Raw genomic sequence first — 64,141 nt, forward strand, 5'->3', positions numbered from 1 at the left:
GTCCCATACGTAAGTCCCGTACGTAAGTCCCGTACGTAAGTCCCTTTCGTTAAGTCCCTTTCGTTAAGTCCCGTTCGTTAAGTCCCGTTCGGTTGGTCCCGTTCGGTATGTTACTGCCAGTAGCTGTTTCAAGAAAGGTGGGTCAGTTCGGTAGGTCAAGTACAGTGGCTAAATACACCTTATCAAGTTCTGTTTGTCGGTCTAGTTCGTCTGGTGCGTCCCGTACGGTAGGTCCAATTCGGTAAGTCGCGTTCGGTAAGTCCCGTTCGGTAAGTCACGTTCGGTTAGTCACTACCAGTAGCTGTTTCAAGTTAGGTGGGTCATTTCGGTAAGTCAAGTTCGGTGGTTAAATACGCCTAATCAAGTTCTGTTTGTTGGTCTAGTTCGTCCGGTGGGTCACGTCCGGTTTGCCACGTACGGTTTGCCACGTCCGGTAGGTCCCGTTCCGTAGGTCCCGTTCCGTAGGTCCCGTTCGGTAAGTCCCGTTCGGTAAGTCCTGTTCGGTAAGTCCTGTTCGGTAAGTCCTGTTCGGTAAGTCACTGCCGGTAAGTTACTGCCAGTAGCTGTTTCAAGTTAGGTGGGTCAGTTCGGTAAGTTGTACGTTCGTTGAAAACGTCTAATCACGTTCTGTTTGTCGGTCTAGTTCGGTGGGTCACGTCCGGTGGGTCCCGTTCGGTAAGTCACTGCCGGTAAGTTACTCCCAGTAGGTCACTTGCAGGATCTGTAGCCTGATTTGGTCTTCTAAATCCCATCTGTACGCCTGATTGTGCCTTCAATCTCCTATCGGGTGGGTCGGGTCCTCTCCAAAGGACAAATCCGTCTGAAAATAAAACGTAAAAGGTCAGTATTCGGAAATCATTTTGTATAAAACGTTAATCTTAATTTCTAAATAAACCTGTTTCAGTTGTTTCGATGGTATTTTAACATTTCACACTGCTTATGTATTAGATTTAATAACATATATATAAAAACAATTACGGAAAACACATGTAATTAATTTATTATGTACGTCCCCGACACATTTAATAAAATATATATGGTTTGAAAAAATTTATTTGTAATTGATTGTATTTATTGGAACAAATTTAAGTTAACAACATTACCAATTCTCTCAGGCGATCCTAGTCTGTTAAAAAATCGGGATTACCTTTATATATATATATATATATATATATATTTTTTTTTTTTTTTCTTTTCATTGATACCGTTTTAAATAATCTGTATTATCAATGAAATTGATAATTCTATTATTAAATGAAGAAGTATCTTTATAAGATGTCTTTTGTTTAATTGATCATCAGTTATCATCTTTCATCTGCAAAAAAAAATTAAGAAAAACATTAAATTAATACAGATTACTTTATAACTGTTATTAAAATTACGATTATATAAATGAATTAAATATTACCTGGATTCATTTTTTACAATATAGACAAAATCAAAATATTTAAAAATGTTAGGTATGTAATTTATTATTCAGTTGCCTTTTTTTTCAAATAGGACTAAATAGTATATATTTCATAAAAGCAAGAGCCCTTACTACTATGAGGAGGCGGTTGACTGTTGGTAAGGCAAGATCAATGATCCTGAGCATATCCAACTACCTCTTCGCCGCACCTTGCGACTTATTAAACGGCGTCACTTTTACTCATGGAAACTAACTTTCACGATTTCTGTGGCAGATAATCCACATAAAAATGTCCATCTAGGAGAGCCTTTGGCTTTGCAAGCGAAGCAAAGGAGCGTTGAGTTTGGTGATAAAGATAAAAGAAGAAGATTTTAAAATCTGAATTACAGAAGCTGCAGGAGGACCTGTTAAGGAGACAATGAATTTTGCTATGCGACTGTTCGTTGAAACCGATAACGACCTACAGTCATCACCACTTCTCAAGGCCAAGAAGGTGGGACGTATAAACGTTGAGGTTGTACCGCATGGTATGCTAAATACCTTCAAGGGAGTAGTGTGAAGGGATTTGTTGAACACCACTGAAGACGAAATGTAGAGGAACTCTATAGATAAGGAATTGTTGCATGTTGTCGACTGAACACGACGCAACGGAGAAGTATGAGAAAAATAAAGGCAGGTTTTCATTAACAGATGTTAGCCCTTTCAACACTATTGCAGTGTTTTGGATATCAGAAATTCGAACATACAGCGGCATGATGCATTAGGAAACAGATCTGTTCTTGTGGTTACCCATTATATCCGGATGACCCGTGCAGGGATCCGCCGGGTTGTGTCAACTTCCATGGGCATCACTCTGCGAGATCGTGCAACTGTACAATTTGTAAGGAGGAATTAGCAATCCAAGAGATAAAGGCTATTTAAAACGTCAACTAATTCGAAGCTAGAAATTTCACCGAATGTTGAGTCTTATGCTCAAGTTGCTGCAGCTCTTGCACATTCCTTTAAACTAAAAGTCGCAATATCTGAAGCGGCACCAGATCTAGTGAACGTGTTGAAACGTATCGTCAATGTAAAGTTGAAAAATTGTCCTTTACAGAAATTATTCCAAAACCAACACAGAAAAAAGCGGATGTTTCCAAACAAAAGTTGTTCCAGACCTGAGAATGAGCTCTCGACCGATCAAAGTGGAAGGATACTAAACTAAACAGCACAAGTCGTTTAAACATAATGCACCGACGGTAAAAGTTGAAATAGAAAAAAATCCCCATTCAGGGAATCAGGAAAGAAGACGACGTGATGAAGATTATTGGAAGAGAGAGTGATGGACAAATATCAGTGGAGTCCCGGAATGCTTGTCTGACTAAAAGAAAGAGCGAGCTTTTTAGCCGTCCCATGCAATGCTCATCGCACCATCTGGCTCACTGGCTCAGTACCATCTAATGCCGAAAGTAAAGTAAAGTATCTATTACAAAGATGGATTGGATGATTTCATTTCAGAAGGCTCAGACAGTCTGGAACACTCTGGAATCAGAGGTGGAGGCCATCAGGAGGATGGAGAAAAGAATCAAGGATGGCCTAAAGGTAAAGGTAAATCTAGGCAATAGATGATGTGCATGTAATCAGTTTTATAAGTTCTTCTGATTAATTTCATGAAAAATTGAAGGAATTTAAAGCAGTTTTGATAAATTTGACATTTCTTTATAAATGAAATATATGTTTCTTACTGGCAAGAAATACATCTACACTTTCATACCTTCTACATATCGTGTTCTAAGGAATTAATGTCCTATGACAAGTCTAGTTTTGTATAATCTGTTTGACAAGAGTAGTTTCTTCTAACTAGGTCGCTAGTTATTTTAACAGGAAGGGAAAGAAGTTTTTATGTTCTTTGTTTTTCGGGAGAAAGCTAATGACCGCGGCAGTCGATGTCCCGTATCCCCGGAAAAAAGTTATTTAGTTATTCTTTTGTATAATTTTGTAGTTTTATTAATTTTTTTCAAATTTTGCAAATTTATTCTCTGTTGAAAATATGTATATATAAAATAGAATTTTACCATTATTTAAAATTATAATGATATATTATAATTTAAATCTAAGATATATTTTAATAATGATAATAACTAATATTTATATATATATAGTTACAAAACCACTTAGATCCAAAATTTTCAGCTTTTACATTTTTGCATTTTCTAACATTTTACAATCTCGTACATGCACCGTAAATATCATACGACTTAAAACCAGACAGATCCTTAAAAAAATCATCTAAAGTCGCCGGTTTGTTGCAAAACCGGTTAACCTTGAATCACAAATGATATCTCATTCTGGGCCTTTTCAAGGTCATGGTTAAATTTTTCTGTAAAATAAAAGAAACGAAAAAATTAATCAAATATAATAACTGGAAGCAGGATAGTAATCTAATTCTACATTTTTATCACATTCAAGAATATGGTACACTGTTTTTAAGCACAATGTGCTTAAATAGTCAGTTTAGCCGAATGAATAATAAAATGTTAAACAGATAACTTAAAATGTTAATAACACTATAACGCTTAAAATCATTACATTCCAGTGGTGCTTAATTTAAATTTCTATGTACACAGAAACAAATACATAATTAGTTTATGCTAATTACCTTCTCTTTCGCCCTTCCAGTGTGTTTTTGTACATATTTGGCATTCAAAGAGCCCTTGCTTTCCGCCATCTTCTGATCAGTACTGAAACACCTAAACAACTTATATGTTTCTTCCAACGACTAAACTAGAAAAGGAAACGAATAAGAAACGTTCCATACACACGCGGAGTAAAAAAATTACCTTCCACCAGCACGCCTGGGGTTGGCATTGCGGGAGCGACAGTGCTCTCTCTCCCTTGTAGCCTCGCACAACAGCCAAACACCACTCCGCTGGAACTGTGAAGCGCACAGTTCCATACAAAGATCTTTGTATCTTTTTCATAAACTGTGGGATGACTACTGACCATTAAGCTTCCACAGTGCCTATACGAGAGCCGCCACTGGTGCCCACGTTTGTGGTTATTTTAATAATAGTAGTTAATAATTGGACTGGAGTATTAATCTGAAGTAGTTATTTAAAGGAAAAGCTTAAAAACAAAAGGCTATGGATGCGAAATATGGAAAAAAGACAAAGCTGTTTGTGATATTAGGATTTTTTCTTTTTAAATAGGTGTAGACTTACATTTAAAGCAGTTTTACGACATTAATTTTTATAGCTGAAACAATCTTAACGCAGGCTTTTTACTGTTAGATGCATAGTCTAATTTTACCAATTTGCTCGTGTAGGCCTTTGCTATTACTTTTTATGTTTGGTTATTCTCTATAAGGCTTCTAGTGATGTAAAATTCAATATTCCTTTGTTGTTTGTATTGAGAAACGTGTGATTTAACAATAAATTTTCAGTTTATAAAATATGCCTACATGTTTTATATTTTTCTAAAGGTTTTGCAAATATCTTAAAGTCAAAGTTTTCACAAATAGGGAGCTCCCGGAATGCCCAGAAGAAAAACTTACCACATAAAAAACAGACTGAGTGCATCAAAATTACATGAAACTGAAAGAAGATAATTTTGTTGTAAAATATGCAGAATTCCAAACCAAAAAAACCGTACTGTTATTAACAGAAAAGGAGCTTGCCCTTGTCCACAAAATATTTTATTTTTAAAGTCCCTAAGAGAGAAAAGGTTTAAATATGCCAGAAGGCCTTTCTTGATACACTATAGTTATCAATAAATATTGTTACTAATGTTATTTACATTATAATAAAGCTTCATAATAATGAAACATATAATAATGTTTCAAAATAATTCAAGAATGTCGGTCAAAGAAAGTTATTTTGTAGAAAGTATTTACCATATATGTAGAACGCGGTTCAACATTGGTTTTAGTAGGCCACGGGTTGACAAATTTTCAACCTGTATTTCTTTGAAGGAAAAAATAAAACGTGTGAAAAATATATCATATTAAAGCGACTCCTTATAGGAAAAGATATTCATCGGCTGAAATACAAAGCCTTTTACTATCTATTTAAAGAATAAAGGGAGAATCTTTTGGTTGCCAAAAAAATCAGGTTCTGCCACTCATCCCTGATCAGATTGCTTATTATTTGAGACTATTACACAAATGCAATTTCACAAAAGTTGGTAGCTCTAAAAGCATACAAACAAAAGAAAATGTCTTCATCTATGAATAGAATAAAGCCGATTATAATAAAGGATCTAACGAATTATCAGCGTTGTACCACTGGTTAACAAAACTTCAAATTCCAGAATGTATTAGAGAAATTGCTTTGCCTGTGATGGTTGTGGTGGGAGGGGGGGCATGGCACGAACACAACCGTGGTTGGAATGTTGTTTGTGTGGTTTCTGAATTTTGCTCCCAAAATTACGACTAGTTTTCCCTGTAGTTGGCCACTCGTTTCTGCCTAAAGACAGTTTTCGGTCGCATTGAAAAATGAATTAAAGCTAAGAGTGTTATAGTGTTAACCCTGCGTAGTACGATGTTATATTCTGGAACTGTAGTCTCATTAAAAAATAACATTGATTGAAAGAGTATTCTCCAAACAGTAATTAAACATCCCGGGAAGTGGCATTTTAGATTTCACCCTCCAAAAAGATTAAAATTCTGAAGGAACAAGAAAGGTAATAATATACCAATACGTGGTGAGGTCAATTGCCGTAATGACATTAGAAAATTTAGAAGTATTAGCGAACCTGGGAAAGTCATTAAAGATGTTCCTCAGCCGAATATGATCGAAAAGGGAAGATGGTAATTTCTAAAAACAAAAATAATGATGTTAAAAAATTACCATCAAACCACTTCGGGTAAACATGGAGAAATCTAACATTTTATAAGGAATTATTTGATGGTGCGTTAGAAACGGCAATAGAAAATGAGGCAACAATCTGTGAACCACGTGAAGAACAGAGGAAGTTCCAAATATGCTTGTATAAAATTTTATTACATTGGATATTTTTACCAAAATCTCAATTTTATTTGAGGTTTTAAATAAAATCTAGTACATAATTATCAAAATTTGTCTTCACTTTTAATTAAACTACAAGAAATAATCATGTGTTTTATGTAATTATTACGGCTTTAAGTTTATTTCAAAACCAGATAGATCCAGATTGGGTTTCAAAAACATATATCCACATAAAGTTTGAACATGTCTCTTAAAATAAAATCATTAACAAGTTAAATTTCAGTATGAAAAATACTCTACCCTAATTATATTTCACAATTTTTTTTTTTTGTCTTTAGTCATTTGATTGGTATGATGCAGCTCTCCAAGATTCCCGCTAGTCGTTTCATTTCAGTATACCCTCTACATCCTACATCCCCAACAATTTGTTTTACATACTCCAAACGTGGCCTGCCTACACAATTTTTCCCTTCTACCTGTCGTTCCAATATTAAAGCGACTATTCCAGGATGCCTTAGTATGTGGCCTATAAGTCTGTCTCTTCTTTTAACTATATTTTTCCAAATGCTTCTTTCTTCATCTATTTGCCGCAACACCTCTTTATTTGTCAGTTTACCCACCCATCTGATTTTTAACATTATCCTACAGCACCGCATTTCAAAAGCTTCTAATCTTTTCTTCTCAGATACTCCGATCGTCCAAGTTTCACTTCCATATAAAGCGACACTCCAAACATACACTTTCAAAAATCTTTTCCTGACATTTAAATTAATTTTTGTTGAAAACAAATTATATATATTACTGAAGGCTCGTTTAGCTTGTGCTATTCGGCATTTTATATCGCTCCTGCTTCGTCCATCTTTAGTAATTCTACTTCCCAAATAACAAAATTCTACTACCTCCATAATCTTTTCTCCTCCTATTTTCACATTCAGTGGTCCATCTTTGTTATTTCTACTACATTTCATTACTTTTGTTTTGTTCTTGTTTATTTTCGCGCGATAGTTCTTGAGTAGGGCTTCATCTATGCCGTTCATTGTTTCTTCTAAATCCTTTTTACTCTCGGCTAGAATTACTATATCATCAGCAAATCGTAGCATCTTTATCTTTTCAACTTGTACTGTTACTCCGAATCTAAATTGTTCTTTAACATCATATGAACTGCTAGTTCCAAGTAACGGAGACAGGGAACATCCTTGTCGGACTCCCTTTCTTATTACGGCTTCTTTCTTATGTTCTTCAATTGTTACTGTTGCTGTTTGGTTCCTGTACATGTTAGCAATTGTTCTTCTATCTCTGTATTTGAACCCTAATTTTTTTAAAATGCTGAACATTTTATTCCAGTCTACGTTATTTATCGAATGCCTTTTCTAGGTCTATAAACGCCAAGTATGTTGGTTTGTTTTTCTTTAATCTTCCTTCTACTATTAATCTGAGGCCTAATTTCACAAATAAGTCTTTCAAAATCATAAAATGATTTTGAAAGAAAAGTTTTTCAGCTCACCTGAAAAATTTACATTTCTCGATGTACCTGCTTTTGAAATTATATAATTCCTATATCATAATTAAAATTTTTGTATTTAACACAAAATATATATATATATTCCTAGAAACATACATATTTTTAATTATCGTCTTACCATATATTTGTCATAGAAATTTCCTAAATGTTTCGCCGCATCAATGCATCAGCATCATCAGGGAATGAAAATATCCACAATTAACGTTTTGCGTCAGTCTTAAACACAAAAAACACATAACATCACACCACAATATTGCATAGTACATATTTACAAGAAGCACGCAAACAAATTGCCATGTTACTAAGTCTAGGCCTGAACTTATTAAATTCTATTAATCTTCAAAGTTTATTTGTTCATTAATGAGTTTTGAACTGAGCGATTTTTTTATTTCTGTATATTTGTAAAACTTCCTACGCATCCATATTATATAGCCTTTTTTGTTTGACAATTGTATGGTAAGGTGGTCATTAAAATCGTTTGTGTTTTTAGTAAAAAAATATATATACACCAAACGATAAAAAATGATAAAAAGAAGTAATATTAAATTACTAAATAAATATAAAATAAATTGCAGAAATATTAAATAATAAATTACATTTTCAACTTATTACTTATTTTAATCCAGTCTGCAGAGAATAAAATGTTGAAAAAATATAGTAAAATATAGTATATTTTAACTATTTAAAATAGTTACACGTCTCTATTCATTGTAACTCATTGTGTTTATAATGTCTTTTAAGTTTATTTTCAAAATTTCTTTAAATTATGTAATTATGTCAAAATTATATGATGAATGTGAATATTTACTTTTTTAATAATTTTTAAATGATTGCTATGAAACAGAAATTATAATAATTTTATTGTTACTTTAATTTTTAACCTTAAGTACTTTAAGTTCACCTTAAGTACTTAAGAACTTGCCCTTCATGATTGCAGCTTTGGTTAATGATGTAGTCCAAATACTGAAAACTTTGAACTAGATCAATTACCAAATAAATATTAAAATGGTTATTTTTTAAAAATATAAAAAATGTTTAAAATACTGATTTGGATTATTTTTTTGGTTACCGTAGGCATTTTTTTGATAAAAAACTTGTATATCTTTGGATATAAAATTAATGAATATACTAATTACTTTTTTTTTTTGCGACAGTAGATTAAACTCATTTATATTAATTTCTAATAAAACTAAAAATGTTAAAATTAAGTATTTAATTTACTGAACTATATTTAGAGCGATGCAGATTGGATTTATTTTTCCAAAAGTAGACAAGAAATAAATGAAGCACAAGAAAAGTGGTTAATTTATTTTAAAATCTTTACCATTTTAGGAAAAGCCTGATTTCATAAAAGTATATAAAATGAGTTGAATGAATCTGTGTAATGGTTAGCATGCTGGCTTCAAAATCAGCCGGTATTAGGTTTAATTTCTGGTGATATTTTTTGACCTATCATTTTATTCACCTTATCTTTCTTCCAAAAATATATGCATTGCTTGTCATAAATCGTAATATTAAAATATATGTAAAAAATCTAATGTAGACACCAAGTGACTTCCTTGTAAGCCTATTAAAATACATATACACATTTTTTGCTGCGCTTCATTTAAACTTATTTCATTTGAAAGTGAGATGCGACCCTCCAATTCTATAATAAAGTGGACAGTTACACAATTGCATTTTGGTGGACACCACATTATTTTTGTGGTGTCCGTATTGGCATTTTACCCTAATTTATATATATTAATTTTATTTCACTCAAGTAGTTATGAGGTATAAGTGAGAACTTACTATGCACACATCGGTTTGAATTCGACTTCAAATTCATATATTTTTTTAACTTTTTTTTAAAATTTAAATATACTGAATTATTAATAATTACACTTATAACAAAAAAAATTAATGTTTCTCCAAGTGTGTTATACCATTTCTTGAATTGCTTTTTTGCGTACGTTTTCACCCTTAGTTTTAAATAAATTACGCTTAAAAAAAAATGAAGGGAAATGTAGATAAAATCTGTAAATTTATAATTTTGCATGGCCATACCTGTGTTAGATTGATTTCACTGATTCTTTTCTTTTATAAATAGCTTCAGACATCCCGAATTAATGTGAAACAGTAATCGGCTAGCATGTTAGTATTTCATTTCCCTTTATAGCGGCTTTACATCACCGAAATATCTTGGTGGAAACGTTCACCGTGTTTGCCACTTACGTCTACGAGGTTGTCCGGGGAAAAACCCCCATATTAGTGGAGGAAATTTAATTTCAAAGACATATTACATACCATAGCAGTGTTTGAAGTAAGAAGTTGATTAACAATATCATGGTAATTTTCGGATTTTTGTTTACCGACAAAATATTTACAAATGTCTTTAAATGAAGCCCAAACTGCACCTTCTACATTATTTAACATAGAGTTAAATACAACATCTTTGACCAACTCTCTTATTTGAGTCCAACAAATATTCCTTCTTTAATTTTTTATTAATTTACGTTCGGAAATTTCTGCGTGATGTACAAAAATCCGGGACTATCCTTCTTCATTGCTTTTACAACATTTTTCATTAATCCAAGGTTGACATGGAGAGGGGTTAAAAATATTTTTTTGGGTTCAACTAAGGGCTCATGAATATTTTTTTGAAAAAAAGCCCAAAGGGTGAGAAAAAAGAAAAAGCTGTTGCTAGGAAAATTACCAGACTTCTTTCTCTACTCTATTAAAATACATACCCCGTGAAAAGCCTGCAATGGGACTTTGACAAGTATGTGGTGGTGAGACGGACTATAAAAAAACTTCACGACATTCATAAACAATTGCCAGCGGTGAAAAAGATAATGTTAGCGCTTAGAGATTCCATCGGTTATTCGGGAAAATAAACGAGTTTGAGAACAAAAATAAAAGAATCGGGCTTTAGATGGTAAAAAACCGAAAATAACGGGAAGGCTCTCACCGAGTGACATGACATAAGTTTAAGCTTATTCAGTATTTGACTGCTGTAAAACAATTTAAAATCGAAAATAGGCTGATAGTGATAATATAACCAGACGAGTTATATTATGTTCTCGCATTACAAATAAATCGTATTGTAGTAATTCAGGTGACGAGCTGGCAGTTTCTGTTTCAAAAGGCAGCAAACTTATTACAGTGCACGCCAGAGGAGAATGGATTTTATACAAATTGCCTTACTAACTTGACAAACAAATCTAAAAAGAGGCGATTACAGAAGTCAGATGAAAGTGAAAAATTACTTAAAATTAATGGAAAAAAATATTAATTCCAAACCTTCCCGATAATTCTGTTGTAATTTCTAACAACGCACCCTATCACAGTGCCATATTACAAAAATCACCTGTTTTCAGTTCAAGAAAAGAAGATATAATAAAGTGGTTGCAGAAGCATTCTGTTTCTCATTCTTCCTAAATTCCGAAACCACACTTGTTCGAACTAGTAAAAGCAAACAAGGTAAAGTTTACTTTCTGGACCCTCCACCCGTGTTCATTAAACTCATTTTATGTCGACTAATATTTTATCGTTATAGATCCGTTGTTATTTTTAAATTATAAACTTTTTATTTTATATACAAATAATAATATTATTATTTACATTTTTGTAACTTGCGAAAACAACGAAACGGATAATATTAACAATAAATTGTACAATATTAATTTACTATTAATTTTATTTTTTCCTTCTTATTACCTCTGGAAAATATTTACTACAGTTCAAACCTTACCAATCTTACTGCTATATCAATCATATAAAAAGACATAATAACGTAACAACTTCTTTTACTAAATTTATATCTTGTTAAATATTTATTTTAAAGCGATGAAGTAGAATAGATCTTCAAAATTCTTTATAATAAAGGAACTAACATTCTATCTTCCAGTAACAGTTGGATGGCTCTAATATTACAAATTTCCAAAGAAGGATTAATATTATGCTTAATAGGGCTTCGCAAGGCAGGATGTGAACTTGTCCTCGGTGTACTTTGATGCACAATAATCGATTAATGTATTTGATAATTACAAATTGTTGAATATTTCAATTATTATTGATTAAAACTTTACGAAACTATAATTAAACTAGTAACTAGTTTACTAGTAACTTATAATCAATATAAACTTTAATTAAAATTTTTATCATAATTTTATTTAAAAAAATTATTAATCGCGAATTTATGATTGTAATCCATAATGTAATCTAATTTGTCTCTGAAATTAATTTAATCACTTTGATAGCATTTTATAAAATTCGGTTAAGTTTTCAAAACTTATCTGCAATAATTAAACAAATTTTACGTATTTATATTAGATTAATTATTCTTTAAAGATTAAAATTTATAGTTAACCATAACTGATATTTTTTTAAAACAAAATTTTAAAATTTTAATCAAAATTTATTATAAATTTATATAATAAATTGCAGTTTATTTGCTAGAATTTTGATAAAAAACGATTAGACGCATAAGATCGTCAAAAATATTTTGCTAAGAGTAACGAAGGAAAAATATCACGAAAAGAATAAATAATTTTAAATAAAATTATCATAACCACGATAAATATTTTCGCTTATTGGCTTCCTTTTTTCCCAGTACTTTTTTATTTTGCGTGAATGTTCTCGTCTGTAATGGGTTGATTCTGTCTTGTTTTTTTTTTATTCTGGAATCCTTCTCATGTTTTTGACTTTTTGTCTAAACGTATCTCTGTGTGACACTATTTTATAATTGTATTATACAGATATACGTATACGTATACACCTGTGTGTTTGTGTGTGCGTGCGCGTGTGTGAGTATCTGTTACTTGTCCTGACATCTGACTCGTCGTGAGTGATTCATAATCAACGCCTAGCAAAAACTACTGAAGATAAATTGATGAAAATTTGTATAAAAGTTTTTCTTACATTGTAATTGGTCATTAAGAAACGATTTTTTGAAATTTCTAATTTAAAGGGTTAAGTGGAGTAACAATAAAGTTTACTATTTCTTTAATTCATCTGTAAATAATACAGTAAAACCAAGATATCAACTTGGTATTTGGCGTATGTTATTTACATGTGAATATCTAAAAACTAATTTCTATATTTTTTGAAATTCTTTGTTTAAATAAACCCGGCTATTTTTTTAATTTCTCGGTAACAAGTGAAGATCAACTTGGTTTTGGTGACTGTAAACTTCATGTAAATATCGGAAAACCATGTTCTAGATTTTTCGAAATTTGACCTTGAAAGGGGTGACGAAAGGTAAAAAGATTTTGAACAATAACTGCAAGAAATACGAGAAATACGAGATATTCAGTAGATTTGAACTTGCAAATACTCTTCAGATAAATACCTAAAAACCATTTTCGGTTTTTTTTTAATTTCGATTTTTTAAGTGATGTAACGGTGTGCAGCGTGGCAATTAAACCAACACGGCCACTTCCACTGTTACTTTATGTGTGACGCGACTGGTTACATGACTAAAAAAAAACATAAAATAGAAAAAATTAAGAAAAAAAAATTGTTTAAATTACTATTTTTTGAAGCTGTTCAAAACAAATTACATAGCATTTAATTTGGCGTTCACTTTAAAAATCGAAATTTAAAGAACTCAAAAGTATTATTTTGTAATTTTTATTTCCTTTTTTGAATCCATTTTATTTATTTATTTTAATTAAAATATAAATATACATATAGTTCAATAAAAAAAAAACCTTGCCCGATGGAAAACAATTTATATGAAGTACGCTGGCAAAAAATTTGCAACGTATAAAAATAAGATATTAAAAAAGCCATGCGTAAGCTAAGAACTCTGAAATACCGGTAATATGAATTATTATTTTATCCTAATTTTTCCTATCGTGAAAATATTTTGAATAGCAGAAGGATGTTAGTATAATATATATACATCTTTAAAAGATGTATAATAATTGATAATCCACAAAAATTATCAGTTATTGTGCATTGTTACGCAATACTTATTATCGTAATCCAATAATAAGTATCATGATGACAATTTTTTCGTGTTGTAGAACGGAAATTTACAATTGGTTTCTCCTGACGAAACCATAAGTAAATAATATGTTGAAATATATCACGAGAGAGGCCCATGCAATGATGACACCCCCACAAAAAAAAATTATAATAACATAAACGTAATACATTCGTTACGTCATAAGCACTATCGTCACTGGGTTCTAAAAATCCAGAACATGAATCCCTTTTTCAATCGTCTAATGATATCACCGTTATCTAGCAGGTTCACAGCAAGGGGATTTACATGTCTATTTAGCCTAACCGTATATTTAGAACTGAAACGATCAATCTCATCCCGAACATTCGGAATCTCCAGGTATTCATCTATTTCAGAATTTCTGACCAACCAAGCCGGTTGGTTTACTTTCCTCGACATCTTTTTTTTGTGATCTTTATATGACTTTAATACTGCTGTTACTAGTCGTCCCCCTGGGCTGAATCCCGTACGTCCATATCGGTTTCAAGACAGTGTTATGCAGTAAGATCTTGTTAGAGCGAGACAATCGAGAATCTCTACCCATTAGTCAATATATACGCTTGAATTTCTGGTCAAGCTGTTTCTTCTTCTCCAGTACACCATCTCTCTACGTCATACGTCGATCAAAGAGTAAACCAACTGATCTCATACTAGTTGTATTAGGAATTTCAAAGTTATCCAAGTAGACTGGAGGGCAGTCCCCTCTCATATTTGTAAACATAACGCGGGTAAAATTCGCCGGATTGATTTTAATGATGACTGTAAAATTATTTAATGATCTGAAGAGAAACGACTTAAAGAAATTACGACTAAACTTTAACTAAGATTCTCGGGAATGTGGGAATGTTATTTTCTTATATTAAAAAAACTATAATAATATTATATTTCCGATTAATTTTCTTGTATTTTGCACGAAAAAGATACTTTAAATACGTGTGTGAAGTTAGGGATTATTATAATGTGCGATCATCTTGTCGCGCACATCATTTAATAGGATAGGCATACTGAATAATGTGTTTTAAGGGATGTATTAAGGGCGTATTATCATTTTAGCGGTTACAGCAGTAGTTAGAACAACAGATATTTGACAACAAGAAATCACACACGTCTTACATGAATCGCCGCTGCACTCACAGAAGGTAGGGGGATATGGTGTGCGATTTCTCGGAGACGAATAGTGGGCCCAATTTTTTTTACGAAACCCTTGACAGTCCGGCATACCAGGATATAATTATGCAATTTTTAGCTCTTCTTCAGCCTGATGAACGCTACTGTTACCTGCAACAAGACGGGGCAATGTACAATACTTCCAAAAATACCATGGAATTTTGAAAAGAAATGTTTAATGATCGCACGATCTCAGAAGGAAACTTCTTTCTCTGGGATTTTTTTGAAAGGACGTGTATATCGAACAAAGCCACGCAATCTACAAGACCTGAAGCGAGCCATTACTGCAGAGATGATTTCTTAGCCCTGATGTCATACGAAGGGTGTAAAAAAAATATGGTACAAAGAGTTTTGACCTGCCTTCAGGAAAACGGTCGGCATTTCCAACAGTTGCTGTAGAATATTACCAGTTGTGTATAATTACATTTCATGAATCAAATGAGATGTGAGTATTTCTGTATTATAGTTCATATTGGAATTATAGTGTAAAGTACTATGATGTGCAAAAAAATGATCGCACTGGACTATAACAATTCAAATATATTCGCATTGAAAACGAATTGAGAACCTCCTCGTTTATATAATAGAATATTTTTTTTTATTTCATTCGTATGAATTTAAATTGTAAAATCCTTAAAAATACAATTTTTTGAAAACTTCACTGCGATCTCCAGAGGAGTTTTAAAAAAATAATAATTTCTTTAAATTATTTAAGATGTTAATTTAAATAAATTTATTTAAAACTTGCTTGTTTATTAATAATAAAAGTTATTTTTAGAATAAATGTATGAATAATGATTTTTTTTTAACAAATTGGGTTTTCTTTTATTGACACTTGAACATTTAAAGTTGGAATTTACTTTATCGCAGTCGACTACTCAGTTGTATGTATGTATGTTTGTATGTATATACTAAGCAGTATTGTGTTCAGTTCTTTCTTTTCACAAAAGCGTCTTTCGATAAAAAGAATTTTGTCAGTAAAAGATACTTTACACTTAAAAAAAAGATATATACCTATTCGCTCGCATGAAATTCAGAAGTAAGATGATATTTTTTCTTTGCAAAAATGATACTTTATCAACTGAATCTAATTTTCTACTAAGGTAAATTAATGAACAATGTTTTGTCGTAATTCACCATAACATAATTGTATGTTTTCCATAATATTGTATCAAAGGTTTTTCCATAATAACTCCAGTCCTTTTTTTAGTTTATAGAAAACTGGCTGAAGTTGGAGTATAAAACGGTTAACAATATTATTCCGCTAATGTATTGTAGTATTATTAAAATTATAATAGTATAACATTTTAATATGAAAGGAACAGTATGTCAGTTCTACTAATTAAATTCTAAGTATTTTTTCGTTAATTACAAACTTTTCCTTCTTTTTTTTTAGAAAAACTCGTGTGTTTTAATTATAACAAAAGAGATATTCTTGAACTCTCTTATTTTATTTTGAAATTATTATCCTATAATTTCTAAATATAATGGGTTAAAATTTACTAGTTTCAAATCAGTAAAACATAAAAATCGCTCACCAGTTTAAAAATGCTTTTTTAGATATAATATTTATTAACCGTATAACGTATGAAAATATTCAACTGTATCCAATTATAAAATACATATTTTTGTACCGCATGTAGAATATTAATAATTTTTAATTCGTATAATGAGATGAATAGGTTGTTGAATAACGTAATAAAACTGATATTACAGAATAAAACGAACATAAAAAATGCGAATTAATATGAAATAATTTTGATTATACGATCGTTAACCGGTCTCTAGCGGTAGCATTGTAAAAGTCTTAAGTGTGCTCGTACACAAAGAATAAATAAAGAGGGTGAGTTAGTTATTGTGTGATTGGGTGGCGATAGGCCAATAGGGGTGGAAGGCGGAGCGCCGGGGTAATACTTAGAGCGTCGCGATGCGCTCGTCACTGACAGCCTGGACGTCAGAACGCCGGGACGCCATGGCAGGACCTTTTCTATCCCCGCTTCCGGGAGATCTTCTTTCCGAATATATGTTCGGTCGTCGCAGACAGGTAACTTTATAAAAAAAGTGCATCAATTTTTATGAATTAAAAAAAGTATTAATTTTTAATTTGTTTTATTTAATTATATTTCATATTTCTTTACTTATTTCTAATTCAGATTATAATTTTTTTATAAGCACATTTACTACATTGTTTAAACTTTTCTATAATTCGCTCATTTATATAATAAAATGTTAATATTTTATTACATTGACAATAGTCGTAGCGTTTTCGGTTTTTATCAGAGGATTACGGGTTCAATATCGCTTAAAATTTTTATTTTTTATTCGCTACAAAATTTATTTTATGTACACTCTCGACCGTAAAACTCAAGCTTATATGATCAATTGATCACAAAGAAATTTTTATCAATAAAAAATGTATATTTGAATGATCTATATTACGATTAAAGTCAGTTTTCATGAACGTAAATATTATTTTTTTAAATAGTAAAGGATACGATTAATAGTTAAATTAAATTCATGAATACAATTCATGAATTCAATGAATACGGTATAATAAAATAATTGCGTATTTTTTTAGAATCTGTTTTGATAAATTAAAAAAAAAATTAAATACCGCTTAGCATGTAGAATGTGTATCTTTTAATAATTGCACGTATTTCTATTATTGGGTATACCGTACATTGATAAATTTGTTTAAAGTTTTGTTTGTAAGCTCTACGTATAGAAAATTACTCATGCCATTAAGTAGTAGTTGTTTTTTGTTTTTTTTTTACATTCTATATAGAATACATTCTTATTGAGACCTTGAAATTCTTATTGTCATTCTATATAATGGATAAGAAGTAAAGTATAATAAAACTTAAGCTTTTAATTTTAAAAATACTTGACATCTCCATTTTAGTACTTTTTACCTTATTTAGAATAATACTATATATTAAAAAGAAATAGATCTCTTCACATAGTAAGTATACGTACTTTTTTACCGCTTTTAAAAGTACGTAACTTCTACATACAGATAATTACTCATGTCATTAAGTAGAACGTTGTTTTCCTTGTTTACACTCTGTGTAGAATATATTCTTATTGAGACATTGACATTCCTTTTTCTGTAAATTTTATTTTATTGTATTTATTAACAATTTAATTTCCTCAATTATCATTGTGTTAAAAATTATAATGTGTAAATTAAGGAGAAAAACTAAGATCTTTCTTTAAAAGTTTTACCTCAACATTTTCCATTTGTTACAAATTAATCAAATCGCATATACGACTAATAATCTGCCATAACATTTTTCCTGTTTTTATTCTTATCTACCGTTAAATTTAATTAAAACTTTTATCAACCTATTTAATTCAAACATCTCTTGGTACTTTACACTATAAAAACATCTTCGGGTTGCTTTTTTTGGTTTTTCTATATCTTATTTATCAATACTATAAAAAGGTATTCATTAAAGTATGTGCGAGAGAGCGTGCATGTTTGTTTGATTTTGTTCTTTTGATGTATATATTAAAAGTATACTAGTATTTAATTAGTCATTACTATTTTTAATTTTTTTTAAGAAATTAAAATTTTTCAGTTTTATGAGAGTTTCCCTTAATTTAAATATCTTATTAAAAATATCTATGTATTAAAAGATCAGTTTCAAATAATTCTAAAGTACTTTAATTGTCTTGTTATATGACATTAATTAGTCTTAAAAAAGCACGTAAAAGTTAAACTAGATGTGTAGATGTGCATTTCTACCGGTAATCAGTCATTATATTAGTAAATATTAACAATAAATATGATAAAAAGTATAACAAAAAAAGTCCATATATACGTATTTATTTATTTATATCCTTTTTAAAGTATAAGCGTACTTAATGAATCATCATTAATGAGGCATGAATTTTGTATAATACAAAAATCCCGAGCCTGGACGGGATTCGAACTCAGAACTTTCTGAATGAAAAGGCAAAGAATGGACAGTGCCCTTCTCCATTTGGTACATGTTATTTATTAATAGTCGTTATGTAGAAGAGAAGTAACAGCTAATCTGTTAATAATAAATATTTATTTATTTTTCTAATGTGTACGTCGCAATCTATTCAATTAGTGAAACAATAACTAACCTCCCCCCCTCCCAACAACGGACCAATGAGATGAGAATGTTATGTATGATATGTAAATGAGGAGTAGTCTTGTACAGGTTCACGCCGAAAATTCCTAAGACGTATGGTTAATTATTGAACCCCAACCAGTAAAGTACATCGGTATCCACTATATAATATTCAAATCTGTATAAAAACAACTAACGTTTACTAGGATTTGAAACTCAGACTTACCTAGCCCACTAGGCTGCTGTAGTGATAAAAATATAATTTGTTTACAGCTGATTTTCGAAGTCGAAGGTTCTGAGGTTCAAATCTTAAAAAATAAATGTTAGTTACTTTTACAAAGATTTGAATGGTAGATAGTTCATCCGGTATACTTTAGTGGTTGGGGTTCTACAGACTGTAAGTCTCAGGGATGGTCGGCCTGAGTTTTTATAAGACCTAATTTATATGTCATACATATCATCCTAATCTCATTTGATTGGAGGGTCGCTTATTTTTCACTAGATGAAAAAATTGCAACGAACACATTAGAAAAAAATTATATACATACTTTTTCCTTCCTCTTTTTCTTGTTTTGTATCATAAATGCAGGTGACAATTTTTTTAGTGTTGAATAAGAGTTGATTTTTTATATATTAATTTATTATTTAGCTTCTTTTGTTTAATTTTCTGTGTTGAACTTTTTTATTCAGTTATACGTAATTCTATACACAGAATCTATTCTATTTATATAAAGAACGATTACAAATTGCACAGGAATCTCTCGGGAGATGATTTTACAGCAAAAAATAAGAAAAAAGTTCATATAAACATAGGTAAAAAAATGGTTTGTTACATATAAATATAGGTCAAAAAACGGTTTGTTAGCTAGTTTCGGCTCGCGAAAAAATTAGCTCTGTTTTCTGCTCCTTCTGTGAAATTAAATCGACTAAGATTCTTGGTATACAAATCGAGGGGGAATTATGGTTTTGATCTAAGATATTGAATAAAGTCTAGACCTCTATCTTAGGTTTTAAAAAAAGGGAGTAAAACACGAAAACGTTTTGTCGGAAAGTACCTTTACTAGGTTTGGAATAAAACAACTTGGTTAATTTACCGATAAACAAATATAAATTTCTAGTTAACTTTGTAAAATATTTAATTACGAGAAAATTTACGTAAATAACATCTAAGATTAAACACAAATTTGAGAAGTTCAAATTTAATTAAAAACAAAATACACAAACTGGATCGGAAAATTGTTACGATTTTAAACAGAACAGTTTACATAAAATGCAAAAAAATTATAAAAATAAATTGGAAGATTTTTTTTCTGCGCGTAAAACAAAGCGCTTGCATACATAATCTATTAATATTATATTAATAAACTACATGAACACAATGTAATTACCATCTGAAAGACGCCAAGTGGTCTAATTAACTGAAACATATTGCATTAATATTCAAATATTTGAATAGAACCGGAGGCCCCTAAGAAATTGTAAAACATAAGATAATACCATTTCATTATCCCTAGCATATTTCGCTCGCATGTTAGTCCCTAGTTAAACTTTAAACTTGCGATGCAATGCCTTATAACAGATATAGCCCACAAGGATGTGGTGTACAGTTAGTTGGCTGTCGCAGCGAGCATAAACGGGCGCATCTGTTTGTGTCACCAGATATCCATCAGTGAGCCTAGTGTGCCCTATTCGCAAACGTCAAATAACAACCTCCTTTTGATGGTTATTCCTGCATGAGAAGCTTCACGGTGACACAGTGATCTTAACTGGACGAAGTCTATTATTGATGATAGCATTTCATTCCCTTTACCGTTCATCATGAACCACGCTCTTGAGAAAACAGACAAGATCAGTCGAAACAAAGTGAGCGATTAGCAAAAGGAGGCTAGAAACAAGCCTCCTTTTCCGTACTATCAGCGCGCTTATTACCTGAAATTCCAATATGACTGGGGATCCAGTAGAAGCTTACAGTTGTATTGCGTTGAGTCATTTGAGAAACACACTGAATTTCACTGACAGTAGGGTGTCTGGAGTACATGTGACCGATCGCTTGTGAGGCACTCATGGAATTTGAGCAGACAAGTACGTGTAAATAAATTTAAGCTAAATATATTTAAGTCCTTATTAATATTATACAGCTTCGCAACGAAAGTACTGACGATGATGTGTAGACCAAACATTCTGTTGTCAACCACAAAAGTACAACAGCACAACCAACAGCATTAACGTATTAGAGCCATATTACATGTGTATTTAGAGCCGTATTACATGGGTATTTAGAGCCATCCGTATAAACTACAGCATCAGAATTCACGCTATTTATAAGATTATAGAATTTTCTACGTAATTTAACCGGATTTATGTTCTTATCAAAGCGAGAAAGACCAAAACAGAAGTTTACTAGAGCAGGCCGCCAAGTAAGGTAATAATATGGAGCAACAGAAAAAACTGGAGGTAAGTGTATATTTAGACCTAAGAAAAGACGCTTTGATATCTACTGTCATAGACAAGTAGATGATGGCCGTTCTTCATATCGATCAACATGCTGGTTGGAGAATACCGCATCAAAGGTTCGAATTTTTCGGTTGCGCTTTAATATGAGCCATATAGAAGCATATCATTTGGTTTCGTATACTCCAAAGAGATGGCTCATCACTGTCCGTCAGCAGACTTACCACGGGACTTGAGCGAAACGCTCCTGCAGCAAGACGGATAAATGAATAATGGACTGCATCGATCATCTTTATAGCGGTGGCTCGTGCCGACGAATAAGCCAGTCATAGTCACAGTCATAGTCTAAGGGGGAACGAACCAGAGCTCGGTGGAAGCACAACATGCATATAAGACCGGCTCGACAAAGAGTAAAGTGAAAAGAGTAAAGTCCTCAAAAATTTATTCTGTAACAAGTTTCTCTTTAAAAAAAAAAACTTTCTCTTTAAAAAAAAAAAAAAAAAAACACCTCAAATACTTATATAATAATTTAATCAAAAAATGTTAAATGTTAAATCCTTCTCATTTTAATAATTGTTCATGGTTAACTCGGTATTTTACAAATCCTGTACTTAAGGGTAATTACTAGGGGTAGTCACCAAAGGAGCTATTTTATAAAATGAATTCAAAGTTATTTGAATTAAACTTTTACTTACTGTTGCATAGCCAACGAAACAAAACAAAAATTAATGGATAATAAATGACGAACGTAATAAAAAATATGGCCAATTTTGTTTTCAAAAATTCAAAATTAAAAAAAATATATATTTTAACATATTATCAAATATAATTTAATTACGAAATTCATAAAATATATAGCGTTTTGAGTTTTCACATACATTGCAATTCAACGCCACGTTGATGGTTGTCAAATTCTATTTTCAAAAAAAAAAAAAAAAAAAACATTTATCGGATACTAAGCCGTATTCATTTTTTTATTAGAAGATGAAACCAGGCGAGACCAGATGAGGCTAGATCAAATCAGGAAAATATAAATTAGGCGAGGGTAAATCAGGCTAGATCTAATAAAACTGATATAAAAATATAAATAAAAGAATTCTTGGATGCTAAAATTTTGCACTGATCATTGACGAAAATTTTAGTTTCCTTAAAAAAAAAAAATAATCCGATACTACGCAGTATTTCTAAGAAATTGAATAAAAGTGGTCCCAGATCATAAGAAAAACACGATAAGAAAACACGATAAGAACGATAAAACACGAAAACAACGATAAGAAACACAATAAGAAAAACACGAAAAGGTTTTGTCGAAAAATACACTTTTTTAGGTTTGCAATAAAATAACTTTGTTAATTTAATGATAAATAAATAAAAATCACTAGTTGACCTTGTAGAGAATCTAATTTTGAGAAAACTGATGTAAATAACGTCTATTAAAATTAAACACAAATTTAAGAATTCAACTTTAATAAATAAATTTTTAAAAAAACTGGATCGGAAAAATGGTATAATTTTAAATAGAAGAATTATCATACAAATGCTAAAAATTATATTGGTTTATGATAGAACTCTTGGAAGATATTTTACTTGCAGATAAAGTGCAGATGTGGTTGTTCAATGATGGGATTCCTGCTCACTATAATTGTCATGAAGCGATGAATCATTTAAATAAAATGTTTAGTAAGCAATGGATTGGTCGAAACGGACCAGTAAAATGGCCACCTCGATCTCCCGGTCTCACGCCTGTAGACATTTTCCTTTGCGATTGGATGAAGTCGTTAGACTATTCCGCTCTGTTAGCACACAAGAATTGAGACATCGTATAATAGAAGCTGAAACTACTATTAGGAATAATAATGATGCTATTAGACGTGCCCGGCTATTATGGATTCGCCGAGCTGAATTATGCATTGGACAGATTGGCGGCCACATTGAGCAATTGATTTGAAGAAATGTTTGCAGCTTTATAATCATTTTGATTTATAATAACCTTTACAAAAAAAAGGATGTGATTTTTATTTTTTTAAATCTTTTTTTTTATTAATTTTTTCAGATATTGATAAGTTTTCTATTTTTTAAACATTGATTGTAATTTTTCTGTTTAAAATCGTATCGCTTTTCCCATCCAGTTTGTGTGTTTTGTTTCTAATTAAATTTAAATTTGTGTTTAATTTTAATAGATTGTATTTACATCAATTTTCACAGATTTAAATTCTCTAAAAAGTTAACTAGAAATTTTGATTTGTTTACTGGTTAAAATTTATTTTATTCCAAAACCCAAAAGTATATTTTCCGACAAAAGTTTCGTATTTTACCCCGTTTTTCTTAAAACTAAAATCAGATACAGGTCTGGCACCACTTTTATTCATTTTCTTAGATCAAAAACCATAACAAAGTACAAAATTTACCCCACGATTTGTACCCAGAAAATTTTACTACGGTTTAATTTCACAGAGTGAGCAAAAAGCAGGGCTAAACGTTTCGCGAGCCGCAACTCGCTAACGAACTGTTTTCTGACTTATTTTTATATGATTTTTACTTCCTTCCACAAAATAAAGTATTGTGATCGTGAAAAATTTAGGTTTTCTGATTTCAACGGAAATATCCATTTTGACCATCCCTGAATCCATTTTGACTAGTTTCAACGTGACGTCTATATACGTTTCTCGCAACATCTCAAAAAACGATTATCCGTAGGATGTTGAAATTTTAGATTTAGAACTGTTGTAACATCTAATGTGCACACCCCCCTTTTGATTGCAATCGACTGGACCAAAAGTATTCAAAATTAAAAAAAAAATTGATTTTGTACTTTTTCTTAAGTGCAGTATAAGCACTCATTGAGAGCTTTCAAGATATATAAGTGGTACTTATTTTCATAAGTACTTTTAACATAGATAAGTACTTATTTTCATAAGTGGTACTTATTTTCATCGGTTCCAGAGTTATAGCCAAATAAAATTTTAATTAATGAAATAAATGGATCTTACAAGTTGAAGGCACATCGCTTCCAAATCAGACTTCATCTCCTTTATTTTAACTTTTTTTTAATTTAAGTATTTTGATTTATTAATAATTATTAATCTCTGATTGTAAAAACAGTTTTACGATAAATAATAATCCAGTAATAACAATAAAAAATAAAATATGAAAAAATATCAAAAGTTATTAATGAAATAAAATTCTATGTACTTTGTATTTAAAAAAAAATGTGTATATGTGATTTAATAGGCGTACAAGGAAGTCATTTGGTGTCCACATCAGATTTTTGTTTTCTTATTTTTGGCTATAAAATCATCTTCCGAGAGATTACCGTGCAACATGGAATGACTCTGTATTGACGGTAACATTTACACAGAAAAAAATTCGAATCGTATGGTTTTTATTTTTCCGTGTATAAATTTATTACGTTTATAGAGAAGCTACAGATAAAGGGAAAGTATACAGATCGATTCAAAATTTCGATGTCGGATTTTTTAAGACTGTCAACGCGTAACAGCTTTGAAAATGATTAAAAAAAATATCAAATTATGGATCAGTGACAACATTAAATTTCGGACAAAATTAAAAAAGGAGGGTAGTTTCACCAGTTTGAATTTTTAATAGGTGTCATAGAAAATTGTGGTTTAATACGACGAAAATATCTATTAAATTATTTAAAATTGTAGTTTTAATTCAATCAGATATAAGGGTGGGGGGTATTCAAGATTATTTCTAAATAGCTTTTGTTCCATACATAGAAGTTTCGTTGAGTAATAAAGTTGAAATATGATCCGAATATTCGACCCAGATTTTCAACCACATTGGACGACGAGGTTTCATGATACTCGTATTTGTTTTTATATTCCCCTCCACGCAGTAGCTACTCAGAGTATCGGGGAAAGTCTGGCTATAGTTAATGGGCTGATCCCGAACATCAAAATAAATAAAAATGCAGACAAATAATGATCTTACTTCTTTTTCCGTCTATCTGCCATTTTCTGTGGTATTTGAAATAAAATTTTGTTAAGATCAAAATCAGGAAAGTTTTGAACCTTTTGGCAGCCTTTTCTTTAAACGGTTCTATACAGTTTCCCTTTTTTATTTTAATAACCATTTGGCATAGCTTGTTTTTGTAAGAAATATTATCTAATTTAAAAAATGGTAACGATAATAATAACAAATATGAATAAGGGAGTTTTATATTATTACTTTTAAATGAAAACGACAAATTAAATAATAAATTAACATACTTATGGAACAGTTATAGATAATATATTAAGAATTAAATTTTATGTAATTATGTTTATTATTTTTTTCTTCCTTGTACGAAGTAAAGGATTTCAACGGAAATATCTATTTTGATCATCCCTGAATTCATTATGACTAGTTTCAGCGTGACGTCTGTACGTACGTATGTACATATCTCGCATAACTCAAAAAGATTAGCCTTACGATGTTGAAATTTTAGATTTAGGACTGTTGTAACATCTAGTTGTGCACCGTTCCATTTAATTCCAATCTACTTGACCAAAAATGTCCAAAAAGTCTAAAATAAAAAAAAAATTGGATTTTGGACTTTTCTTAACTGCAGAAATAAACCCTCATCGAGAGCTTTTCAACGATATATCATCGTCATATGTGGTACTTATTTTCACTGGTTTCAGAGTTATAGCCAAATAAAATTGTAATTAATGTAATATTTGGATCTTACAAGGGGAATACACATCGGTTCGAATCAAACTTCATTTCCTTTTTTTTTAACTTTTTTTTTAATTTAAATATATTGATTTATTAATAATTATTAATAATATTAAATATTTATTAAAAATTATTAAACAAAAAATATACAATAAATAATAATTCAATAATCAAAATAAAAATAAAAAATATGAAAAAAAATCTGAAGTTATTAGTGGAATAAATTTTATGTATTTTTCATTTAAAAAAAAATGTGTACCTGTAATTTAATAGGCGTAGAAGGAAGTCATGTGGTGTCCACATCAGTTTTTTTTATTATTCGTTTTTACTGTATTTTCTGGCTTATTTATAGAATAGCAAAAATAAACTTTAAGCAAGGAACTAATTATTGAAATTACACAATGAAATTTTGAGAGAGTGTTTGTTTTCCAGCAAATATATGAAGCAATAATCCCAAATGCCAGAAAGGGATGATTTTTTTTTATTAAGGTTTGAAGAATAAAAAAATGGGCTTTTCGTAACTCAAATAACCATAAAATTTAGGTAAGTCTAAGTCTCTTTCTGAAAGCTAAATCAAGTTTCCGACAAAACCTTTTTAAAGTGATTTTGTATGACCAAAATTTATTGAGCTAAAGCTTTTTGAAGAATTAATCCTTTCTAATCCTTTGCAAAAGTTACATATTTGCAAATAACCTTTTTTTTTTTTTCAATAAAGCCTCAGATAAAAAAATGTTTCAGATAAAAGTTGTAGGAATTTCAAGTTCTTATAATTTCTTTTTTTATCACTGTTAATGACGGAAAAATTACGGAAATCTGAAAAAGTCACCAAAAAATTTTTGTTTGAATTTAAGTAATTTTTAATATGTTTTATTTAAAAGTGTTTTTGTAGAATTTTTAATGAATAACACCAAGGTTTAAACAACGTTTTTATTTCATGAAAACATAACCTCAAAAATCACTATATGTTATACAAAGCGAAACAAAAAAGCAAATTTCAATAATTAAAAGATTTTATTTAAGTAATTAATCTTTTATTTGAAACGTTTAATTTTATTAAAAAAGTTAATTTAAAAAGATGAGCGCGGAAATGTGATATATTTAAAGGATTAAAAAAAGAGTAATATTTCAAACATTTATAACTCGGTCAATTATGGTTGTGGAAAGTTGCTCTTTAAGCAGGTAAAAATTACCTAGGTTTACTTACAATTTATATTTTTTTGAGTTATTCACGAAAAATCGGTTTTTTATCCTTAAATCCTTAATAAAAACACCATCCCTTTATGTCAATTAAGACTGTTCAGTTTTTTATACTGCATGCTAAAACAGACATTTCCTCAAAGTTCACGCCTTTTTCACAGACTTTTTTCATTGTGCCCCTAATTAGTTCTTTATTATATCATTATTTTATGCTGATTTTATTTTACTCCTTAGTTACAGTTTGATTTATCTTGCCCATTCTTAGATTGATTGTTCCTAAAAAAAAGTGCATCCAAATGAAACCATGAGCATTCAAAAAAAAAAAAAAAAAAATAGGTTCCTAATTTAGAAAAGTTTTGAACTAGGAAATATCACAAGAACTACTCTCTGTAAACCATTCTCTGTGACTTTATTAAATAATGAGCGTGGGAATGCGACGTTTTCAAAGGATTAAAAAGAGAGTAATACTTCAAACATTTATAACTCGGTCAAATCGACAAGTTTACCTTACACAGAATTACACTGCATTTATTCCTTAGGCTGATTCAGTGAAAGATCAATTTTATATTAATGTTATTAACACTATTTAATTAATTATAATACCTTAATTCAAAATATATACTCGATTGCAGATTGCTTAGATAAATAAATATGAAAAGAAATCGTTATTTTTCTACAAACTATAACAAAAAAATATTAAAAGTAAACAAAAATAGTCTATAGCCTAATTATTTTCGTCGTCATAGAATTCAGTATTCTAAAAATGGGGAAGCAGTCACGGATAATAAAAACGAAAATCACAAATAATCTGTAAAACGTTAAAAAAATCTTTGTAACTAAAGTAAACAAAACAATATTTAATGTAATAGGAACAGCATACATTTTTCTGTTGGTATTGCATGCATACAAAAAACAACGTGACATTTAAAAATTGAATAGGTAATAAGTAAAAAGGAAAAATAATTTTAATGAAATTTTAGTTTACGGAAGATTTTTTTAGAAAACAAAAAAAATTTATTTATTTATACTACTTTCTTTCTTTTTATTAAATAACAATAATAAAATCTACGTAACATTATGTCTTTAACCGATTAACTACCATTCTAGATCTTCAAAAATGACATATTGTCCAATGTAATTTCATGTGTGATATTGACTGACCTTGTGCTTCTTTAAAATCACTTCCGACTTCCACTTCCAGTTACGGTAGTTTTTTCCACACCTCAGACCTTGAAAACGATATATCTCTTTAATAACATCTCTGTTTACTCAAAAACGGGTTCACCTTCGTCACGTTTAAATTACTGAAATTATTTCATCAATTTGTTTACTGACTAGATGTTATTTATATTAAATAAGATACTTATAATATTTTCGTTTACGACTGAATAATTTAGGTCTACATTTCTATGGAACTTACGGTCCTCGTTGATAACTGGTAAAAATATTTTCCACGATTTAATCATTCAATCATTTTTCCTGTTTAACCTCTGGGACCACCGTTAGGTGGTCCCAGAGGTTAAACAGGAAATCTCAATCTCATCTCAATCTCAATCTCAATCTCAATCTCATCTCATCCTCTGGGACCACCTAACGGTGGTCCCAGAGGATGAGATGAACGATGTGTAGCGTGTGTGAAAATTCCATGCCTGACCGGGATTCGAACTCGGGACCTCCGAATGAAAGGTGCGAGACGCTACCACTCGCGCCTTGGAGGCCCGAATTGAACAGATTTAACCTTATAATATCTTATGGTGATCTTGTGAATTTTATAAAAAATAATTTCAAATCGTTTACCTTTTTAATAAAATTTGAATAATTCAATTTGTATTTGCTACGAAAATAATAAACTACAAACATTTAGTATTTTACTTTCAAATATAATTATAGTAGACAATCTTCCTTGAACTTACTGATTGTTCCTAAGAAAGTACATCCAAAGGATCATGAGCATTCATAATAAAACAAACAGGAACCTAATTTAGAAAAAAATGTGAACGAGGAATTTAAGGTAACAGAGAACTCCTTTTTTTTGTCTTCAGTCATTTGACAGGTTTGATGCAGCTTTCCAAGATTCCCTATCTACTGCTAGTCGTTTCATTTCGGTATACCCTCTAAATCCTACATCCCTAACAATTTGTTTTACATATTCCAAACGTGGCCTGCCTACACAATTTTTCCCTTCTACCTGTCGTTCCAATATTAAAGCGACTATTCCAGGATGCCTTAGTATGTGGCCTATAAGTCTGTCTCTTCTTTTAACTATATTTTTCCAAATGCTTCTTTCTTCATCTATTTGCCGCAATACCTCTTCATTTGTCACTTTATCCACCCGTCTGATTTTTAACATTCTCCTATAGCACTGCATTTCAAAAGCTTCTAATCTTTCCTTCTCAGATACTCCGATCGTCCAAGTTTCACTTCCATATAAAGCGACACTCCAAACATACACTTTCAAAAATCTTTTCCTGACATTTAAATTAATTTTTGATGTAAACAAATTATATTTCTTACCGAAGGCTCGTTTCGCTTGTGCTATTCGGCATTTTATAACGCTCCTGCTTCGTCCATCTTTAGTAATTCTACTTCCCAAATAACAAAATTCTTCTACCTCCATAATCTTTTCTCCTCCTATTTTCACATTCAGTGGTCCATCTTTGTTATTTCTGCTACATTTCAATACTTTTGTTTTGTTCTTGTTTATTTTCATGCTTCAATACTTCTATATGTTTTAGAGTTTTTCTTATAATCTGTGCTCATTTATCTATTCAACAGTATTTCAGTATTTATTTACCCAATCAGAACTGATGATTGTTCTAATCCATACAATGTAAATATCTATTCATATAAAAGGATTTAATACTGAATATTTTTTTTTTTACGAAATATTCAGAAAATTATTTTTTTTTCAATTTTTAACAAGGTTTTTTTTAATGTACTGTTGTGTCGATTTTAACCACAATTCAGATATTCTATCTTATTCGTCAGAAAACATCCCCCCCTCTAGCCTCTTATACCAGATATAGCCAAAACATTATCATATATTAAGTAGATTTAATAAGAAAGCTACCTATTGTAATGGGTACCATGATTCCACTTCCGGAAAATTTCGACATATCTTCGCGTTTCACATCCCCCAGACCCCAAAATCACCATCAGCTCAGAAGTTTATATATACACTTACATATATATATATATTTCACTTTCTTGTGGACACGAAACTGCCGTAATTTTCCAAAATAATTTTCAAATTGTTCCGTAAAAATAACTCGACCCAAAATGTCGGTCGAGATCGTTAACGGCCAAAATCAGACCACGGGGGTGGAAATGGGGTGGCTTTTACGAAAAAACAAAATATCGCTATAACTTTTTTATTAAGTAAAATATCGAATTCGTTTAAAATTCCTACTATGTTTTGGAGAAGGACCTAAAATTTATCTAAGTACAGTCTTTTGATATCACTAACCATTGGCCAAAGGGGTGGAAAAAATAGGGTTTTGAAGACAAAAAAAATTATACCTCCCTTAATAAGCACAGTATTGAATCGGTTTAAAGTGATCGTTAGTCCTCTAAATATTACCTAAAATATTTACCTAAATTTTTACATAAAATATAACAATTTTTGATATGACCAACCCTTACGACAAGATATGATCAAAACCAATAAACAAAAAAACAAAATCGAAAAAAAATATCGCTATAACTTTCTTATTAAGTAAAATATCGAATTTGTTTATAGTTCTTCCTATTCTTTGGATAAGGGCCTAAATTTATCTAAGTAAAGTTTGTTGATATAACCAACCATTGGCTAAGGTGATGGAAAGATTTGGGTTTCGAGGACAAAAAAAACCATACCTACCTTAACAGGCACAGTATCGAATCGGTTTAAAGTGATCGTTAGTCTTCTAAACATTACCTAAAACCTTTGTCTGAAAAAAAATTTTATATGACCAACTCCTACGGCAAAGGATGATCAAAATGTTGCTGGAATTGTAAGATGGTGCTTGTCGTATGCTAAACATGTGAACTTTTTTCACAAGCAACCATTGTCGTATTGCGTAAATTTGAAGTTTTTCTTAACTTTAAGGTGGAAATACTTTTTATCCCCTACTTCTTAGCACCGGTGAAATCTACCTCCGTCCTCTTTTTCTTTCTTTTTTCTGTTTAGCCTCCGGGAATTACTGGTCAGGTGTTACGTCAGAAGATGATATGTATGTGTGTAAATGAAATGTAGTGTTACACATTCTCAGTTTGACCATTCCTGAGATGTGTGGTTAACTGAAACCCAACCACCAAAAAACACCGGTATCCACGGTCTAGTATTCAAATCCGTGCAAAAATAACTGTCTTTACTAGGAGTTGAACGCTGGAACTCTCGACTTCTAAATCAGATGATTTGGGAAGACGCGTTCACCACTAGACCAACCTGGTGGGTTACCTCCGTCTTCTGGTGTCCCGAAAGGGATTTTTTTCTTGTAATCTGCAATTTTCATGATTGTTCATCAAGTGGGTGTTCGTAAAGCGATACAAATATTATTATTCAGTTTTATCGCTTCAAAAAAACGGAATAGCTATTTTCAAAATAACAAACATTCCATGCCAGGCTTACTAAGAAAACTGAGAGTGGAATGGTTTCTTTATTTAGTCGAATGTATTGTTACATAACAGAATGCTCAGAAAAAATTAAATATGTTCTGCCCAATTCATTGAACATCATTACTTACCATTGAAAGAAAATTTAATTAGGATCTTATGTAAACTACTAGGGAATTTACATGCGTCACAATTATAAGAAAGATAGACTGAACGTGTAAAACAGCAAATGATGTACTACTTTCAGTTATGAAATAATGCAGTAGATCTACTGTGTAAATAATATATTCATGAATGTCCTTTATTTCGCGAATTATATTATTATTTTTATAAAGAAATAGGTTAATTAATTTTTTAAACACGGATCTTTATTTTTACTTGCCAAGTTAATAAAATGAATCTTATCCAAAAAATGATGAGATAAAAAATACCTCACTACGGTAAAACAAAAGAAGTAAAAATGCAATTTTACTTTTCTGACATCATAGCCCTAAGGAGAGTTTAATTTTTCTACGTCTCATGACCCAGGGGCCTCAAAAAACAAAAAAAGTGGGAGTAATTTTCGTACGTACGTTTGTTGGCGTGTTTAAACCTTAATATAATTTGACTGGATAAACCGATTTTGTTGAAATTTGGCACAGAGATTAGTATATTTGTTGGTAAAAGTTTGAGATCAACATCTCCAACGTGGAGGTAGATAGTTTTTAGGGATCAATTTTCTCAAAATTTTGGAAACAGCCCCAGCTCATTACATGCGTGCACTCTCATCTAACCATTTTGTAAACGTTTTGCCCCAAAATTCCTCCCTTCCCAAAAAATCGAAAAATATTTTTATTTACTCCATATTTTTTTATGTCTTCCTAGGCAATTATTCAAGTGACCCAAAGAAATACTTTGGGGGAAATATTAGGGATAGGGGAGCCAATAAAAAATAAAATTGGTATTAAAAATATCGATTTTTACATTATTTAAATTTTTTTGGTTTATTTAAACTTAATCGTAAATTGCCCCTACCCCAAAAAAGGAATAGTAGGTAACGTTTATCCATGTATCATTATTTTTTCATTATATTAGAATAAATAACTAGGCCAGGGAAATATTATAAGTTTGTTGTCAGCTTTTTTTTGTATGAAAAAGCCTTAATCGATTTAACTACTTTAATGTTCTTTGTTTGTATCTAATTCAAGGATCTTGTACGTCCAGATAAAATACCTCGAATTTTATTTATTTTTTTTTTTTGTAATTTTCTTCATGATTACATTTAAATAATACATTTATTAGTAATATTATGATTTAGTACCTCCTTTTTTATTTTTTGCTTCGAAGAATATTGACAAAATATTCTTTTTATTTTAAATTGTAATTTAAAAACCATAATTATATATTGTACTAAATATTAAACTAGTTTTGTTATTTGAAATAAAACATTAAACTAATAATATATGAATAGAAACAATAACCTTGGATTAGTTCGCGGAAATTATTTTTGTTTTATATTATTTTTCTCTTTCATATCTCTTACTCTTCAAGAATTAGAATTTAATTTGGCTAAAACCTTAATAGTTCACTTTTTTATATATAACCTTTTGTTATTATTACTGCTCGTGTTTGTTATTATTTTTCCTATTCTATTATGTATAATTACTATCAGCTGCTATTCTCTGAATTTTTCAGATCCTTCTTAGTGTCCTGTTTTCAGGTTTTCCCTGTTTTTCTTCTATTTTACCGCTTCTATTCACCCTATTCTTCTCTTCCCCTTTAAATACTCTATTATCTTTTATGTCCTCCCTCTTTCATTTTTTTCCTTTCACGTAATTTTCCAAAAAAATGTTTAATTGTATAACCATTTTTTAACCTATATCCCGTTCAGTTTCTTTAAAATTTTTTCACCATCATTATTATTACTTAATTTGCTCCAATCCTGATTTTATCTCATTATTGTATGGTAATAGACCTATATAAAAAAATTTATAAATAAATATATGTATATTATAGATATATATTATCGAATATCGGAATCATCAATTAGATCAATACTAGTTTGAACAGTTTGGTTAGGGTTCTTAACGGTTTTCTCAACAAAAAAAAAGATTCTAAATTCGCTAAAGAGTCATTTTTTTAAGTTTTAATTTTTTATTTATTTACACCTGTTGATATAACAGGATACACAAAAAATAAACAGAAGAAGTAACATTTTTTTTAAATTACAAAATAGTTTATTTATAACGAACCATTCATAAAGGCTATTTAAATCGGTTTCAGCATTCTGAAATGGAGGCAGAAAGTTTAGACTTTCATATCAGAGTGCTGATATGGACATGTTTAGACATGTCCAACATGACCTTACATGTTTACAAATCTAAACAGTTTTACAGTTTTGAATCGTTAGAATGTAATAAAATGTTAAATGTTAAAGTATATTACACAGCCAATAATATCATTTATGAAAACATATAACGATTTAAGGTTAGAACCCTGAGGCATACCTGACTGTACTACGAATTTTTTAGTACATGGAGCCCGAATCGAGATAAATTGATTAATATAACTAAATATGAATGAAGAAAACACAACTGATAAGAAAACCCAGACCGCAACTTATTTTAATTACTGTGTAATTAAAATCATAAAAGTAGAACACAGCAAATCTATGATATTGATTTCAATTAAACTATTGTAGTCGTGATTTGATACACTTATAAAACTTTTATTTAGCAAAACATTATATAGCTAATATTAGAGGAATGAATAACATATCACATTGGAGGCTAGTTATATTGCTATTAATACTAATATGAACTATTGTAATAAAAGTAAAAAAATTAAAAAATGAGATCCTAATTGAAACGGTTTATATGTACAAAATAATTATAATAATATTAATGATATAAATACTGCATATGATAGAAACATGTATTTGAAATAATTTAGCTTTCTTAATTTCGTTGGCGTTTAATTTTTCTACTTTTTTTGTTAATTCATAATTTTTTCCACATAAATACGTTTCATTGCTGCAAAAATGTACGTAATTATAATTTTAAAGAACATTACTAATTTTACTTTTTATTTTATTTTTATTATTACGTGTAGAACTGTATTCAATTTTATTCTCTACAAATAGGAAAATCGGAGCGTACGAGTATATTATTTCACGTTGAGAGAAAAAATCTCCATCCCACAGTTTTTGATCCCTTTTTTTTCTTTGAACTCTCTTGCAGTCATTCGTTTTTTTTTTCACCAGGAAATATTATTTTTACACTAGGAAGTATTTTGTTTTTTTTTTTAAATAACGATTTATTTTCACTAAAGATAAATTTTTAATAAAGATGAATTTTTATTACAAATGTCCTCTTTTTTACTTCCTTGTACGAAGAAAAAAGTGTGATAAAATGTGTAAGTTGTGATCGCAAAAAATGTCAGATTTCAACGGAAATATCAATTACGTATCTCGCCTAACTCAAAAAATGGTTAGCCGTAGGATATTGTAATGATATTGATATTTCATTAATTGATATTGATTTAGGACTGTTGTAACTTCTAGTTGTGCACCTCCCCTTTTTATTGCAATCGATTGAACCAAAAAGGCCAAAATCCAAATTTGTTGGATTTTGGACTTTTTCTTAATTGCAGTAATAAGCATTCATCGAGAGCTTTTCAACTATATATCTTAAGTGGTATTTATTTTCATTTGTTCCAGAGTTATAGCCAAATGAAATCTTAATTAATGAAATAGTTGGTTCTTAAAAGGGGAAGGCGCATCGGTTCCAATCAGACTTCATCTCCTATTTTTAACTTTTAAAAATATTTATTATTCTCACAACCATGAGGATAACGAACGCGTCGGTTGTCCAGAGGGCTCCACCTCCGGCTAGGCGGTCAGGCGAGCGAAGAGAACTTCGTTGTGTAAAACATGTTCTATTTTATACAGCGAAAATATTGCGTTTCCTATAAAAAAGAACATACTGTAAGGAAATCCGTATTAAATCCGTAATTAAAAAAAATTCATGTAAACGGAAGTCCGTTAACACTTCGTTTTTGAATTACGTAATATTTTATATACTCTCGTTACATATTAAACTTGTGTTAGGTTTAAAATTAATTAACTTTATTTAAATATTTTCCATTAAATTTTTACAAAATATTAATTTACTCGTAATTTAACAAATTTAATTTACACTAGTTCAAAAAATCTGATGTGGACACTACATTACTTCCTTAACACATGGTTATTAAATTAGACATACACATTTTTTACTGCACTTGATTTTAACTTATTTCATTTGAATGTGAGATACGATCTATTAATTTTTTCTAAAGTGGACAGTAACACAGTTGCTAAAATATTAGTTTTTATTGACATCAAATGTCTATACAATTATTAATTCAACAATCTTAATATTAGGATAGAGTAAAAGTCCCTTTATTATTCTTTAAATAAATTTAAATCCTATATCTATCTAATACTATGTTTATTTTTAAATTTTTATGATGTAATCATCAACAAAATGAAAACAAAAACGAATAATCAGATGTTTCACCAAATCTAATGCGGTCATCACATGACTTACTTTATGCCTATTAAATTACATATACACTTTTTTTTTAATGAAAAGTACATAAAATTTTATTTCATTAATAACTTCTGATATTTTTTTTCATATTTATTTATTTTTTTATTGTTATTACCGAGTTTATTATTTATTATTTATTGTACAAATCTTTGTACAATCAGAGGTTAATAATTTATTAATAAATCAATATATTTAAATAAAAAACAGTTAAAAAAAAATGAGATGAAGTCTGCCTTCCCCTGTAAGATCCAAATATTTCAGTAATTAAAATTTTTTTGGCTGTAACTCTGGAACCAATGAAAATAAGTACCACTTATGATACATCATTGAAAAGCTCTCAATGAGGGCGTATTACTGCAGTTAAGAAAAAGCCCAAAATCAACATTTTTTTTTTATTTTGAGTTTTTTTGAACACTTTTGGTTCAGTCGATTCCAATCAAAATGGGAGGTGCACAACTAGATGTTACAACAATTCTAAATCCAAAATGTCAACTTACTAATCGTTTTTGAGTTATGTGAAATATATACGCACGTTCGAACATGCATACATACGTACGTAAAGATGTCACGCCGAAACTAGTCAAAATGGATATTTCCGTTGAAATCTGAAATTTATCGCGATCGCAATATTTTGTTTTCTTTGTACAAGAAAGTGAAAACTGTTAAAATATATTTCGACTCCAATTCTTTGTGTTTTAAAACAATTTATAAAAGTATAATTATAAGTTCCGCTTACCAACAACTTTGTGTAACTAAGTATGTTCAAGCGCTTTCGGAAATATTATTTTCCATCTTCAGGAATATATGATGATTTATAAATATTCACTTCACATAGAAAAATTAAGAATAGCAAAATAAATTATAAATTTATATAAATATAACAATGATCTTAACGGTAATAAGATTAAGTCAACGTTTATATGTCTCATAACAATTGAGACTCAAATTCCTTAATTGTATCTTTTTACTTATGAACAAAACTATGAAGTAGTCGATAAAACATTGATTAAAACATTCCATCACTTTCGTTATTCTACGTTGAATCTAAATATAAGTTCTACAAAATATATACTATAGATCTGTGGTTCCCAAACTTTTCCAGTCGTGGCACCTTTCTTCAATTAAAATCTTTCCATGGTGCCCTACCCTAAGTTAAAGTTAGTCGTAAGTAAGAAATAAAAATAAATAAAACTCGTGTATCTTCATTATTTTTTTACTTTATTAACATTAAATTAATAATTATAAATGTCGTGATTCAATTAATTATGAAGCTTTTACAATATTTCGACGCTCCCCGGGGCGCCGTGGCGCACAGTTTGGGAATCACTGTTATAGACAATTGAACCGAAATACCAATCTTCGATAAACATTACTTGTTTACTTATTATCTAATTTAAGGAAAATGACGTCAGAGACAACCATGATATATATGTTGTTATTCTAGTAAATACTTATTTTTCGTGTTTTTTTTTTCATAGAGAAGAAATAGAACTACATTCACACCACAGCAATTACAAGAGTTGGAGAGCCTATTTCAGAAGACCCACTATCCTGATGTATTCTTAAGAGAAGAAGTAGCATTAAGGATAAATTTATCTGAAGCACGTGTTCAGGTAAATAACAATGAACCTTTTCTATTATATTATTTTATTATTTACTGCTTTATAGATGTTTTTAGAATATGTCTTTTGATATAATAATAGTGTATCTGGTTGACTTTTTATTCAGAAATTCCAAAAAGGAAAAGGGACTACCTAAATATATATATATATATATATATTATTTAAAAATGTTCCAATTTTATTATAATAGAAATTATTACTAATTATTTTTTAGTTCAACTTGTGAAGGAAGTGAAAACAGTCACAAAATTGTCAGACTACATAATTTTTGCGATCCGGTTTAATAATTTCAGTCATATCTCAGCTGTTTACCAACCGATTTGAATAAATCAAATTCTATTTTGCTCACAATGAAAGGCTTAATAATCTATTTTATAAAACATAATTCGATAAAACTAAAATTTACGGAGATATTAATCATTATAAAATTAATTTTAATATCAGTTCTTGTGATTTAAATTTTAAAAGGTAAAAATTTCAAACTGATTTGTTTATATAGAGTGTTTCTAAAATGGTGAGCTGGCTATACTTTTCGAATTCTATTTGTAAAACTAAACAAAAAATATCCTTAGGAAAAATGGTAATTTCTCCTTCGTTCTCCCACTATTCACCTTATTTTAATTATTATATTAAAAAAAAAAAAAATGGGTGGTTGGGGGAGAACGAAGGGGAAATTACCATTTTTCCTGAGGATTTTTTTTTTTTTAGTTTTACAAATAGTATCCGAAAAAGTATAGCGAGCTCACCATTTTAGAAACACTCTGTGTAAGATGTGGTTGGGTATACAAAGTAAGATCAAAAAGTAGTAGGATTGAATTTCTATAGGGCGAACGGAGCCGTGGAGGGGAGTCGGACCACCTGAGCGTGGTAGTGGGGAGCCTTCCGAAGAGACCGATATTTTTTTCCAGTCGCCTGCGGGCAAGCGGAGAGTAAGCACGTTGATTTCCATGAACCTCTGTTAAGAAGTTTCATCGCGACCAGAGATGGATAAAAATCTGGAGCAGCGCTACGCCATCAAATTCTGCGTCAAACTCGGGAAAACCGCGACGGAGACCCTCGGAATGGTTAAGGACGCCTACAGGGATGCTGCCATGAGCAGCTCAACAGTGTTCGACGGGCATAAGCTGTTCGGGGAGGGGCGGGAGCTCGTCGAAGACGACCAGCCCTTCAACTTCAAGGATTGATGAAAATGTGGCCAAAGTGAAGGCGCCCAAAGTTTGTACCCCCTGGACAGATTGTGAATGCCAGTTTTTACATGAACGTACTTAACAGGTTGCGCAAACGCGTTCTCCGCGTGCAGCCAGACATCGCAGATTCTTGGAAGCTTCACCACGACAACGCGCCGTGCCATACGGCGTTGCTGCTGAGGGAGTTCTGGCCAAGCACAGGGTTGCCACGTTGCCTCACCCCCCCCCCTACAGTCCAGATCTGGCACTACCGGAATTCTTCCTCTTTCCTCGGCTCAAGCGGGACCTCAACTGAAACCGATACAGCTCCGTAGATGACGTCCAAGGGGCCGTGACGGCATCTCTGAAGGGGATCCCGGAAAGCGAGTTCCAGAAGGCGTAAGTGCAGTGGGAATCGCGTTATACGCGTTGTGTCGAAGCACAAGGGTGCTATTTCAAGGATTTGTACCGATTAGTTCAATAAAAAAAATTTAATTTATTCAGTCCTACTTCTTTTTTATCTATATGTACATCAAATTTCACTAAACTATATCATTTCGTTTTTAAGATATAGATTCTTATTGAAAAAAAATCCTCGAAATATGGAATTCAGAGAAAATGGAGTGAAATAAAACATTTCTCCATATGACATTTGAACATTATACATATATATATATATATATATATATATATATATAAAACTAATTCCAAGTACAGAAATGGTGAGAGAGGAAAGCACAAAGTTATTAGAAGTAAATAAAGAGAAAACTGATGCGCACTTCTTAAAATTAGGATTAATCGAGTGGATGAAAAAGGAAGTACAAGGTGTTTATATAGTGTAGAAAAATGAAGAATATTTGAAAAAGATTAATTAAAAGAGAAATATAAAACAGGACTTTGATGGGGCAGTAATATTCCTGATACATAAAGATAAATCTATCTAAGTAATAATAATGAGGCAGACGATACAAAGTACTTCATGAAATTGTATTTAAAGAAGCTTATATTTTAACACGAATATTTCTACAGTTTTCTATTAAGTGAGACATGATATTTTATTATTTTTATAATAGCGCTTGACAGGTGAGCACCATTACATTTTACGCAGTCTTGGAATTTTAATCGAAAATTTCCATTACTCGCTATAACAAAACGTTATGTAAGCCAACGTTGTTTTGCGTGCAACTTCTTTTTTGAATTTTGAATTTTAGTTCCGCTAACGTTTGCTGTCGGTCTATTTAAACCTAGCTCTTCAGCAAATCCCAAAGAAAAAAGTCGATTGTGGGCAAATCAGGTGATTTAACTAGTCATTGTCCCATTTTTGAATATTATACGGTTAGAAAAAAGTTCTTTGAAAGCAGTAGTAGCTACAAGACCTGTATAACTTGTAGCACCGTCTTGCTGGAACCATGTAATTTTTTGAAATCTAACTAATTCATGCCTCAAAGATTATAGTAACCGTGCTTGAATTACGCGCTGCAGTAACGGGTTCAGCGTTCTCCCGATCGTCTTGAAAAAAATCTGTCCAGTACTGTCAGATGACGAAAGTGCACACTACACTATTATCTTCTGACTATGTAACGGTCTTTCATGTAATTGAAGTGGGTTTTCAGTGCTCCAATATTGAATATTCTGCTTATTTACGTAGCCGTTCAGGTAAAAATGAGTCTCGTCTGAGTTAAAGTATGGTGGACTAAGTTTTTATAACCATTTAAACACTGCAAAGTTCTTGAAAAAAATTCATGCGAACAACCAAAATCATCATCCTGTAATCCTTAACAATTTGAATTTTATTGGGGGTGAAAATTTAAGTCCTTATGAAAGATTCGATGGATCATTGATATTCAATTTTAATGCACGTTTAACCGCAGAATAATTTGGACTGCGTGTTATGGCAGTTTGAACTCTATCAATATTTTCTGGCGTTCTAATAATTTTTCTGCTCCTTTATATTTTTAATTTAATGTGAACTCAGTTTCCTCAAACTTTTTAATTCCTAAGTTAATTGTATGAACAGAGTAGATAAGTTAATTACATGGAAGTAAGATTGCATGAACCCGCCCATGATGCGGAATATTGAATCGATTGCAAAAAAACACATTCGTACAGTTGTAGCGGAGTAACCATTTTTATAAAACGATTTAACACAGAAAAAAACGATATGCAACCGACCACTGTTCCGTGTTTACGAAACGGTATTAAACGACGGACAACATAACATCAAGTTCAGTACCCTCACCCAAACGTCAAATGAATAACGAAGCTATTAAATTTTCTCGCTTCACTGACGTCAACTATATAATGGCTATAAGCTACAATAATATCACTGATAAACATAATTTTTGTTTCCTAACATGCGATACATAATTTTAATCCGTTTTGTGATATTGAAATCGAATTTGCATTCTGAATCTTTCTATCACCCATCATTTATGAAAAATGTTTAAATTTTAATTAAAGGATTTTTTTTCACTTTTCAACGTATATTTAGCATTTTAAGTTCCTATATTTATTTTGTTAGTTCATTTTTTATTGTTTAACTTTTTTAACATAATTTTTAAGTTACAAATAAACAATACTAGATAGAATTAAATCATATCATAGTCACATACTATGACATCATATCTAACACTGAAGTGAACCTTCATGGACAAAATTAATCACGTCTATGCAGGTCAAAGCATGTGGCTGAAAACACAGCTGTGTTGTTTGTATTAAGCACTGGATTTAGGAATGAACTAATTTCGTTCAGTCTTAAGTTTGTTAACAGTGCATTGTCATAATGCCTCGAAATTGTGTAAATGATGTGATGCCTTTTGTTACGTATGTGGTAAGTTTACCGTAAAATCAAATAGAAAAAACATTACACCTTTAATTAACAAAGCATATTATTTGTACTTTCAGTGTAAAATTGGTGATCAAGATAAGACGTCGGCTCGTCGTATAGTATGCAGTAATTATTCTGTATATTTAAGAGGATGGTTGAAAGGTACACGGAAGGCTTTGCCATTTGGTGTACCTCTGGTTTGGGGTGAACCAAAGGATCAAATGTAACTGATTGTTACTTTTGTTTAACAAGTGTATCAGGAATTTTTTAAAAATCTAAACATATTGTTAAAATATTCTTCATTGCAATCTACAATCAGGCCTGTACCTCACAGTGATATTATTCTAGTTCCTGAGCAACCTGTGAATGTATGTTTCGAAAGCAGCTATGTAGAATCAGGCAGTACTGAAGAAGACGACAATGATTTTGATTTTGAATTATCTTCCAATAAGCCACATCTTATATCACAAGGTGACTTAAATTACTTGGTTAGGGATTTAAATTTATCAAAAAAATCAAGCTGAACTGTTAGGATAAAGACTGCAAGGTTGCAATTTACTTTAATAAAATACAAAAATTTCGGGCTTTCGAAGCCGACAAGAAGAACTTTCTCAGTACTTTATTGAAGAAAATAATTTGATTTATTGCACAAATATTGATGAGATTATGTTACGCTTAGCACAAGTTCATAAACCTTAGGACTGGCGCCTTTTCATAGATTCGTTCAAGTATAGTTTAAGAGTGGTTCTACTAAACATTGGTAACAAATATCCTTCGATACCAATCGCTTATGGTATTAATTTGAAAGAGACATTCGATGTGATGAAAGACGTTCTTGAAAAAATAAATTATAAAAACATAGCTGCAAAATATTGGTGACTTGAAAGTTATAGCTATTTTGTTAGGCATGCAGTTACGCTATACTAACATATTCTTTCTTTGGGAATGGGACAGCCGAGCTAGGAATAAATATTATGTTATCAAATTGTGGAAGAAACGAGATAACTTAACTCCAAATTGGAAAAATATTATTCATGGGAGAGGAAAAAGTTTAAATCTAATTTAGATTTTCTCCTACAAAGACGCAAACAGCGATTCAAATGATTTTTACTATGGAGATTAAAAGAAATTTTTATTCTTTATTTAAAATTCTATAGATCTTTTTAACAATAATAGTGTTAATATTAGCTTAAGACTTTTTTTTCAAGCTTTCTAAGCTTGCAGGTTATGCTTGGGATCTGAAAATGAAATTGTGTGAAAAATGCCTTACCGAGATTCGAACCCGATTACAATGTATCTATCCATAACTTCATATATAATTACTGTTATATAAAGCATTTCATTTTAAAAAAATATCCTGTGCTAAGTGAAGACTGTGTGCATAACATATTTTCATTGCAAGAAGTATATTTTTTCCTGTCTCAATCTTTCTTACGGTCGTAACACATTTAAAATAGTTGAAGTATATTTGGTAAAGTTAATTTTTTTGAGAGTAATGATGTTCACTATAGAACCACTTTCCGTTGTTTAGATATCACTTTTACCGCTGAATTTAATTTTTAAAAGCTGATATGTAACGTATATTGACCTAAGTAAATTGTTTTAAAAAAACGAAGTCGATTTTGGATTAAATTATATGTATAATTTAACGTTACCTTTAACCGTTTCGGTTATGGTACATAAAAAATTTATAAAAAAATGTTTTTGTTTTTTTTGTTTTGTTTTTTTTTTACTACGTTTGATCCTTGCGTTACTGGGTTTTTTCTAACCCGATATTTCGTTTACTCAAAAGTTTATGTTCTACTTTTTCGGTACTTGAGATAAATCTCATTTCATTTCATTGAGAGTTTGGGGATTTAAATCTTAATTAAGAAAGTACGTTAAAAAGTGTACTTCGTTATTCTGAACCGATATTGAGGTGAATAAAGTATTTTAAAATATATTTAGTTATAATCAATATATAAGTTTTAATTTTAAAAAATGTATTGTTATTTAATAAATTTACAGGTTTGGTTCCAGAATAGAAGAGCAAAATGGAGAAAACAAGCAAGATTACAACTTTTACAAGATGCTTGGCGTATACGTTGTTTAGGATTAACAGCTCCACCATTGCTTCTTGGTAATCTATTATAATTGTCGTTTATTTTTTTTTTTTGTTAATGAACATTTTTTTATACTATTTTTTTATACATTTTTAAGTTACAACAATCAAAATCTTATTTTACCGCAAATGAATCGTTAGAAATTTTACAAAGATTAAAAACATCAAAAGTAACAAGAATAAATTTTGACTGTTATACAACTATAACCGTTTACTGATTTTATCCTTGGAAATCTTCAGCAAATAAAGCGTGATGTCGTTGCAAATTATTTACGTGTATAGATAACAGTCTGAACTTTGGTTTGATCTTCGCATATGTTAATATCAGCTGTTTAACAAACTAACTTTGTAAGTAATGTAACTTTGTAAATTACATTAAAATTAAATCGAAAATTACTGACTGGCTCAAAGCCTGTTTCTTTCTAATTTATGATTGCTCAATGCCGGAAAACGTTCATTAGCCTGGTAAATTGGGTACATTGGGTACAAACGTTTTATCATTTTTACCACTGATTTTTATTGAGTAGACTTCTTCGTATCTGATAAATTAATATTAGTTTACGTAACTGTTAATTTACGTTAAAATATGAAATCATAATTTCATTCACTTTACAATAATTTAAATTTTTTGGAAATTCAAAAGTTTTAAAACATTTAAAGAATGTGCAAAATTTAAAGAACTTATTCATATGAGAATAAGTTTATAAATCCGGTTTCACATATTTTCTACAACACGTTAAAACTTGACCATATTAAGATTAGCCAATTAACATAATTAGATGCTTATATATTTTAACGATAATTTTTTTTAAATTGAACAGGTAATTTTTCCAAAATGTTTTTTTATAATTAATTAATTAAAGTGAAAGAGTAATTCAATGCCATAAATTATATACATTTTATTTTTTTTTTATTGTATGGTAATTATGTTGGTCATTATTTATTTGTAAGAAAAATGCTTCATAATTTTTGGTCTGATTCAAGAAAAAAATGAAACCAGTTGAAGAAGAAAAGAAAAGGGAAAAGAGAATTGATCCTTTCTATAATTAAACAATTAGAACTAGTATAAAATAATGGAATTGTCTTTTCTTTTGTTTGTATTTATAAGTATTGAAAAGATTTTAATGTTTTAAAAAGAAAACGTAAAGCGTTTTTCTCTCCATTTTTATCACTCTTCCTAAGTACGAAGTAAAGGATATAATGTTATCGCGAAAAATTTCGTTTTTCAGATTTCAACGGAAATATCCATTTTGACCATTCCTGACTACTTTTGGAGTGACGTCTATACGTATGTATGTACGTATTTGCATTACTCAAAAACGATTAGCCGTAGTATGTTGAAATTTTGGATTAAGAACTGTTTTAACATCTAGTTGTGCATCTTCATTTTTGATTGCAATCGACTGAACTAAATGTGTCCAAAAAAGCCCAAAATCCCCCCAAAAAATTGGATTTTGGACTTTATCTTAACTGCAGTAATAAGACCTGATTGAGAGCTTTTCAACCATAAATAAGTGGTACTTATTTTCATCGGCTCCAGAGTTATAACCAAATAAAATTTTAATTAATGATATATTTGGATCTTACAAGGGAAGGTACATCGTATCGGTTCAGTCATACTTCATATCCTATTCTTTTTAACTTTTTTTTTAAATTTATTTTTAAAAATTTGGTTTTAATTTAAATATATTTATTTTTTAATAATTATTAACCCGTGATTGTAAAAAAAAATTTACAATAACTAATAATCCAATATAATAACAATAATATATATATATATATATATATATATATATATATATATATATAAACCAGAAGTTATTAGTGAAATAAATTTTTTTTTTTTTAAATGAGTACGAATATATGTAATTTAATAGGCATCATTAGATATTTGCATATGTAATAGATTTGGTGAAACATCTAGTTATTTAATATTAATTGAAAATTATAATTTAGAATTGTATTATTTTTGGATTTTCTAGTTTAATTTCAGTTTAAATTTATTTTATTGTTCTGGAATTTCCGTTTAATTTTATCTACATTAAAGTTAACTACAGAGTGACTGAAAGATAGACCCTCAGAAGAATAACATATACACTGAAGCATACATACCCGATCTTTAATAAATTTAAAAAAATTCTTATCTTTTTGTTCATTACTCCTCTGATAATATCGGACAATATTCTCCGTAAGTCGGAGTTGATCATTTCATTTATTTGTTTTTTGTTCCCAGTCATTTAATCGCTTTTTGGTTTGATGTAATTCTTCTGATGTTAATCTGTGTACGTTCTCCAGTTTCAGCAATTGTGTAACTGTCCACTTTATTAAAGAATTGCAGAATCATATTTCACTTTCAAATGAAATAAGTTTAAATGAATTGCAGCAAAAAGTGTGTATATGTAATTTAATAGGCGTACAAGGAAGTCATATGATGTCCATATCACATTTTTTTTTTAATATAAATTCCTTGCACATTTCATTGAAAATAATTTTCTAATTATTTACAATAATTACATGATAAATGTTTTACGTGTTTTAATATTAATTTGCAATAGATAATAAGGATGAGTAATTCATATATAATTTAAATAATTATGACAAATGTGTAATGATCGTCCCCAGCACAAACATACCTTCCATCTTTTCATATATTATTCAACGTAAATTCCTAATACACATATTTGTAACTGAGAACATACATAATCAGATATTGTTTTCTGCGTCAGAAAATGTTTTAAAACGAGCTAGTAACGCAACCCACCTGCATTAAATATATTTTTACAGATTTACTTAAGATAATTTTCGAGCCTTTTAGAATGATTACGGTCTTTTTACTCTCTAATTTCAATAGCATCATTTATTAATTAGAAATGTGATGAGACAAAGATTACTTTTATTATTTTAAAAGTCTAAAAAAATTAAAATTCATTAGAAATTTGAGAACTTTATTGTCATAAAAAAACGGAAAAAAAATAATAAATGACAAAATTACTTTTAATAAAAAAATTTAACTATTTTCATAATATATTTCAAAAGATCCTCTTTCTATCATGTATATTAGTGAAGCAAAAAAAACAGTTAAAACACAAAAGAAAAACGCATGCATTACTAACGGAATGTTAAATTCTAGCTCCATGCAAAGAAATCTGTGTGAAATATCTAAATTTAATTTGTCCATAATTATTTAAAAATTACAAACTAATTTATCCTAAATTTATTGAAGTTATACTTCTTTTGGTGCGTTAGGAGAAACTGATCACAGCGTATTTTCAGCAAGTTACGGAAGTTGCGCGCACCAATGTAACACATCATGAAATTTTTCGCAGGCTCAAGTAGGCGTGCAGACACTATGCACGCACATGCGTTTAGTGTCTAATTCAATCAGTCGTTCAATGCAATTAAGAGATTAGCACATGTTGTAAACATAACTGATATTGAGTCGTAATAAATATACATTTATATACACGGATTTCTGAAGACGGATATTTTAAACTGTGAATATTGTTGTTCATATTCATAAAACTTTATTTACATTGCAGTGTATATTTATTTATTTATTTTTTTTTTTTGTGAAAATTATGTACCAAAATTTGAGGTTATATTTATGTAGATATTATTTTTTATGAGTAAAATTATATTTTTTAATGACACAGAAAATGGTTCACGTCAGATAAATTATTGATTTTGCATAAATAATTTTAAATTTACCAAAAACAAAATTTTTGATAAAATACACTGTTATAAAATAAAACTATTTGTATCATATTTTTCATATCATAAGCCGCTGACAATCCTCGTGCGTATTCAATCGTCATCCGAAGAATTAATGGAACTAAACTAATCGAAATATATTCGATGAACTTTTGTTTTATATGACAACGAATAAACTGTATAAAATAAATATTTAATTTAAGGGTTATTTATTCGAACTTTTATTCATGGTATTTAATATCGTCTATCGATCTTTTGACTCGGTTCAAATTTGTTTGAATGAGTAAAGAAATCTTCTTTTATTCACGTCAAAGAAATATAACTTCTTACGTGTGTAGATAAGTACATACGAGCTTTTTTATTTCTACCGCTTTATTAGATAATAATATTTTTATTGAGTATATAGTAAAGCTTTATTAGTTTATATTATGATAATCTAATGTCTAATTACAAAAATAAGTCATAAAATACATGGAGATTTACCAAACGTTAAAGCTGATTTGTAAATAATCCAAACCAGATAATTTTATCAAAAATACTAAAGGACTCAACTTCTGTCATTATATACCTTTTTCTTATATCAGAGGAATTTAATAAATTATTTTCCAATGTTGTAAATAACAATAAATTGATGCTCCCAGAGTAAATGTACCGGCACAGCATATTCCACTAAACCAGGCACCTACCAAAAATTCAATAACTGGAAGATGTCATTAAGAAAACAGGTTATGAAAACCACAAGGAAGAGAGGGATCAAGAATAAGGAAAAAGGGTGAATGATGGTGATGATAAAGGATGATTCAAAGGTTCTGAAGAAGAGAGTTAACGAGAGAGAGGAAAATGAAACAAGGTAAAAAAACGTTAACCAAAGGAATGCTTCAACCATCCCGAATTCCTGGAGTGATTAAGTTAGTTTTATCCAGGATGGGAGATACATTGATTAATAGTTTTGAATAGATTTGCAATAAATTATCTTTCTACAAATAGTTAACGTTCTAAGATTCGTGCTTCCTTAAAGAAAACCCACCCGTTCATAAAAGTTTGTGGCGGTATAATTGTCCAGCTAAATTAAAAAAAATATATATATATAAATTGTTCAGTTCAACCACTTTTGGAGAGTTATTAACTGATTTATATTATACCAAAGAAAATCACTAATTTATTTTGCTTAACAACAAATGCTGTAAGCATATTTGAAATGATTTCATCGGTTTTATCCAGAGATAATGTCCAATAACCAAAATAAATTATTATATATATTCGACGGTATTCAAATCCAATATTATACATTTTAGCTGGATTTTTTTTTATTTGCTCCGACAGCATCATAAAATGGTGGTTATAATTGTTGCGCGTAACCATTCTCTGAACCCGTAGGTTAAAACAATTTTTCAAAAAAGGTAAGTTGCTGCTAACGATTCTATTGTTTTAAATGCATAAAGACACATTATATCGTATACTTTTGGTGTAACCTACAATAATTATAAGATTATAAAAAGTTTTAAAATTTAAATTATTTCTTTTTAAATTAAAACTTGATGTTTATAAACGAATTTATTTTTTATTATTTAAAAATAAATGTCATATTATTTTAGGTAGGAGTCAAAGCTCATCGTTAACCGTACCTTCATCGACTGATCAGTCAGATTCTAGTGGTGGACTTAAGTTATCACCACCCCCTCCACCGCAACCATCGGCACCACAACATCCCTCCACATCAGAAGCACTCAATTACCGTATGCTTTCATGGTAATTTTAAATTATTTTTTATAAATAATATAGTTTTAATGTACTTTTGATGTTAATTGTAAAAAAAAAAATCGCGTTAAATTTTTTTTTATACATTAAATCTATGAGTACATTTTATGTAAATATTTTTTGAGAAATATTATTTATAACTATTACATCATTAGAAAGGAATATTTAACATAAAACTTTCATAAAGATTTTTTTTTAAGAAACAAATGGTCTACAAAGGAATGAAATAATGAAGCAAATTTTTAAATAATATTATTATTTACTATATTTGATTTATATTGATTTGCTCTTATCAAAAGAAAAAAGATTTTATTAAATTTTTTTTTATATTATTTTTGATAAATCAGGTAAGCTTATAAGTCAAGCAGCGTGCAAAGCTAAAAAAAAAAATAATTAATAATAACTGTTCTTCTACGAGTAGTTACCCTGATTTTTAACAATCTTTGTTAAAAAAAAAAATAATAATAATAATAATTAGAATGGTTTTACATTTTTTTTTACCCAAAATTGTAGTTTAAACTAGAAACTCTCAAAGAGCGTTCCTAAGAATAATGTTAAAAGACTTCAATCTTAGGAAACTGGATAACAACGGGAAGGTAACAGAAGATAAACTTGTTTGTCGTTGAACTACTTAAAATGATATTTAAATTTTTATTTAATTTAAATTATACTAATTAATGAACACATCATTACTAAATCGTGGTTGTCAAACGTTTACAAAACATTAATCTTCAAAACTATTTTTCTGAAAGAATTTGTACATGAATGTAAATATTCGTTATTTCTTTAATTAATATCTACTAATACTCGTAAATTTTACAATTTTATGAAATTTTATTTTAATTTAAAAAAAAAGCTGTTTAATAGTTTGTTGTCTTATTTCTGATTTTCTTAACCGAGAATGTACTGACAAATTTCTGACGTACAGATGATTAACAAAAATTGTAACAAACTTTCAAGTTTACTGTTAAAAATAAAGTCATATAAACACAGGTTGGGAAACGTTTCGTTAGCGAGTATCGACTGGCTAAATTTTCCGCTCTGATTTCTACGCCTTCCATAAAATTAAGCCAGACTGTAATTCTGGTGACGTAAATTAAATTGATTTTACACGAAATCAGATTGAAAGATTAAAAAATATAGGCCACAAAACTATATAGAGTGTTTCTAAAATGGTGAGCTGGCTATAGTTTTTCGGATTCACTTGTAAAACTAAACAAAAAATATCCTTAGGAAAAATGGCAATTTCTCCTTCGTTCTCCCGCTGTCCGCCATTTTGTTATTTTTATATAATAATTTATATCTCAAGTTCGGATTGACGAATCACATTAATATTTGATAAGCGTCTTGGTAATAAAATTGTAAAATTATCAAAAACTCAGAACTTAAATACCTTTACAAATTACAAAATGGCGGCCATGTTTATTTTTCAATCCGTTATATCTCCATAAATATTAGTTTTATCAAAATCTATGTTATTTGCTAAAATATTAAACCTTTTATGTTGAACAAAATTACATTTTATTTTTTTAAATCGTTTAGCAAATAGTCGAGTAGTTATAGAAGAAAATTGATGTAATATTGTTATACTTAGTAGGTCTATTATTGTGAGAAAATTAAAACTCGACTACTTGTGAACCGTATATATATATATATATATATATATATATATATATATATATATATATATATATATATATATATATATATATATATACGGTTAATTGTATACGGGTAATAATCATATATATATATATATATATACACACACACACGAGGTCTGTAAATAAAGTAATGAAACTGGTTGATAAAAACTTTTTATTTACAATGTAATTATAGATGGACTCTTTCACCTTCAAAATAATTCCCTTGAGAGGCTACACAACGCTTCAAACGGTTTTCCCACTCTTTATAGCAGTGTTGGAATTCAGAAACCGGAATATCCTTCAGATTGTCGGTTATATATATTTTTTTTTTTAATGTTTTCTACTGTTCCAAAATGGTGTTCTTTGAGGTGGTTTTTTAAGGTCGGGAACAGGAAAAAGTCGCAAGGACTCCAGTCAGGCGAATAAGGTGGTTGAGGAATTACAGGAATGTTTTTCTTAGCCAAAAACTTATTAATTGGGAGTGCAGTGTGATAAGGTGCATTGTCATGATGCAGCATCCAGTTGTTTTTGGTGGCTCAAAAACCATCACGCAGGTAACTCTTTTCCGCAGTCGTTCAAGAATTTCTCTGTAAATATATTGATTTACAGTCTGTCCTGTAGGCAAGATCTCCTTGTGAATAATGCCATTACTACCAAAGAAACAAATTAGCGTGGTTTTGATTTACTCATTTTTGATTTTATGGGACATGGTGATATTGAAGTGTGCCACTCCTTGCACTGTCGTTTTGTTTCTGGGTCGTACTCAAATATTCAAGATTCATCACTAGTAATAATTTTTTTTTTTTAAATCACGATCGGTTTCAATTCGCCCTAGAAGATCGCGGCACACGTCCATCCTGTTGCTTTTCTGTTCAACAGTGAGGTTTTTTAGGAACAATTTTGCACAAACTTTTTGATGTCCAATTCGTTTGTCAAAATTTTATGGACTGTGTTATGGTTCAAATTCAATTGTTCTGCAATAATTTTGACAGTTAATCGTACCGTATCGAGTTTCTGATTAGCTCTACATTGTCGTCACTTTTTGACGTTAACGGTCTTCCAGAGCGTGGATCGTCCGCAACTGATTCCCGGCCATCCGAAAATGCTTTAAACCTCTTAAAAACTTGGGCTCGTGACAGAGCGTCATCTCCATAGCCCTTTTCAATTTTGAAAAAGTTTCAGTAACATTCTCACCGAGTTTAACACAAAAATTGATTGCACAATGTTGCTCATAATTAGTATCACTCATTTTTGTAGCGCACAACAAAAACTCATTTCACGAAAAGTTTGTTTACGTATCACGTGCAACAATAGACTAAAAATATTAATACTTAATATAAATCAGCTGTTCATGTAACCATATATTTACTAGTAGCTTTACAGTGTTGCCAGCTTGACTACTAAAAAAAACTAGTCTCATTACTTTATTTACTGACCTCGTATGGGCGGCGCACGCATGTGTTTTTAAAAGGACATCTGTTGGGGAAAAAACCTTGAAAAGCATTGGCTTAAACCATTCATTTTTCTTCATAATTTATTGTTAAAGAAGTATTTTCTTATTATTGTAAATTTGGAGTACAGATCTAAGAGAAATGCATAAATTCTAATTTATTGATTACATAGTTTATTAACAAAACCATTTTTTTAACAATAAATAAAACAAGGTTTGTTTTATAATATTTGAATCCAGTTTTTATGACAGACATCAGAAAAATTGGTACAAACAAATTATTGGTGTAAACAAAAAAAAATTAATGTATAAATAATTTTTTTATATTTTTAATAAGATTATTGAACTATGCTAAACGGTGACTGAACTACTATAAAAAAAATTCAGTAAAAATAAATAAATATTTACCTAAAAGTACATTATATATAATCATCAGTAGTTATAACAGAACTGAGATAATTCTTTAACAGTTAAAATCATGTAGTTTTAGACATTCTTTTTTACTGTTCTTCAGCTATTCTCTTTGATAATTGCTTTATTATTTTATTAAAGTTAATAATATAATAGTGTTTAAGTACAATCGTAGTTTACTTTTGATTTGTTTGCCACGTCTTATCCGATAAAAAACTAAATCATACCTTTCTCAATATTTTACAATTTTTTTTTTTTTTTTTTTTTTTTTAATTCATATGAAAGAAATTTTCTCTTTCATATGTACTTATACCGAATTAACATTTATTTAAAAACTTGTTTTATTTAAAAATTGGTTTTTTTATTATAACGGGTTTTTTGTTTATTTCTTACTTAGCACTTTTCTTTTTGTTAAAAAAAAAAATAATATGAAAGAAATTATTATGGTTTTAATATACAAAATTTACCGCTATTTATTATTGTTAATTTGGAATGTACACATTGCCGATTAAGTTGTAAGGAATCAGTGTTTAATTTTATTATGTTTATAAATAAACGTAAGTAGCTTAATTAATAACTCTTGTTTTTGTTAATCTTCTACTTGATCACGGATATGCGTTTCCGTTTGTTCTAGTTTAATTAAAATTATAAGACATCTTTTTCCATCTTTTTCAAGGCCAATGAACACTCCTTTATTCTTTTGGTCTAATATTGAACTTCTAGAGGGTTTTGTCTGATTGAATACGTTCTAAATAGTATTCAGCTCTTCCTGTTTTTTAGGCTATCTTGGAACTCAGACCTTTAATAACAGAATATTATATTTATTCTATTTTTAAAGGTCTGAACCCGCAATTTATCAAAATAATAATAACAATAACTGCAGGTCAGATGAACTTTAATGATTAAAATATCACCAGCACTTCGCTAATTTTACCAGTATTTATTTATTTTAAAATCTGTTCAATCTTGTTCACTTAACAACTTAAAGGAATTGCATCCTTATTACTTGCAGTCTGCTAATCTCCTTTCGAGCTACGCAGCCTTCTATTTCTTTAGCCGCTGAACAGCGTTCGTTGTCTTATACAATTCCATCTCTGTATTCTTAATCTATCCTCCTTTTAAACTGCAGTTTATATACGTAAATAATTGATTAAACAGTTTTATGATATTATACACCTTCGCATCTTCGTATTAATCATAGTGAATCCTGTCAAGATACGTTTATTCTAAGATTATTACTACAGGCAAAGATTTAGTGATTTCCTCTTATATATTTATATATAAAAGCGTTTGGAGGCCAATAAGTACCGAAAACATGAAGCTACTGTCTTATCCAAACATGGAAAATAAAATAAAGAATTTTAATCTCGAACAAATAAAAATTTTAAATTACGATGTAAACAATACCAGGAGGTTGATATTTGGAATGAGTTACGTTTTCAAACATAAAATTTCAATCAAAACCAGAACGGATATTATTGGTTTAACTGGTATATATACTAGTATAGTTTAATAAAGATTTTATTTAATTTAAATGGAATGATAAACGATTAATATAACATATAAGATTAGATTTTATTGCGTAAAGAACTGCTATTTACGTATTTGTATATATTTTTTTTTGTTATGTATCAAATTTCCAGCTTGGCTGAATAATCAGACCAATCCAATATTGTTAAACAAATGATTAAGTAGGTTATGTTTTCAGTTATACTTAAGAAAGCTTCGAATTTGAAGTGAAACGTCGTTTTCCTTTTATGTGTTTTTTTTTGTATAATAATATAAAATGGTTGCGTTACCTAAAGATGGTCATTTTAGTTTCAAGATAAAGACTTTTGATGGTGGTAATTAGATGAGAAAAATTACAAATCCAATCCAAAACTTAAATTTCTTACCTTTGTGTATGAATCAAAGGCGTCAATGTAATTCATAAAAATCATCGATGTGTTTCAAGATTGTATTTCTCCTAGTTACAGTTATTAGTGGGAAAATGAAATAATTATTGACGTTTCAATCTAAAACGATTTTATAGTTTTGAATTTAAGTTTTATATGATATAACAAATGATTTTTCTTAAATGATATTGTACGAGTTAGGTGTACCTCGTCTTTTAGAAGTGGTTCATCTTAGCTACAGTAGTATTAAAACAATAGAAGTGTTAGTGGTTTCCTGTTTTGAGGAAAAAATATTAACATAGTCAGCAAAATGATCTTGAAAATTTAATTAAAAAACCATAATTTTCACGTTACCCAAGAGAATAACCAGGTTAAAAATATTAATCTGTTTTACTCTTTATACGTAACTTATGAAACAACTTACTGGAATAACAAAACGAAGTAATTTTTATTTAATTAGATAATTTAATATTTATTCTCTTTGATAAACTACAGTATTATCATCTTAATGTAATTTTGTATATTTGATACTCATTTTAATAACAAACATTACGATCGGCGTTAAGTTTTCTTACTGATAATGATAACATTGTGGAATCTTATGTTACAGTGTTCCCATTTCTGATAAACATACAAGTACAGTAATGCCAAGTTCATTGTGTCCGTGTTCCACGGCTTCCAATATAGCGACATCAACTGTTAGTAGACACACACCACCGACAGTGCCGCAACCCCAATCGTTGCCATCCCATACAACTGCAGGTCAATATTTATAAATAAGATTTCATTTATAATTTTATTATATAAAAATAATAAAAGAAAAGTGAATGTAACACCCTTATTAATGCTTTACCTAAATGTTAATTTTTTTTATAGAATTGGAAATTTTACCCAATTTTCTTCTCCATCTATAACAGAATGAGAAAAGGAAATGTTGGGAAAAATAGTTTTTATTATTACGTACTAACGTATAACGTTAATTTCATAAAAATTTAAATCACAGTATTATTTATAAAACTACTCTTATCTCGATAATAGGAAACTATGTTTAGTTTCCTATAAATTATTATAAATAATAATATTATAATAATATATATTATTATAAATTCAAAACTCAAAATAAAATGTGCATAATGTCTTTACAACATATGCATAATCATAGATAAGTTAGCATACCTCACACAACACCACTTTTTCATTTGAGTAAAAATTCTATGATACAACATTTCGTCGACAAAATGGAATTAAAATTTTACATAAATGTTAAACTTTAGTAAAAAAAAAAAAAGTACTTTTTAATACTTATCAGACGTTTGAGTAATTAACATTATTAAGTATTTTGATAATTAACAGTTGAGAAACAATTAAATTCATATAAATTAATAAAATAAGGTAAAAACAGGACAACAGAAAAAACTCACAATGTAGTCTATATTTAGTAAATTATATTTACACGTTAACTAATATAAAGTAGAAAACCTTTATTTATAATGAAGAGCTTTTAAAATAATTCTGATTTCATTATTTTATGAATGAAAGAAAAATTACTGTCTCTGGAGAATATTTTTTTTCATTATATTTTAATACACATTCCCATTTCACGATCTAGACAAAGAGTTCGAAATTAACGCATAAAAATTTATATGACCGTTTTAAAGGTGACCTAAATATGCGTTCGGAATTATTTAACGCATTTGTCTTTACTGCAGTAGATTAAAAAAATCTGATGTAGGCACTACATGACTTCCTTCCACGCATATTAAATAATATATACACATTTTTTTTAAATAAGTATATAAAATGTTATTTCATTAATAACTTGTGATATTTTTTCATATTTTTTTAATATTATTAATCGTAAAAGGTTTTTTACAATCACAGGTTAATAATTATTAATAAATCAATATATTTAAATTAAAGAAAAAAAAGTTCGGAAAAAAGGAGATAAAATCTGATTCGAACCGATGTGCTACTAAGATCTAAATATTTCTTAATTAAAATTTTATTTGGCTATAACTCTGGAACCAATGAAAATAAATACCACGTATATCATAAGTGGTATTTATTAATGGTATTTATTAGTAGTATTTATTTTTTTTTTTTGTAATTTTTAGTAGTATTTATTAGTGGTATTTATTATAAGTGGTATTCATAAGTGGTATATCATAAGTGGTATCAACGGTATATCATGCCGTTGAAAAGCTATCAATTAGGGCTTATTTCTACAGTTAAAAAAAAATTCCAAAATCCATTTTTTTTTTTGGATTTTGGGCTTTTTTTGGACACTTTTGGTTCAGTCGATTGCAATCAAACTGGGAGGTGGAAAACTAGATGTTGCAACAGTTCTAAATAAAAAATGATCAAAATGGATAATTCCGTTGAAATCTGAAAACCGAAATTTTTATTAAATTAATGTTACTGTGCCGCGTAAATCTTGACCAAGCGCATCTCTCTTATGCTATCTAGATTTAAAGATCTTATATAATAGGATAGATGGTAGAATTAGATGAGGTAAAAAAATCTTTCGGCTATACCAGAAGTACATTATAACAGAAAAAAAACGTACACTAATGTTCTCATACTGTAACAGTATTTCAAACTTTCAACTCATACTTTTTTTTTTTTAAATTATATTTTCATAGACACACTCCCTTCAAATTTATCAAACATTCACTTACTAAAGTATTTTTATTGGTAGAGCCGTATTGCGACAAATATTTTGCTTTACCAATGAATGTTTTTGAGACTCGGTGTTGAAACTATTTTCTAGACAACAACATAGAACCTGACGGAGCACTAAAGATTTCCTAATTACACAGTCGCTTCTATCTAATCACCTGCAACGCCATCACCTAGTTACCATTACAGCTAACCCTATCTGGTAATATGTACTTATTACCAAACTACAAACTATACTAAATTATATTTACCAGACTATATACATTTATTTGTCAACTACTCCTAGTACCGTTGATTGTGCATTGAATCTTTAGTGTAATAATTGTTGGAAGTCTAATAAAAACTTTTTTTAATCAAAAGCCATTACTTATAAAAGTTTACAGACGATTCCTAGAATTGCACAGTGAAACAGCCAATACAAACAAATACGAGATCTCGATTGCATACTACGCTTTCGTGAAGCAATTTTATTCTTTTCCAACAGCCGATCAAAATTCCTAATCTTTTAAGGAAAATTAATTTTCCTTCATAAGTATTTTCCTTTTGTTCATTGAATTATAAAGCTGTATATTTACAGGTTGAACTATTTATTAAAAAGTATGTTTTGGTGAAAAAGACAAAGGTTTATTTTTTCTTAGAGCTGAAAAAGAATTTTTTTAATGACTGGCTTATTGAAATCTATCAATGGGAAAATACTTAAATCAATACTTAAACAGAAAATTAAACTCTGTAATGTAATTAAAAGTTACAAAAATTTTTGTAATTTTTTTTTATAAAGAGGCCTATCGTCTTAACAAAGTTAAGGAACTTGAAATTGCTCTAATGGGAAAATAAATAAAAGTAGCTTATTTTCCAAAAAATATTTTACTGCAATTCATAATAACCCTGAAAAGAACAAGTTTTAAAATAGTATAATACACTATTTTTTACATCGATTTGTCGTGAGGAAGTAATATTTTAAATTCAAGCTTCTTCAAGAATATAATATGGTTTGTTAACTAAAACCTGAAGACAAACAATTAGATATTCAAAAAAAATATTTTTTTAGAATCTTAGGCTTGTATCAATTCTCTTCAAAGTCTCAATGATTTCTTTTATTTATATATTTACTGTTTAAGTGAATAAAATTATTAGTCCTACGCAGTGGCGGCTCGTACCTAAAATTAGTGGGAGTCCTGCTCCAGAAACTTTTTAGCCTTCGTTTTAAAAACGTGTAAAAGGAAACAAACATATATAAAAAGTTATTTATTCAGAAACTTGATAAAATTCTAAAATTCTAAAATAACAAAATCAAACATTTTTTATTTACTTTAACCTTACCTGTTACAGTTAAAACGTAATATATTCATTTAAAAATGATATCCATTCTTCTTGTTTTAATTTGCGCGAAAAGATCAATAATTTTCTCCTTTATCTCTCGATAATAACCGAGAAAATTTTTCTCCATTAAAAGCACTGCAAGCGCATTTAGTCTTTCCAAATTCATAGTGCATCTTAGAAAGATTTTTATTCTTTTCAATGTTGAAAAGCAGCGTTTTGCCTCCAATATAATCATGAGAACTGTCAACTGGATTATCATCAGTTTCGTAATTTCGAAACGGTTTTCGTAACCATCACGGTTTTTAAAACCGGTTTTTTAGCACAACACACGCAGAGTAAAAACAAATTACCTTCCACCAGCACACCAGGATCGGCACCGCGGGAGCGACAGTGCTCTCCCCCCTCACAGCTGTTTGGTTGTTGTGCGCATGCGCACAACAGCCAAACACCACGCCTCTGGAACTATGAAACGCACAGTTCCATACAAATATTTTTGTATCTTTTTCATGAACTGGGAGGACTACTGATATTAAGCTTAAGGATTATATATTATACAAGTATAAAGAAAGATTAAAGAAAAAAGAACTAATTATATTAAATTTTATCGATAATATAAAGTTGAAATAGGGGTGCTGCAGTTCCACAGTGCCTATACGTGAGCCGCCACTGATCCTACGATTAATTAGAGTAATGAATTTTGTAACGTGTGGAAAAAATCCTTGATTCTGACCAGAATTTGAATTTAGAACCTTTAGGATAAAACGAAAGGTGTTTATCATACTATCACAGAGTCAGAGGAATAGTTGACAGGAACTTATACACTTTATTTATATAAGAAAATAAATATTAGTCAGGAATGTCGATTAGTGAAAGAAATATGATTATGAGTAAGTTTTGATTATAGATCAACCTTTTAATTAAATATCTTAACTGCTTTTATTATTGTTGCTATTATTAAAAAATTAATCTTTTATTTTACAGATTATCTTGGAATAAATCGTGGTAGTAGTCCTTCAAGTTCTAGTGATAGAGGAAGTCCTTTAAGTTCAACGCATGATTTATCAATGTCATCGCAAGATTTAAGTTTAAAAAGACCAAATATTAGTACAGCTACTACAAATACCAGTACTGACCATACAATTCAACAGTGAATAAAAATGATTAATGAAAAGAAACTAAACTTTTAATTTTATTAATTTTTTATCGATTTCTATGGTGAAAGAAACCCTTTTTTCATTTAACTAATTTTCTTGCCGTTACACGATATGACGAAAATTAATATTTTGGTTTCGTTGTCATATTGTGAATTTGTAAAAATAAGTAGCTGCTTAAAAAGTAAGAATTTTTCTTTCACCGTCCATAAGGCATAACATAAAAATTTATTATCCTAGTTAGATTTTTTATACATTTTTTTATTAACTTAAATATTTTAATAATAATAATTTTATGCACTGTTAAAACTATAAATATTTCACTACGCTTAATATTTATTATTACATAATTATGAAAAATAACCGTGTGATTTTTTTTTAATTTATCTACTTTTTAAAAATACTTTATGATATTCTCAGTCAAAATGAATTTATAAAATAAAATGACAAAGAAAAGGTTATGATGGTATAATATATCAAAGCTGTCTTAGCGTAGTTCTTATGCAGGTTTAAATGACGGTAGGGGTTGTTATATCTGATTGGTTGCTTCAAGAAAGGAGAACTCCCGCAAATATCTCTACTCTCTTACAAGTGGACGGATGCTCAATTATGCCTTTACGCTAAGATAACTTTCATAAACTTTGAAGCGCCTCCTAAGTAAATACTTTAGTAAATTATTGCTGGATCTTAAAGGAATTATCCGGATGAATAAAAAAAATGTAAGATTAGTGTTTTTCTTAAAAGAAATCATGATTAAAGAAGATTTAAATAAATGGCAGGTACCATTATTAGTTTAAAAATAAGAATCATAATAATGTAAAGAAATGCCTTAATTGTTTCAAAACGTATTGAATAACTTATGTCTATTAATTTTGTTATCCTTTTTCCAATATCATAAAAAATGTAAATTCAGGTTCATTTTTACGTAGTTTCAGTACTCTAATAAAAAACAGCGATTACCAAAAAAGTTAATTTCCAATTATATTATCCTAAAGTTTTTTTTTTCATACAATAGACTTTATTACAGACTTTTCGAAGAAAAGTACGCTAATATTTTCGGTCGCACGATGGGATTGAGTGATGAAATTGAATTTTCTTTACTATTTGAGGTATATGGAGTATGAAAACACCATTCACTTAAAATGAAATTTTCTTTTACTTATATATACGAGGTCTGTAAATAAAGTAATGAGACTAGTTTTTTTTGGTAGCCTAAGTGACAACACTGTAAAGTTACTAGTAAACTTATGTGGTTATATGAACAGCTGATTTATATTAGATATTAATACTTTTATTTATTGTTGCCACGTGAGATATAAAAAAACCTTTCGTAAAACGAGTTTTTGTACGATTGTAGACTTTGTATTGATGTACTTTTCATGTACGCTTTGGTAATAAATCACAGTGATGAATGAGTTTTAAACTTGATGCTTGTATGTAGGGTCTACTCGTTATTTTTAATTATTTAATCAAATTACGTTCATAATAATCTAATATAGTAATAAACAGAAAATATATTTTAATTTTAAATAAAGATACTCGTACTAAAACCTGTTTTAGTTTTCTCATTTAATTTACGTTTGCATACTTTTTGCGTAAAAAATTACGTTAAATAATTTTTATTGCACAAAACTGCGCAAGAATTTTTTAATTTTTATGGAATATAGTTAAGTTTTTAATTCAAACAGGAAAAATCTTTATGAAAACAGTAGAAAATCAAACCTAAACCGAGGATTTATAAGTTTTTGAAAATATTTGAATTTTTTAATAGATTTTCGACAAGTAAAAGATTTAACCAAAGATTTTATTGTAGACTATTATTATTTTTAAAGTTTGGTTCTGATTATTAAAATAATACTGTTGACTTTAAATTACGCTTCCTTTATTTTAAGATTTTTCTTTCGTTAGGGATTTGTAGGAATTCTTATGTTTTATATAAAACTATAATATACCAATCGAAAAATTTATCCTTGTCAAATTAAATTAAAGAATTTAAAAAAATTGTCTTTCTTAAAAAGTAATTTACTTGTTAAGAAAGATAAATTATAATCTGGGAACACATTTGAAAATTGATATAATCCGAATTTCTCTCCTCCTCGCTTCTAAAAATCACATGCTGAAATGTGACAGAAGTTTTAACGAAGTACGTAAATGCTGTAGAAAAATTCCACGAAGTGTGAGGACAACCGTATGATTTGGTATTGCCTTACCGTTAATGAGAACGACCAAGATTGATATCTAACACTGAATCATCAATTTTAAACTATTCTTTTTCAAAAAATAAATTAATGTATTTTACTGCTTTCATCTTATACACTAAAATTACTTACTACCGATTCACACTATGACATTTTTTACAAAGAGTATCGCAGAACTAATGCAAGTTTTAAATCTGTGCCATTTTTCCCCCGTTGTGCTTCAGAGGCACATGTTAGAGTAATAACATTCCGGTTAATAGGAAGTCAATCGAGATGGATAAATACACGCTGCAGGAGCGCATAAATACTGTAAAAATGTGCTATAAAAACGGAGAGTGCTGAAACCTCACGCAAATTAGTGGTATGTTTGGGCGGAAAAATGCGCCAAACGGAGCGACTGTAAAAATACTGGTTTTCACCATCACTGAACAAACAGGTTCGGTGATGGATGACAAAAGAAGTGGCCGTCCTCGTACCGGACGCTCGACCGAAAATATTGCCGCCATGAGTTCGGAAGTGCAGTTATTGTCAATGGTGTACGTTATTGCAAGATAATAGCATTTTTGTGGCCTCAGTTGAAAGCCAGGCTTTAACTTTGACGTAGATATATTCTTTCAGCAGAATGGCGCCGCATATCTTACGCGCAAAACTGCTGAGTTGTTACAGCAGAAATTTCATTGGCGGCTGATTCACGCAACAGTGACCACAATTAGCCACCAAGGTGTTGCGATCTTACACCGTGCGACTTTTACCTATGGAAATTTATAAAGTCCAACGTTTACAACGAACACATATCAACCATTATTGAACTTAATGGAGACTCCGGCTTGTTATCGTAACAGTTGAAACGAAAATCTGCGAAAATGTGATTGTAAATTTTGTCAAAAGATTGCGCGAAGAAAAGTGAAGGACATTTGCCGGATATTATTTTCCATACTTAACCGGAGTCGTTTACTCTTTCAAAGTACGTCACAACTTTGCGAATTAATTCTTAAATAAAGGTTCATTTTGTACATTTAATTTCTGCGTTACTTTTGTGACACCAATATTTGCTCGAATATTAATCAAACAACTTGAATATTAGTAAATCTTTGCCATAATATTGGCAAAGAAATGCATCTGTTATTCACTAAAATTTATATTTATTAAATGTGTTATTCTTTTTCCAATATCGGAAATTTAAATATGAAAATTACACTGCTCTCAGATGGCTAGTTCAGAAGTAGCCAAAAACATGACAGTCTTTAAAAAGGTTAACAATTGTTAACTTTTTTAAAGAATCTCTTCTTTTTTTTTTAATTACCTAATTAATTTTGAATGGTTCAGTTTATGTTAAATTCTTATTGCCATAAAGCTATAAACATATTTTCCTAAATTATAAGTGAACTTTAAAAGGTAATAAATACAATTTTAAAAATGGACCATATTAGTAATAATGGTAAAAGAAACCTGAATTTTTTCCCTTCCATAAACAAGGTCTTTTCATAAAGGAGCAGTTTTTTTTTTTTTTTACTATAATAATTCGTCAAAGCTTTGCGTCATAGCGCGAGCTAAATAACTCTGCTGAATATTATAAACT

The 64,141-nt window shown here is 29.7% G+C and overlaps 1 protein-coding gene across 1 annotated transcript; it reads left to right on the plus strand.

Annotated features, from left to right (window-relative positions):
- The first annotated feature begins 17,002 nt into the window (after positions 1-17,002).
- Positions 17,003-60,567, plus strand: LOC142326677 (uncharacterized). The gene is made up of 6 exons (XM_075369294.1): positions 17,003-17,076; positions 38,106-38,240; positions 44,250-44,361; positions 49,650-49,803; positions 55,825-55,976; positions 60,195-60,567. Exons 1-6 carry the CDS (start codon positions 17,005-17,007, stop codon positions 60,362-60,364), a joined length of 795 nt encoding a protein of 264 aa, XP_075225409.1. The 5' UTR covers positions 17,003-17,004; the 3' UTR covers positions 60,365-60,567.
- Positions 60,568-64,141: the final 3,574 nt, after the last annotated feature.

The sequence above is a fragment of the Lycorma delicatula genome, chromosome 6, assembly GCF_047948215.1.
Source record: "Lycorma delicatula isolate Av1 chromosome 6, ASM4794821v1, whole genome shotgun sequence".
Classification (NCBI taxonomy): domain Eukaryota; kingdom Metazoa; phylum Arthropoda; class Insecta; order Hemiptera; family Fulgoridae; genus Lycorma; species Lycorma delicatula.

Coding starts and splice junctions, on each gene's coding strand:
- LOC142326677 (XM_075369294.1), top strand. CDS start 17,005: ATGGCAGGACCTTTTCTATCCCCGCTTCCGGGAGATCTTCTTTCCGAA. Junction 49,804..55,824: donor AATTACCGTATGCTTTCATG/GTAATTTTAAAT, acceptor CTTATGTTACAG/TGTTCCCATTTCTGATAAAC. Junction 55,977..60,194: donor GCCATCCCATACAACTGCAG/GTCAATATTTAT, acceptor TTTATTTTACAG/ATTATCTTGGAATAAATCGT.